Source organism: Trichosurus vulpecula, chromosome 1 (genome assembly GCF_011100635.1).
Source record: "Trichosurus vulpecula isolate mTriVul1 chromosome 1, mTriVul1.pri, whole genome shotgun sequence".
NCBI classification, from domain to species: domain Eukaryota; kingdom Metazoa; phylum Chordata; class Mammalia; order Diprotodontia; family Phalangeridae; genus Trichosurus; species Trichosurus vulpecula.
The window spans coordinates 360,601,444-360,673,532 of NC_050573.1; the positions used below are offsets into that span (position 1 = coordinate 360,601,444).

General features: G+C 39.2%; 1 long non-coding RNA gene across 1 annotated transcript; it reads right to left on the reverse strand.

Annotated features, from left to right (window-relative positions):
* Positions 1-25,485: 25,485 nt before the first annotated feature.
* LOC118846056 lies at positions 25,486-26,654 on the reverse strand. The gene is made up of 3 exons (XR_005010158.1): positions 26,577-26,654; positions 26,124-26,290; positions 25,486-25,672 (listed from the first exon to the last, which is right to left on the reverse strand). It is a non-coding gene; the product is annotated as an uncharacterized LOC118846056 (long non-coding RNA).
* Positions 26,655-72,089: the final 45,435 nt, after the last annotated feature.

Genomic DNA, 72,089 nt, shown 5'->3' on the forward strand with positions numbered 1-72,089 from the left:
CATTGAATGACCATTTTCCCTTGATGTATTATGCTTAATTTTTCTGGGCAAGCAATTCTTGGCTGTAGTCTTAGCTCCTTTGCCTTCCAGAATATCATGTTCCATGACCTTGGATCCTTTAATGCTGCAGCTTCCAAGTCCCGTGTAATCCTGATTGTGACTCCCTGATATTTGAATTGTTTCTTTCTGCGAATTCTTGCAGAGTTTTTTCCTTGACCTGATCGTTCTGAAATCTGGCTATAATGTTCCTTGGGGTTTTTATTTTGGGATCTTTCTGCTGAAATGATGGATGGATTCTTTCAATGCCTATTTTGCCTTCTGCTTTCAGGACATGTGGGCAACATTCCTTGATAATTTCTTGAAAGATGCTGTCCAGGTTCTCCTTTTGATTATGGTTTTCAGGTAGTCCAATGATTCTGACATTGTTTCTTCTGCATCTATTTTCCAGGTCAGCTGTTTGCCCCATGAGGCTGTTTTACATTTTCTTCCATTTTTTCATTCTTTTCAATTTGTTTGATTTATTCTTGATGTCTCATAGAGTCATTAACTTCTATTTGCTCAATTCTAACTTTTAAGGAATTGTTTTCCTCTGTTAGCTTTTGTACTTCCTTTTCCATTTGACCAATTGTATTCTTTAAGGACTTGTTTTCTTCATTGGATTTTTCTATTTCCTTTCCCATTTGGCCAATTCTACTTTTTAAGCAGTTTTCCAACCTGTTGACTCTTTTTTCATAATTCTCTTGCATTACTCTCATTACTTTTCTTAATTTTTGTTCTACTTCTCTTATGTGATTTTTAAGATCCTTTTTGAGCTCTTCCACAAATTCTTTCTGGGCTTGAGACTACTTCCCATTTTGCTTTGTCGTTTTGCTCATAGTTATTTTGACATTGTTGTCCTCTTCTGAGTTTGTGCCTTGGTCTTCCCTGTCACCACAAAAACTTTCTATGGTTAGATTCTTTTTTTGTTCTTGTTTTTGCTCATCTTTTTTGACCTTTTTCCTTTCTTTTAAATTTGAGCTCTGCTCCTGGGATAGAAGGGATACTGTCTCTATCTTCTTGTGCCAGTGGCTTTAAGCCCTGGATGTTTACCTGGTCCTGTGCTGATATTGCCCTGAGGTCCATGGGGAACTCTTGTGTCTGGTGCTATGCTGAGGGGGTGGAGGTGGAGAGTAATGCAAGTTGGCTGGTGCTTCTGGAGGCCATAAGGATCTGACAGCTTGCCTGGTGCTGAACTGGGGTCCTAATGCTGGTGTCTGGCATGTGTTGAGGCCAGTGGGGTATTTCTTCATTTCCCTGGGGCTATACTGAAGCATATGGAGTTCTGGCCACTGGAGGATACCTGTTTGCCTGAGGTCACATTGAAGCATGTGGTGGCTCTGATTTGGAGTCTGCTGGTTCCCATAGCCATGCTAACACACGTCAGGGGAGCAATAAGAGAAAGACTGAAATTACCAAAGAGCATATAAAACAGAAAACCCAAAGACCTTGAACGTTAGCAGATAAATCAGTAGGGAAAACATTGGTTGATTGGTTGGTTGGTTGTTGTCCTTCATTCTCAAAGAGGACCAAAAAGACACCATTATGTCAAAATCAAGGTATTGTGTGTCTATCTGTGGCTGATCAGACCAATATGAGCTCAGAAGGCTCTTCCACAGGTCAGGCACAAACAGTCCATATGAACATTTAGAGTGGAGATGTATCTAAATTTGCGCATCTCATATTTCTTTTGAGCTACTGCAATTCTGCTTTGCTCATAGAATATAACATCTTCTTTGATGTGGGCACACCATGCTAAACGGTCCTGTGCCAGTGTCTCTTATGTCTCACAATCGTCTCCAAAGTTCTTCAGAGACACCTTGAGAATGTCCTTGTATCATTTTTTCTGACCTCCATGTAAGTGCTTGCCTTGCATGAGTTCTCAATGAACCAGTTTTTTGGGCAAACATACTTTTGGCAATCGAACAATGTGATGAGCTCATCAGAGTTGTGTTTCTGCAGTAGAGTTTTAATGCATAGCAGTTCTGCTCGAGAAAGGACTTAAATATTTGGTACCTTATTGTGCCAGGTGATCAACAAGAATTTTCCCAAGACAATTCAAATGGAAGTGATCAGTTTCCTGACATGGCACTGGTAGACTGTCCAGGTTTCATAGGCATGCAGCAATGAGGTCAACGCAATGGCTCTGTAGACCTTCAGTTTGGTAGGCAGTCTAATACCTCTTCTCCCCACACTTTTTTTCCGAACCTCCCAGACACTGAACTAGCTCTGACAGTGTGTGCATCAACCTCATCATCTATGTGTACATCCCTGGAAAGTATGCTGGCAAGGTAAGTATTTAAAACTTGCTGTAACCAATGGTTCCATATATGGATGGTATGGTACTTGCTGGTGGAGAACCTCTGTTTTCTTGGTCTTTGTTTAGGACAAAATTAGTATAAGCATCAGAGAATCAATCTATACTTTGTTGTGTCTCAGCCTCAGAGACTGCATTGATTGCAAAATCATCTGCAAACAAAAAGTCACACACCTATTCTCCCTCCACTTTAGTCTTGGCTCCTAGCCTTTTCAAGTTAAATAATTTACTGTCAGTATGGTAGCTGACCTTGATGCTGTTTTTGTCCTATTAAAGGTATCCAACAAAATCATAGAAAACATCATGCTAAAGAGCATGGAAGCAAGTACACAGCCCTGCTTTACTCCATTTGGTGACGGGGGAAGCACGAGAACAGTGTCCACTATCCAGAACCTGAGCAAGCATGCTGTCATGGAACTGATGTACAATACTGATGAACTTCTCCAGGCAACCAAGTTTTGCCATAATTTTAAACTAGCCTTAACAACTGACATTATCAAAGGCCTTTGTTAGATCAACGGATGTTGTGCACAGACCCTTGTTCTACTTCTGCCATTTCTCCTGGAATTGTCAAGCAGTAAACACCATATCAACCATTCCTTGGCCCTTTCCAAAACCACACTGGCTCTCAGGTAGATGAAAACATGAAATATGGCCTCTGGATCTAGTAACTGAGTTCAGACATTAATGAATATATGCTATAGAACAAGGAAAATGATCCAACACTTGATGAGACAGAGGGCACTTGGGAATTTGAGTAGAACATGGAAACACAACAAACTATTCCTGAGTGTTTTAAAACAGAAATGAGAATTATGAGAACTGAATTTATGGGTTGCACAGCAAAAATAATTGTCAGAATAAAAAATTGTAATATGCAATGATAAATTTCACCAAATAAGCAAAAGAGAAAACAATTGATTGGGAATACAAATAAACAGAAGTGAAGGATAATCTAGAAAACAAGCAAAAAGCAACAATACTAAAATAAAATATGTTCAACTATTCAAGCAAAACATACTGATCTTTTTTTGTAAATAGTATTTTATTTTTCCCAATTAAATGTAAAGATAGTTTTCATCATTCTTTTTTATAAAATTTTGAGTTCCAAATTTTTCTCTCTCCTTCTCTCCCTTCCCTCTTCCCCAATACAGCAAGCAATATGATATAGGTTATACGTGTTTCTGAGTAGCCACATTGATCTCAGGGTAAGGAAATGCTAGTGCAGATTTTCCCCATGTTAAACCTACTAAAAATCCCACTTAATCCCTGAATGTACACCCATATCAATAGAGTGATAAAACTTGGAAGCCAGAACCAGCCCTTAGTGCTAACTCTTTTCCACTCACAAATTTGTTGTAGTCAGCAGCTTCCAGTCTTCTGTCTCTGTCTCTTTCTGTTTCCTGCCTTGCTGTTCATCAGTATAGCTGACCATCATTCCCCCAGTTTATCACTTGTGGAGTTGTGGGATGTAGGAAAGGGCAGGCCACACACAAGGAGAACTCTCTTTACCACATCCCCAGCTTGTCCTTTCTGTATTCTTGAATTCCCCCTTCCTCCATCTATCCAAGAAATGTTTTTGTTTTTCCCTGTTGGCTCTCTTCCAATCAGCACTTTAGCTTGTATACTCTCCACCAAGGGGGAAGAGCAAAAGAGCAGAAAAGACATCACCTTATATTTATATTTTGAGTCCTCTTATAGTATTTAATACAGGGTTCTGAGTATATAGTATAGGTGCTTAATAAATGTTGAATAATTTTTGTTTGTCTGGTTTCAGATCGTGGGGGGATACAGATGCCATACTTACCATAAGACCATAATTTAGAGCTGGGAGAGGTATTAGCAGTCGTTTAGTCCAACCTGCTTATTTTATAGGTGAGGGGACTGACACTACACAAAGGTTAAACGGCTCACCCAGAGTCATACAAGTGATAGCCAAGATTCAAACTCGGGTTATATGGCTCCAATGCCACATTTTTTCCCCTCACCACACTTTAAATATTGCCACAATGGTTACATGATTCATACTGATTTAAATATGAAGATATTTTAATAGAAACATAATAATTACCTTAGCTTGTGTGATTTGATCTCATTTCTCATACCTAACAACAGAGAAACTGCAGGATCCTTTGCTATACTTATTGGTATTGGTATTGCAGACAAAATGCTGGAGAAGAAGTAACCTGTTACTTAAGGCAATAAACCCTAAAGCATCCAGTAGCCAGACTCCCTTTTCCCAAGAGAAGTAATTTGTACAGGTCTTCCTGGGCCATTTCTTGGGTTTCAGAGGTGAGTCTTGCCCTTCTCTGGTACAGCAGGCCTCCTGTGTAGGAGAGGAGAAAACTTAGGTGGGACATAATACTAGCTGTCTTCAAATATTTGAAGGGCTATCATGCCAGTTCTTTCGGACCCTAGAGGAGCAGAACTAGGAGTAATTAGTGGAATCCAACAATTCATTTCAATAATCTTTATTAATGGAGTACCATGTTCCAGGCATTGAAAGGGATGAAATGAAAGGTGTAATAGGAGATAAAGAGCTGGCCTCTTTTTGATTAAAGACATGCCTCTGATATATGGACTAGGGAAGTCACTTAGCCACTGAATGTCATCAGGTAATGTGCCAAGAATGATGTCTCATTATGCAACTTGAGTACATTGCCTCTCTGTCAGGAAGAAGGTAGCATGCATCGTCATGGGTACCCTGCAACTATGATTGATCACTGCACTGATTAGACTTTGTCTCAGCTACCACTGAACCTAGGTCCTAAAGGTTATTCCTCAGTCCTCAGGACCTCAAAACTGAAACCAGCTGGTTTCAAACCTATAGCACACATTCCATTCTTCGATATACTAGTGGTGCTTTCTCCTGGCCTTTTGAAATTCAAAAGGTCACAGCTTCTAATTTCTTTCACCTAAAACAAAAGGAAAAACTTCAAAGGAAAGAACCAAAGTCTTTATTCTTAGACTACTTATCCCCTGCAGATGAGGGGGCACCAAAGTCTCTCCTTTTACAGCATTATCCCTCCTTTCTCATTGGAATGTCTAAGGAACAAGGCAGCCAGGTAGTAGGACTTAGTTCTATTAAACTGATACCTTTTGTATATACCTTTTTCTGTCAGCATGGCTTTCCAATTTCTTCAATATAGGAAATTTCCTCAACCAACAATGCTGATGATTAGTCAGCCTCTTTATAATAATCAGCCAATCCCCCATTGCATAGGTAATGTTTTATTTGCTATCCTTAGAAGAGTTTGATAGAAGAAGAAGAAGAAGAAGAAGAAGAAGAAGAAGAAGAAGAAGAAGAAGAAGAAGAAGAAGAAGAAGAAGAAGAGGAAGAGGAAGAGGAAGAAGGAAAAGAAGAAGAAAGAAAAAAAAGAAAGGAAGGAAGGAAGGAAGGAAGAGTATTGATAATTAAGGTGGGATTTTTTTTTACTGTTTTCTCTTTTAGAATGCTAAAGTAATCAAATGTCTTTGATTAAGTCTTACTAGGTGCAAAGCCCCAGGCCAACATCCTTTTGCTGATTAGGTGTGAAGCCTTCAGGCCCTAAGAAGGGTATATAAACTCAGAGGTTAGCATTTTGTTTGGGGCTCTCACTCACTGGAGGTGTCATGTGATTTGACCAGACCAGACTCTGGGTAGCTGCTGGAGCCCCCCGACTTTGAAAACCCAGATGTTGGTGCCTCTCTCTATGGCAACTATGTAGTTCTTTGGTCAGACAGCTAGCAGCCTGTCTGTTGATAACTGTGTGTGTTTGCTCTGTTTATATTGTCTCTGTTTGTAATTTCTGTTTGTATTTGCTGTAAAGTTCAGGGTTCTGGCTTTCCCCCCCTGAACTAAGTGAATGATATATGTATGTTTGATTAAAGTGAGATTGTTAACCCCTTAAAGTTGCTTTCCTTAGAAAAGCAGATCAAAGAACCAGTGCTGGCAGTCCTCCTGTGTGCTGGTGTTATTGGCCTTGCATAGCCACTGTAGCAGCAAGCCACATTGTTGTGAAAGAAAGAGAGGGGGGGTGGGAGGGAGGGAGGCAGGGAGGAAGGGAGAAAGAAAGAGAGAAAAGAAGGAAGGAAGGAATATTCATACACACAAATACATATTCAAAAGAGTTTAAGGGATTCTGTGCCCACACTCTTTAATCTACTGCTCATGACCTCCAATAATATGCTTCTCTTTAATAATCAGCAGTTAACACTCTCCTTACCCCTCTTCCCAAGGTTTCTTAGCTGGGCTCCCTGAGTTGTTTTCCTCCATAGCTCAACTACAGATTTGCCATGGCTAATTCTCTCTTGAATCCATAGATAACTCTCTTCTCTGCTTCAAGAGATCATACTCTTCAGAGCTGTCCAGATTCTTCTTAGGGAGAGTGTCTCTGTTTTTTAAAGGGCTACCAAAAGCATGGGAGATCCATGTCAATGGCTCCTATACTCCAGTTCAATCAAGCTTAAATGATTAATTTCTTAATTAATTTCTTAATTTCTTTACCCTTTCTTTAAGATCTTAACACCTTGTTATCTCTGTTACCTGCCCCTTCCTGTGATTTCAGCAACTGAGCTGGGGAGAAATCAAATCATCAGGAGCACACAGATCTACTCACCCCTTCCCCACAAATTAACTGCTTATAAATATTCATTTAACTGTTGCTTTGAATTGTCTGAATTACACAATTTCATTTGTATCTGCAGTAAGAGTCTGACTAAATTTTCATAAATATGTCCAGTAAAAAGCAATTAGCCATTTTGGAAGACAGTTGAGAATGTATATGTAATGAAACCTTTGAGGCTCTTCTAGCATATTGACTCAAATTGGTTTCTGTCTCTTCTTTATGATAGTATAACTGAAGGAAACAGGAGGTAAGGATCTGCCCTTTGTTAAATATCCACCCAAAGGAATAGATTTCTACTTATCTAATATGTACAAGATATCTAAAAGTCAATATTTTGCTTTGAACTAGGTACACATAAAACAATATACAGCATGCAAATGGCTGCCTTGGGTTTTTGTTTCTAGGTAATTTCATTAGACCTAATTGCATTCAATGTTTTTTTCCATTAAAAGGCAGCATCCACTTGTTAAGGTAGAAACTACCCTGATGCTGAATCAATTAAAACTGTTTCTTTATCTGTTTTTATTTTACATGATATATTGAATCTAATCTTCCATCAGGTGCTATCATCTTCACAGAGCCATATAACTGGGAAAATCACTTATCAAGCAGTTAGCCAATCTGGGTTCCAATTCCAGTTCTGTCATTAGCTAGCTGTGTAATTTTGAGCAAATCACTAAACATTTTTTTTAGTTGGAAAATATATCATATATATGCACATCTATGTCATAGTGAGACATTTACTATGACACAGGATTCATTCCACATTTAAGTATTCCTGCTTGAAAGACAATTCATACTATTATAACCCATGTTCTCTCCCCAAAACAATGGCTTTTTGTCTCTTCTGAGTCCCATGGCTTCTTTTTTTTTAATTTAATATATTTAGTTTTCAGCATTTATTTTCACAAGAGTTTGAATTGCAAATTTTCTCCCCATTTCTACCCTCCCCCCCAATCTAAGATGGCATATATTCTGGTTGCCCTGTTCCCCAATCAGCCCTCCATTCTGTCACCCCACTCCCCTCCCATCCCCTTTTCCCTTCCTTTCTTGTAGGGCAAGATAAATTTCTATGCCCCATTGCCTGTGTATCTTATTTTCTAGTTGCATGCAAAAACTTTTTTTTTTGTTTTTGAACATCTGTTTTTAAAACTTTGAGTTCCAAATTCTCTCCCCTCTTCCCTTCCCACCCACCATGCCTAAGAAGTCAAGCAATTCAATATAGGCCACATGTGTATCATTATGTATAACCATTCCACAATACTCATGTTGTGAAAGACTAACTATATTTTGTTCCTTCCTAACCTATCCCCCTTTATCCGATTTTCTCCCTTGACCCTGTCCGCTTTCGAAAGTGTTTGTTTTTGATTACCTCCACCCCCATCTGCCCCTCCCTTCTATCATCCCCCCCTTTTTTATCTTTTTCCTTCTTCTGTCCTGTGGGGTAAGATACCCAATTGAGTATGTATGGTATTCCCTCCTCAGGTCAAATCTGATGAGAGCAAGATTCACTCATTCCCCCCTCACCTGCCTTCTCTTCTCTTCCTACAGAACTGCTTTTTCTTGCCACTTTTATGCAAGATAATTTACCCCATTCTATCTCTCCTTATCTCCCTCTCTCAACATATTCCTTTCTCATCCCTTAATTTTATTTTATTTCTTTTAGATATCTTACCTTCATCTTCAACTCACCCTGTGCCCGCTCTCTCCTCTCTCTCTCTCTCTCTCTCTCTCTATATATATATATATATATATATATGTATATATATATGCACATATATATGTATATATATACATGTATGTATACACATACATATATACATACATATACACATATATACATAAACATATATATATGCATATTCCTTTCAGCTACTATGATATTGAGGTCTCATGAATCATACACATCATCTTTCCATGTAGGAATGTAAACAAAACAGTTCAACTTTAGTAAGTCCCTTGCAATTTCTTTTTCTTGTTCTTTTTCTTGATTACCTTTTCATGCTTCTCTTGATTCTTGTGTTTGAAAGTCAAATTTTCTATTCAGCTCTGGTCTTTTCACTGAGAAAGCTTGAAAGTCCTTTATTTTATTAAAAATCCATATTTTGCCTTGGAGCATGATACTCAGTTTTGCTGGGTAGGTGATTCATGGTTTTAATCCTAGCTCCATTGACCTTCGGAATATCGTATTCCAAGCCCTTTGATCTCTTAATGTAGAAACTGCTAGATCTTGGATTATTCTGATTATGTTTCCCCAATACTCAAATTGTTTCTTTCTGGTTGCTTGCAGTATTTTCTCCTTGATCTGGGAGCTCTGGAATTTGGCGACAATATTCCTAGGAGATTTCTTTTTGGGATCTGTTTGAGGAGGCGATCAGTGGATTCTTTCAATTTCTATTTTGCCCTGTGGCTCTAGAATCTCAGGGCAGTTCTCCTTGATAATTTCTTGAAAGATGATATCTAGGCTCTTTTTTTGATCATGGCTTTCAGGTAGTCCAATAATTTTTAAATTATCTCTCCTGGATCTATTTTCCAGGTCAGTGGTTTTTCCAATGAGATATTTCACATTGTCTTCCATTTTTTCATTCCTTTGGTTCTATTTTATAACGTCTTGATCTCTCATAAAGTCACTAGCTTCCACTTGCTCCAATCTAATTTTTAAGGTAGTATTTTCTTCAGTGGTCTTTTGGACCTCCGTTTCCATTTGGCTAATTCTGCCTTTCAAGGCATTCTTCTCCTCATTGGCTTTTTTGAGTTCTTTTGCCATTTGTGTGGGTCTATTTTTTAAGGTGTTGTTTTCTTCAGTATATTTTTCAGTATTTTTTTGGGTCTCCTTTAGCAAGTCATTGTTTTTCATGGTTTTCTCGCATCCTTCTCATTTCTCTTCCCAATTTTTCCTCTACTTCTCTAACTTGATTTTCCAAATCCTTTTTGAGCTCTTCCATGGCCTGAGACCAGTTCATGTTTTTCTTGGAGGCTTTTGTTGTAGGCTCTTTGACTTTGTTGACTTCTTCTGGGTGTATGTTTTGGTCTTCTTTGTCACCAAAGAAAGATTCCAAAGTCTGAGACTGAATCTGGGTGCATTTTCGCTGCCTGGCCATATTCCCAGCCAACTAACTTGACCCTTGAGTTTTTCAGTGGGGTATGACTGCTTGTAGAGTTAAGAGAACTATGTTCCAAGTTTGGGGGGATGTGCCAGCTCTGCCACACCAGCACTCCTCCTTCCCCAAGAACCCCCAATCCGGACTGGACTTAGATCTTCAGCAGGATCTTCACTCCTGCTCTGATCTACCACTTAATTCCTCCCACCAGGTGGGCCTGGGGCCAGAAGAAACTGCAGCTGTAGTTCTGTAGCTGCCCCACCTCCGCTGCCCCCAGGGCGGTGGCCAAAACCTGAACTCCTTTTTTCACTCTGTCCTCAGCAGCTTTTCTCACTAACCTTCTCTGTTGTCTTTGGTGTTTGTGGGTTGAAAAGTCTGGTAAATGCTGCAGCTCACTGATTCAGGGCGCTAGGGCATGCTCCACCCGGCTCCTGGTCTTATTGGTCTGCACCACCCACGCTGGGCTCTGCTCCGCTCTGTTCCGCTCCCATCTCCCTGTGGGATAGACCTTACCCAGAGACCATCCAGGCTGTCCTGGGCTGGAGCCCTGCTTCCCTCTGCTATTTTGTGGGTTCTGCAGTTCTAGAATTGGTTCAGAGCCATTTTTTATAGGTTTTTGGAGGGACTTGGTGGGGAGCTTACGCTAGTCCATGCTTTCCAGTTGCCATCTTGGCTCCGCCCATCACTAAACATTTATGAGCTTCAATTTTTCCATATTTAAAAGAGGTAGTTAGAGTAGACATTTCTTAAGGTTCCTTCTAGTTCAAAATATCTATAATAATGATAATAATAATAATTTACCTTTATGTAGAATTTTGCATGTTATGTGATTTGAATATCATAACAACATCCCTGTAAAGTAAGTAGTAGAATTATGATTTGTTCCTATCTAGGATTTGTGTATATGTGTGTTGCCCATGTATATTATGTTTATATCCACATCTGTCTTAAGGCAGCTCCCAGGAAAGCATGAATAGATGTCTGTAGTATCTCATCCATCTCTCTAAGAGAGACTTTGATTCTTGCTGGAGGTATTGGGCTCATATGGCTGCCCCACTCTGCTTTACTCACAGAGAGAATTCAGGATTAAAATTATCTCTATCTGCCTACTACCCAAATGTTGTTAGTCTGTAGGAAATAATTTATAAGTTTAAATTGTACTCCAGTTTGCTATCCCTTCTTAGAGAATGAGTGCCCCAAATGACATCTGAGGGCTTGACACTTTGCCCATCAAATACTAGTTATTCAAGACCATCACCTATAATGAAGAGAAATACATAATGAATAATACATAATGAATAACAAATACATCCATTCATCCAAGCTAATAACAAGCAGAAATCAAAGTTATGTAGATTAGAACAGAGGAATCAAACTCACTGCCAGTGGGGGAACCAGATTAAAATATAACTAGGAAATATTTAACAAAATAAATAAAACACAAAACAACATATGATAATATGAATTTGTGGTTTTCTAAGTCAGTATGTGACCAGCAGAGATCTATTTCTTTTTGAGTTTGACACTAATGGGTTAGACTATACCAGACAACACACAGAGTAAAGGAATTCCATTTGAAATGAAATCTCTCAACCAAGAAAGTCCTGGATCTCACTCAGGAGGAAATTCCCTGAAGACTCTAATGTGGCAGGCTGGGAATAGGGACATGCTTAGAGTAGACAACATGAAAATAACTGAAAAAAATACAAGATATATGTAGTATAAATGGAAGTTAGGGCCCTAGGTATGTGGTAGAGGTAGAAGGGAGGAGAAAAACTTTCCAGGCATGGAGGACAGGCAGTAAAAAAGCATGGAGTTGGGAGATGGACCTTTTGCAAAAAGCCTTTCCTAAAACTAAACTGCTAGTCTCATCCCTCCCAAACTAACTTATATTTAACTGCTTTATCTTTACTTACATTTGCTCTGTACTTGTTGTCTCCTCCATCAGAATGTAAGCTTCTTGTTAGTATTATTTCATTCTTTTTATCTCCAGTGCCTCACACATAGTAAGTGATTAATAAATGTTTGTTCTTAAATTTATTGCTACCTTATGAAGTAGAAATGTCACTAAAGAAGCTAAAAATGGGGGCAGTTAGGTGTTGCAGTGAATAGAGCAACATCCCTGAAGTCAGGGCCTGAGTTCAAATCTGGCCTCAGACACTTGACATTTACTAGCTGTGTGACCTTGGGCAAGTCACTTAACCCCAATTGCCTTGTCTTCCCACTCCAAAAACAACAACAACAAAAAAGAAGCTGAAAATGGAGAAAAGTACCTGGAGAAGATCAGACATATATAACTTAGATCCATGTTGGAGGTCACACCATTTTGAAGGCATTGAAGAACTGATTTTCAAAATGATTCAAATAGGAGAGGATGCTTGGCAAAATTACAGATATTATTAATATTGAAAAAATGCAATAAAAATATTCCAGAAGCCTACTTTTCCAGGTCTACAAAACCTTTACGAGAATAACATATGCACATATCAGGGGGTATGCTAGATAACAGAATGAGCAGGAAATAGGTAAGCTTTTGCAAACAATATTCCACGGCAGAATACTTCCTCATTGTCACCCAACTAGGAGAAAGTTCCAGAGAATATAAGATCTCATTGTACATACATAGTGTGAATTTTCCCAAGGTATTTGCCTTGGCCTAGCAAAATGCTTCCTTAATAATCCCTGTCAGCATAATGTCCCCCAAACATGTAAAAATCACACAAGATTCTTTCAAGTATTGGACAGAACTAATGTTATTGAATGCTGCTCTAATTATTGTCATGTGAGGCATAAAACAGGGAATCATATGCTCATAAATGGTGGTTGTCTTGGCCGTAGCAGATGTCCAGTGCAGAGTCCAAATGAAAGAAGGATTCCCTACTGATGGTGAAATCTCTTAGGTACTGCTATTTGTAGATGGCATTGTGCTCATTACATCAAGACCCAGCTCATTTCAGAGCCTCCTAACTGAGGTCCATTATCAATCCAAAAATTTCAGTCTATATGGACAGGAAAAATCAAATTGATAAAGAATGCATATCTTCAACACTGTGATGCAATTGGATGGGCAGTCCATACATGTACCTTGAACTGGCCCTACAGATGGACAATGAACTGGCACAGACTTGAATTGGAGAAAGAGATCATTTTGGGTAGTATTTGAGAAATTGCCCAGGGCATTTATTGAATCCAGTCTCCTTGAAACAAAGTCCTGTATGTTTCAAACCAATATTATCTCAGTGATGCCAAATAGCCCTGAATCAAAGTTTTAGAAATTGTTAAGAGAGTAGAGTTTACAGGGCCTATGGAAAGAATTGTACCCAGTCACGAAGGATATTTAAGGCTATATGGCCACTCACTCTGATGCTTTTTAAAATATATCTTGGGATAGTCCTCTGGAAAAAAACAAATTTAATTTTGTATTTCATTAAATCTCAAATTAAAGCACGTTGCAAATTCTATGAGATTCTGGATTTCTTTTGCAAGGAGTCCAATAGCGAGAAGAATGTTGGATGCTTCTATATCCAAAAACTTGAAGCTCCGTGTTATCCAAAGGTGTGAGCTGCCAACCAAAAAAACAATAGCTCACTAAATGCATCATAAAAGATATCATCAAGGACATATATGCATGGAAGAAGAAGGCTGTCCATTACATAACAATAGTGATAATGACAGGGCAGCACAGGCAAGCTGGGTAATCGATATGAAGGATTACAGAGGCACTTTAATGAGAGTAACCCAGGATGAGAAGACAAGAATATGTTGTGATCTGCACCACTAGATGAGGTACCTACATTGAGGAAATCATAGGTCTGTTGAAATATTGAACTAGTGGCATGATGGAAGAACATTGGATTTGGGTCTAAGAATCTAGATCTAAATCCCTTCTCTCCCACTTATAGCCGTATCACATGAGGCAAGTCACTTCCCTTTTCCCTTTTCCTTCTCTGTAAATTCCCAGGGATTGGATGTCATTTCTGAGTTCTATTCCAGCTCTACATCCTGTGAGCTTATCTGCAAACCTAACTTGGCACTATGGTATACAGCCCCAAACAGACCTCTCCCTCTGAGAGGCTGACTTGCAGACATCACATAACATTAGCCACTGGGAATCAGATTGGGCAAAAGAGCTGTCTAGACTCAAATGTCCTGGTGACAGCAAACCCCTACATTTACAAAGACGGCCTTGAGAGCTAAAGAACTAAGACATCAAAAAGATCAGAAGGAGAGAAAGGGAGGTAGCAGGAGAGCAAAGGGTCAAGTTTAACCAATTATACTCAGTTTGGGTAAGATGCCTGGCTCTATAGAAAGACACAATTTCGGTTTCTAGAACCATGCTGGGAATATAGTTAGAGGCTGAATGCTTATAATCACATGCCAAATAGATCTTGGAGAAAGGAATTTTTAAAAACAAACAGACACATCCCCAACTCTGCAGAATGCGGGGAAGCTTGACTGATACATGCTCCTTTGTACTGTTCACATGGTTAATAGGCAGCATTAGTCCAGAGGGACTCATCAGGAGCAGTTTGGGACAAGAACTGCCTGATTCTACCTGGAACAGCAGCAGCAGCAGCAGCCACAACAGCAGCAGCCTAAGGCTACAGGTGCTGACCTTCCAGTGGCTCTCAGTTCATGTTCCTTTTCTCATTACCTTCTGGATCCTGGTGGCCATCACATCACTCATTGGTAAGCAAATGGAATGAGAGGTTTCTGTTTTTGTGGTTGCTAAATTGCAAAAGTTCTTATCCCTCCAGGACCAGTCTTTAGATTTGCTGTTATCAAGGGCTTTCTTGCTTCATTTTGTAAATTCCCCATGCATTAATGCTACAGAAAAGTAAATAGAGCTGTTTTTGGAATGCATGTGATTACCAAAGAAATGACTCGATATATTCCTCACCTTCAACTTCCACTTCTTCAGTGTACTATATTAAGTACTCTGTATTTAATTTTAGGCTCAATAAGTATATTAGGAGGAGGAACTGCAAAATGTTAAACTGTCATGGCAGAACATTGATTGGAATTAAAGAGTGGGAAGTTAGTGCCAAGTCTAAGTCAGAGGATATTGTAAGTAAAATTCAGCCTTATTCATTCCATACAGAAACTAAATTGGTCTCTGTATTGCTTCCTATAGGTCCTTTGGAGACCTTCCTAAATAAATAAAAGATAATTGACGATAATTAGTATATTAGTTATTGGATTATAAATAGATATTGCTAAAGTGGCTATAAACAGTTCATTTTGTTAATTAGGCCAAATGTTTCTCCTACAAATTTTAGGTCCCCATGTGCTTAGAGTTTTTCATAGACACAAATTTCTGTCCTATGCCTGTCTGAATTATCACAGACTCCAAGTTGGTAGAATTAGAATTCATCAGATTTCACTTTATTGTAAAAAGAGTACTTCTAGTTTAGTCCCAGGCCCATCAGAAAGACTAGTTTTCTCTAGACCAGTGATTTTCAATGTTTCAACCATAGATACCTGGGGAATTGGCAGAGTTTTTGCAAGAGAGTCCGTAAGTCCTCATGCAAATCCTGAATAGACTAAGTTACTTCCTATGCACTCAATCAATACGGTGTATTACATACATATTATATATATATATATATATATGATGTATAATAATTTTCAAAATATATATATATATAATGCTAATGATTAACTACAAAATCATTTAAAAGCACTACTAATTACATAGTCCTTATTCATTATGTATTTCTCAGTCAATCTAAACTAATAGTACAATTGCAAAACATGTTGGGCAGCTTTGAGGTTTTTGTTTTTTTTAACATTTAAATGGTGTCCTTGTGACTGATAAGGTTGAGAGCCACAGGTTTATACAATGCAACTGATTCAAAGAGTTTAAAGTTTGTATAAAATCTTAGGGTCAAGTCAGTTCTTTGGATTCTACTGTAATCAAGACTATAGTAATGAATTAATTACCCAACGACAGGCTGAAATGAAGCAAAATGATTATGTGTCTCTGAGGTACTAGCAAAACCTAGTGGGTTAACAAGGCTACCTTTTATGTGTTTGTTGAACTAGAGATTCTCAGTGCTTGATATTACACCTAGCAATGCTGTTTTGCTTTTGAAAAAAAATCCATAACAATTACTTCATATAACCACATGCTCACATAAATATATACTTCATATGGAGCTAAGGGATGAATATGTCTTTACCCACTCCACAAAACTCCTATTAGTCAGTTAGGAATTAGCTGACTTGTTTGGGGCAAAGGAGACCAACCCATTAAAATATTTTCAGCAGAAAATGGGAAAGATCCATCAGGGACACTGGTGCCACATGAAGTGTCTGAGAGAGATTTTTCTCATTCCTGTGGCATGCAGCCTTTATCATCTGGACATCAAGTAATCCTTCCCTTTGTCATTAGGAGATCTAGAATACAAAGAGAAACCCTCTGTGAGTTGAAGGTGAAAAGGGCTCAATCTTCTCTGGAACCTTATGTATGGACACATAACTCCTAAAACTTTCCATGGGAATTGATTCTGTTGTTTATTAGGGCTACATTTTCCAACAGCTCTTAAGGTTGCATCATTACCTGTACTATAGTTGACAGCTTATGCAAATTAGCTAAAATCTAAGGCCTAAAAAAACCAAGTCTGAAAGCAATTTGGCTGGGGTCCTAAAGTAAATTGAATTTATTATACTGTGTTGAGTTCAGTTCCTCCTCTCTACATTAGGGATGCACATTTTTTATCTCCCACAATTGAAGGAAGTCCTATTTTCTAAAGTGCTGGGATTCAGCTCCCAGGGAATCAGAGAGTCTGATCAAGAGAAATAGTGTCCAACATGTGGAAAGTCACTGGGGATGAATAGAAATTGTATCAGCTGGTGGGTGAAGCAGTTTACAGATCTAATGACTTTTTTTTTTTGAAGTTTAGCTGTATAGCTGCAGTAGAGTTTGCAAAACTAGCCTATTGTTAGTTCCTATCAGAGAGCAAAAAGGTTCCAGCATTTTCTTTCAGTGTCTACCTCTTCTACTTGGATGTCCACAGAGCCTAATTTGGGGCCTTTCTCTCCATCTCTGAGGCTATTCTCAAGCTAAAAAAGTTTATTCTAGGGCTCTGGCTTCTCCAGGAGTATGCTAGTAAATGTTTAACAACCAGCTGGGGGTAGGGAGATTTTATCCATAACACACTTTTAAGTTTAGTCTGCATTATTAACATTTTCTTAATCAATTTTTTAAGTCAGGGCAATCAACAAAACAATATAACAAACCCTGATTTCCAAAGTATTAATTTCCAAGGTTTTAATGCTCACACTGAATTTGTAACAGTGCTTTCTGGGCTGGCTTCAACACACATCTACTCCTACAGTACTAGTCACTCAGGAAGCTGTTGTGGTGGTGGTAGTGGTTGTTGCTGTTTCCTTCATTCTCAAAGAGGACCATGACATCAGGGAGGTGACACCATGACATGCAGGTGAATTGGATTTAAGTGAGGGAGGGTTGTGCAAAGCCAACCAGGGAGCAGCAGGGCTGGGGAAAGCTTCCCTTCCTGAAATTGGGCAGAGGTCTTAAAATTTAGAGTTAAAGGACCCTAGCCTAGACCACAAATATGGTACAAATGCCCTTAATAAAAGGATTTGTTCTCTGATGTTTGGATTCAGTCAAAGGGCAGGCATCTAAGGACCTAACCACATGTGGTCTCCAGGCTGCAGGTTCCCCACCCCTGCTAAGAGACTCTTGATTGACTACATTAAATCAGCTTTTAGGGCTTTTTCGTTTGATTCTGGAACTCTCATTTACTCTCAGGTGTACCTTACCATACCCACTCCTTTCCTTCATTCCTCCCATGTTCACAAACTGGCTCCTAGTTTTAGTCTGATTAACCCTAAAAATTTTATTTGAATAGAATTTGAGTAAGCTGCATAAGTGGGCTCATTTTGTTTGTTTTTACATAGCAAAATACATCCCTCAAGAAAGGGTCTTGAATGTAATTTATGCTGAGCATATATAGATCTGGGTGTTCCCACATTTGGGGACTATATAATTTTATGGACATGGGGATTCCAGGTATAGAAACTCCCACCCCATGCAGACAACTTTTCAGTAACTGGAGAGTTGCCTGGTTAAGAGGTTAAGTCCCAGAGCTGGTATGTCTCAAAGGCAGTCCTTGATCATAGGTTTTCCTGACTCAATCCACTTACTTAACCTGAGGTCCATGAACTTGTTTGTTTGGTTTTTAAAAATATTTTGATAACCATATAAAATATATAGAATTAGGTTGGAAAATAATTTTCCTACCTAATTCTATATATTTTATGCACTTCAAGACATTATTCTGAGAAGGGGCTCATAGGCTTCACCAAACTGCCAGAGGGGCCTAGGATACAACAAAGGTTAAGAATCCCTAATCTAAATGTACACAACCCATTCTGTAACTTCCTGATCCCAGGTTAACTTTTAAAAACCTGATACTTGACTACCACCTGCTCAAGACAAAAGGAAATCCTAATAGTGAAAGTTTTGGCACCACCTTTTTCAAAGGACCTTCCAGCAGGTTCTAAAAAAGGGCAGGAGCCAGATTTTCTTTATCTTTGAATCACCTTCCTTCTCCTTCTTCCAACTTAGGGCTTATCAAAGGGCTCTCTGAAGATAGCAGGAACATTGGTGGTACATTGATGAATCCAATTGGGTGAACAAATAACTAAGTAAGAAGCTTGGCAGGGTAAGACACTATGTCTGATCTTGAAATGCCTCTTGGACTTTGGTAATGTTTATTTCTTGATCAAATCTATTGTAGAGATGTGCCCAGGTCATTGCTACAATACCCTTAAAGTCCTTTAAAAGAAGGACTAGAATTTCAGACCTCAAAGAACAAAGCTTTATCAGTTGATAAATCAGTGTATTTCCTTTTTATCCATAGGGCAAAGAAAGCAGACATAGGATGAACATTTTTATTTCAAACTAACATTCTAATAACATTTTCATACCAAATGATGCAACTCTTCCTTCTAGTGTTAACCTTGTGTTTTTGAGTCTATGCATATATTTAAAGGGATCCATGACCTTGGATGGGAAAAAAAATTATATTTTTATTTCAATAGAGTTCATTTCTTTTGTAATCCTATGTATCTTATTTTATGTATTTAAAAACATTCTTCAGAGAAGGAAACTATAGGCCTCACCAGGCTGCCAGAAGAGTCCAAGACACAATCAAATGTTAAGCCTCCCTGCTGTAAGGTAGTTACAACATCTTGAACAGTTAGGTAAGCCGAGAAAATTTTTACAAAGCTGTACTTTCAAGAATCTAAAGGGTCATCAAGACTTCAGGAAATTAATCTCTGTAAAATATTGAATTATATCATCTTTATAATTAATTCTGTTCCAATATACACAAAATCAAATGTCAATAAATAAGAACCCCAAAGAATCGACTGTCCTAGGATATCCCCAGAAGACATACACTGCTTGTGTAATGTGGCTAGTCAGGCTGTTGATGTGGTGCAGGAGAAAGAGCTGTGATCATGGAGTGATAAGATTTGGCATCTAATCCCAGCTCTGCCACTAACTTACTGACTTTAGGTCAGTCATTGTCCTTTCTGGGCCTCACTTTTCTCATCTGTAAATATGGGATTTTCGTTGTGATCCTTAACATGCTTTCCATCTTTAAGACAGGTTTTTAACCTTGTCTTGTGTCAAGGACCCCTTTGGCTGACTGGCGAAGCCTATGAACCCCTTCTCAAAATAATATTTATTTATTTTTAGATTTATAATTGAAAGAAACACCAAATTTCAATGAGAGGTTAGTGAAAATGAAGATGTAGTTTTTCCTCAGCCAAGTTTACAGACCCCTCGAAATCTATCCATGGACCCATTGGGGAAATCTATGACCTCCACATTAAGAACCCCTATTCTAAGACATTTAGGAACATAAAGATCCCAGAGTCCATCCAGTCCAGCCCCCTCATTTTACAGATAAGGAATTTGAGACCCAAGGAGAGTAAGTGACCTCCCCAAGGTCACAAAGGTAGTATTAGGGGCCAAATTTGAACCTAGGTCTTCCGACTCCCAAGGCAGCACTCTATCTATTGCATCATATTTAGAGTTGTATTGATTTAAAACAGAATGATAAGAAAGGAAGCAGGTCTACTCTGCCACTCCCCTATTTTCTCAATCGTTAGCCATTAGATGATAAAGTAACAATTAACCTACTAGAGAAACGCAAGCCATGGGGATGGCAGGTCATTTCCTGCTGATTATTAATTACATTAAAATATACTTTCTATTTTTTGAATTTACATGTTGAATTTATGGTTCTTATTACACTTGCAAAGAAAAGCAAGCTATGCATAGTAAAGATCTGCAGTTTCATGTACAATGTTCTTTTTATGTTCTACTATGAATATGGAAATATCCATTTTATTTGGTGTTTAAGTTTGGAATTTTTTTTAAAGTCCATTAGTGACATTTTCTTTACACAAAAGAGATGATTCCTCAAGATGAGTATTTGATGGCTTTCTTTTTCAAAGTCCTATTGGACATTTTATTTTTCTTTGCCAAGGTCTGTTACCAGCTCCACAACCTCTGCCTAAAGTGATTTCCAGTCAACTTCGCTCCCTCTCTCAATAATCAGCTCAAATCCCATCCATTCCCCCTAGGTAATGCACACAGACAAAACCAAAAATCAACAATCGCATTAAAGAAAAGTAAAAACAATTTAAAGGATTATTTATATATTCTTCTGTCCATCCAACTGCAATTCTTAGCCTGGTCAATAGGCATTTTTCATCCATTTGGTTTTTTTTTCCGTGGATTATTAGAACAGCTTCTTTTGAGTGACTGCAGATCTCATTGAGAATATCCTGAGGGCCTAATGGAGTATAATACATGTATCCTGACAAGGCATTATCAACAACTAACTGGGCGCAAAATTGAACAAGAGGAAAAGCATGGGATATTTTTATGCTTGGAAAATTGTGCAATGACTTCAAGGATCTCAGGTTTCACACACACACACACATACACACACACACACACACACACACACACACAAAACCACTTTTAAAAAGGTTATGATACTGTATGGTTGCAAATTATGAAACACCATCACAGTCTCTTAACTGTAGGTGAAGAAGGGAGTAATGATGAACTCTAAATGGTATAAATAAGTAAGCTACAGCAAATTATCAGCATTGACAAGGCATAGGGGATATCTTTCAGGAGATGTGTGATCAAAAACTAGGATAGGCAGGTCATATAACAAGAAAAAGAAATGAAGGAAGAAAAGGAAGGAAGGAAGGAGAAAAGAAAGAATAAACATCTGGTGATTTCATGTATAGATGAAACCTAATGATTGACACACCCTTTCTAGAAGTAGTGGTATTGTTGATTTGATTATTGTGTCCAGAGCGAAACATAGAACTGGGGAATGTGTGAGGTGGAGATGTTGTAGTTTGAGGTGCAAGGTGTACAGGGGACCTGCCTCGAAAGAATTTGACCCTTCAAGCCTTCTTTCAGTTTCGAGGTTTTATTATAATACCAGTGAGGCCTGCAAGATTCCTAGTAAATCTGCAGTATTGTGACACCAATAGGAGCAGGCAAGGGTCTTAGGAGTCAGATTGGTACTTATATACAAGAAGAGACAGTGAGAAGATCTAGATGGGATTAAGGAGTGGTAAATAGCCTGGGGTGGTCCAGGTGCCGGACAATGAAAGGAGTCAAGTGGTCTGGGCTGGGTTGGAGAGCCACAGTGAAAGGACAGTTAGAAGAATTATTGAGTATCTAGGTAGGCTGGGATGGGCCAGATGCCTCAGGCAAAATGCCAGTGTGGCAAAGTTCAGGACAAAGACAGGTTCTTTTCATTTTAGGGGTCCAGGTCCCATCATCCCATAAGAGAAGGATACACAAATGGTGTCAGATGGCAAAATGACCTGAGTGGACAGCTGGATGCCCTGTGAAGGCATGGTCTCATGTCTGGAAACATCTAGTAGATATAGTGGGCTTAGTGGTTTATTTTACACTCACTCAGTCATGATTTGATAGAGCTAAGGTCCTAGGACTGGCAAAGAGGAGTCAATTAACTTCTGGGGGAGGGCAGGACAGAGAGGGATAAATGGATTCTGGAGGTCCAGCATGTGAAGTTTCAGGTCCAGATGTCCAGATCCAAGGTGGAGGGCATTGTTAGATAAGGAAAAGTAGATGGCAACAAAGCCTGGGTGGACCACTGGGTAGCTACACTGAAAACCATGAAATGGCAAAATACTCACAGGAAGACTTTCAGCATGTTGGGTAGATGGGGGGGCGGGGAGGAGAATTATGGAAAGATATGTACAAGAACCACACAGGATAAGAAGGCATGATGGGCTATAATCTGTACTATTGGAACAACAACCTACATCTGGGAGGTCATACTTTGAAGCATGCATTGTTCTCTGTCTGGTAGCTTTCTATTAAAGAAGCCAGGAATGTTTTTTGTCAGAGCTGTCCATTGTCCCTACTTTTTTTTTAATTGGACCTGTGATTTTACTGGTCTGGGGAACTCCTTGTGTGGAAATTCCTTCTACCAAGGTAGATGAGCTCTTGCTCTGCAATTTGTAGTTTTAGAGAGTTGTCTGAGGGGTGAGAAGTTAAGTGATTTTCTCAGTCACAGTCAGTATGTGTCTGAGGTGGAAATTAAAGCCAGGTTTTCCTAAATCCAAGGCCAGTCTTTTCTCTGCTATGCCATTCTCCATTCAGCCTTTATAAATGAAAGTAGAATAAATGACCTTTGTCCTATGAATTCAGGAATGCTAGTGAGGACTACCACCCCAAAACATGTTCTGCTCAGGTGAGTGCCTCAAATGCCACAGCTTTGGAGTTTCATTATTAAGGCTTGGTTCCTATTAAAATGGAAAATACCCCAGGGAGATACAATACCTGGAGCTGGTATATCTTGGTGTGAGTGAATTTCTGTTGAGAGCAGGTTTTTGTAGGAGTGAAGGGAGAGTGCCTGAGGGCCCTGGGCCCCTGAGTACAATGGGAATTGGACTTTTTTTCTAAACAGGGGAAAGGTTGCTGAATAGAGAAGCTATTTGTCCTAAAGACAAGCCTGGTCAGCTTCCCAGTGTTTTTGAAAAGTGGCCTTAAGTGTCTTGGTACAATTTTAGATTATTTCTGATAGAAATGGAATTGAAGCCTAGGCAGTAGATTTGCATTTGGCTTGGCTAAGGAAGAAGACCCCATGTTTGATTGATATGATCTTTGATGTTACTTTTAATGACCTGTTACTGTTCAATGCAGATGGCAAAGCCATCTCCTAAACACCATGCTATACGGCTGTGAATCACAGACTGCCACAATCTCATAAGGATTGATACAGCAAATACACCAAAGGACACTGGAAAGATATATGGTTGCATAATGTTAGCAGTGACTTGCACTTGACAAATGGTACAAAAGATATTAATTGAGAACACTTACAAAGGGAAAGGAGGGGGGCCAGCTGATGAGACAGAACAGGTAGACAGCTGACAATGGCAGCCCTGACACAGTCTAAAACAAAAGTATGTTGAAAAGTTCCTTATGGAAGATCATAAAGTATAAAGTAATGATGATCTTTATGAGTGAAAGGAAACAACTCAGTGACAATCATCAGTGTTCTGCTACATGTTTAATAATCAGCTCTCCAAAAAAGAAAAAAGCATGTGTGACATACTTTTAAATGTATTCTGCATTATCAAAATTTCCTCCATCACTTAAGTTGATACAATCAACAAAACAGTAAATCAAGCCCTGATTTGTAGGATTTGCAGATTTCAGAGGTATAAATGCTCACAACCCCAAAAATTTAATGATCAGCAATATTGCTCCAGCACACCTCTGCTGACAACATCATGGATCCTAAGTACCAGAGGATTATTCACCTAAGGAAATATTCCTAATCCAGTATGCTTCTGGTCATTAAGTCCAATAGGTGTCAACTGTGCAAAAACAGCAAAATCACTGTTAGTTCTCTTCCTAAGTAGTCAAAAGAGAAGTCAGAAAAGCTGACTTTCTACATTTACTAACTATGTGGACAAGTCATGTAAAGTTCTCAGCTTTAGCTTTCTCAAATGTAAAATAAGGGAAAGGGGGATAGGGTGAGGGGCACTGAAGCCAGACTTGCAATTATACTAGTATATGCCTGGGAAACTTCTACAAATGCAGATCAGCATTTGCTTTGCAATTTACAGTCTTAGGGAGTTGCCAGTGGTACTAAAAAAATTAAGTGACTTGCCTAGGGACACAGAGTTAGCCTTTGTCAGAGGTGAGACAGGAACCCCTGGTCTTCCTTACTCAGAGGCTAGCTCACTGACCATTACACCACACAGCCATGGGAATAATAATCAAATACCTACCATACTGGGTTGTAGTTAGAAAGGTGCTTGTAAGTATTCAAGTCCTAGGTAAAGGTGAATTATTATCAAATCCAAATACAAGCTATTGTCAGTGTTAGCCAGGAAAAGAAGAAAACAAATAGAAATTTATAACATTATTCTATACCACCACCATTAACACACAGTAATTATTAATAAATCTTTTGTAATTACTAACTGTATTTCAAGGACAATGTCTGGCACGCAATAGGAGCTTAATGTTGATTGATTGGTTGAGGAGGAGGAGGAGTATACAAATAAGAAAGAGTCAGGGGCTTGTTCTGAAAAAACGAGCCCCAAATATCTGGCCATGTCAAAGGGTGAAGGGAGATACTCCTTTCCTACATACCTTTTAGGATACTAAAGAGAGAGCTAGATTTGGAGTCAGAGGCCTGAGGCTCTAATCTGGCTCTGCTGCTAAAACCTATGTCACTTCGTGCAAATCAGTTAGCCTCTCTAGGCTTCACTTTCCCTGTCTATAAAATGAGGAAGTTGGACTATGTAACAGGGACTGACACATATTGAGGATGTATCAGTTTGCTTAGCTGGTACAAATTTCCCATGTGGAAGAGGCGGGAGAGGCTGGAGAAGCTGCTTCTGGGATAGTTTTGAAGGCATGTAATGGAAATACATTGAAGAAACTTTGGAACATGCATAGACATTCAGTAACTGGTTCCAGTTGCTAACTATGAAATGGAGCAGCCTCTTTGATTGGCTGTAGTTGTAGAACTGGGCTGCTAGGTGGCTCATTAGATAGAGTGCCAGGCCTGGAGTTGGGAAGACTCAACTTCCTGAGTTCAAATCTGGCCTTAGATACTGAGTAGCTGTGTGACCCTGGGCAAGTCACTTAAACCTGATTGCCTCAGTTTTCTCAGGCATGAAATGAGCTGGAGAAGGAAATGGCAGACTTTCGCAAGTTGATACAATCAACAAAACAATAAATCAAGCCCTAATTTGTAGATCTTTGCCAAGAAAACCCCAAATGGGGTCACAAAGAGTCAGACATGACTTAAATGACTGAACAACAGAGTTGTAGGACCAGAACTGAAGACCACTTCAAAAAGGCCTTAGTCATCCTTTGACTCATTCTCTTCTTTCTCTTTGGTTTGATTCCTTCACCAATGTCATCCAGTGAAAGGCAATGCTGTAAGAGGAGAAGATTGGGGCCTTCCCCATGGCCCTTGAGGTCAGATGAACTTCTAGGTGTCCCAGAGTCATCTGAATTTTATGGCCAACTCAACATTGAAGCCCTGAGGAGAAAGGAGTAGAAGTAACCTTTGGAACTTATCCCCAAAGAGCTGAGACAAGTACTTTTATGGCAATCCTGCTACTTCTTGATGAGAACTTGATGGGACCAATGTTTCATAGAAATTGTGCTGAGAAGGAGCCCACTATCCCAGAGGCATGGTAGTATAGGAAGACTATGCCCCCTGGGTGTATTTAGGGAGGGGCGATATTTATACTTTTGTAATTGGTATAATTTCGAAATAAAAGCTAATTAATATTACATGGATAGAAGGAATGGGAATGCTAGTCTAGTCATTTGTATCTAACAGTGGCAGAGTACAACTAGCCAGGGTTCAAGCCAATTGTGTCAGAGAATCTCTTCTCTTCCCCAAACCTCTCAGGCTACTCCCAGAACCCCGATGGGGGCAATTTTGCAAACCTAGCTCTTGGAGAATGACACCAGAGCATACTTACCACAAGTAGATGACTTCTGAGGTCTCTTCCAGCTCTAATTTCTGTGATCTCACTCTTCCATATATTGCATTGATGATGCACTGAATGCTATTCAGAATATAGTAACCATCCCTTGAGAAACTCAAACCATTTTAGACAGGTTGTGGGCCATTTTCTGCAACCTCTGCCTGGACAAACACACACACACACACACACACACACATTCTTTAGAGGCGTCAGTTGGTTAGCATATGTAACCAAGAATGTTTTTTCCTAGGCTACAAAACCAAGAAATTCTAATCCCAAAGTAAAAGGTTGAGAGGTCAAGCTTTAGTCAAGCTGACCCTAAGAACCTAATGCCAAGGACATCACAAAGCCCTGGCTCCTGGACCAGTGCACTTTGAGTAGGCTGAGAGCCCTCCCTCCACTGGTAAAAACAAACCCCTTTGCCAAAAAAGGACTATTAATCACTACCTTCTACACAACTTGGTTATTCTCCTCTTCACCTGTCTTTATAATTTTCTCCTAATTTGCGACTGATCTCAGCACCAGGGGTGCCATGGTGGGGCTGATGCAAAGAAAAAATCATTGCACGTCCAGCCCATGGAGGAGTCATGGGAGGGGAGTGCCTCCAAGTTTCCAAAACATGCCACTGTAACCTTTTAGGCTTGCAGCTGTACAGGACAGAACACTCCCAACCTCATTATCTAGAGAGAACAAGCCTAGTATAGCCCAAGGACTAAAATTCACAGACTGATCTTAACACGCACCACTGCCCATGTTGTGATTGGACACCAAGTGATCTCATGAGCATGAGGGACTGGAAGAACTTCTGAGAAGGAAAATTCCTGGAGCTGGCATGATGGTGCCAGGCTTTTACATATTCATCATATCACCTCTTTTGTTATGTTATGATAAGAGGCAAAGAGTCATCTGTTTCTGCTCTCTGCCTCACAAAGATGTTAATGCTTGGGATATTTATTTAGTACTGGTCTACAGAAAAGATCAAAGGAAGGCATTCATCGTCATCATCATCTCCTTATTCCACCTCCTTTCCAGAATAAATAACCAGTTTTCATTGCTTTTTGTATTATGAGAGTCTCATGTACTTCTACCTGCCTCTATTAGAGGGTTTCTTTGGGCATGTCTGCTTCAAGTAAATGTTTCTACAGATTAGGCAATCAAAAACAAGATAGTGACTGTGGACAGTGTTGGTGCAGGAGGAAAGCAGAGCCCAGGATAGGTGTGACAGCATTTATATTTTATTACAAACCTGAAATGTGTCTCAGGTTTACTCAAGGGCCAGAGCTATCTTTCTTACCTCCATGTCCTTATCTATAAATTGAATGCTTAATTAGTATTAGTTATAGTGACCGTCTACAAGACAGGCAGTTTCTGCCCAAAAGAGCTTACACTCTGAAGAAGACAAAATGTCCAAAATGAGAACACTTTATTTCCAAATATATTCCAATGTACTTTACAGGGCTGACCAAATGAAGGAAGCAACAAAATAAAATAATATTCGGTAACTTTGTCTCTGACTGGGGTGGGGTGGCAATAGGGTGTAGAAAGCTATTTAGTACTCCTTCTATGCCCACTCAGGTGCTTGTCATCCCCTTTCCTCCTTAGTTTTAGCTGTCTCCCACCTACCTTTCTTTGGGATAAAAAACATGAAATGGTAGGAGTGAGCTGTTTCTGTAACTAATTCCTGGACTTTCATCCTCTGAGCCAAATACACTTAATCTTAGCTTTTTGCTTTTCCTAAACTCCCATTCTCTTTCCATACTCCACACACCTAACTATCCACAAAACATTCTCCCTCTTATCCACCCAAAATATTGTTTTCCACTAAAGTCATTTGAAAAAGTTCTCATTTGCTGAGTCACTCTCAGCAGATGATCTATTACTGAAAGGTACAAAATAAGAGTAAAAAAGACTAATCTGTGCACTTCCTTTTCATAAAAATGCACATTTATTAAGCACCTTATGTGTGCCAGGCACTGTGCTAAGTACGGAGGATCCAAGGAAAGACAAAAAATAAAAAATCCTCTAATTTCAAGGAGCTCACAATCTCATGGGGGAGACAACATGCAAACAGCTATGTAGAAGCAAGATAAATACAAGATATGGTAGAATTAACCTCAGAAGGAAGGCACTTAAGATTAAGGAGGACTTAAGATTTTTGCAGAAGGTGAAGACTATAGCTGAGACTTGAAGAAACCGGGGCTCAAGTCCTGACTTCTCCAGTTACACTGTAACCTTGGGCCTCCATTTCCTCATCTGTAAAATGAGGAGATTAGGCTGGATCATCTTTAAGGACTCTTCCTCCTGACTTAGAAAGATTCTACGAACCTAGAATAGTTCTTTAGACTTAGCCACTAGAGAAATGTAGGGACCTAGCTTGTCCAATAGATGGCAGACCCGTCATTTCTCATTGACGGTCCAAAATTCTATGAGTGTTCCCTGCTTAATATTTTAAGTCTAATGGTCTCTCTCTCTTTTTTCCTCCTTTCTTGCTTCTTTAACTTCCTTTTCCTTTTCTCTAATTTTCTTAAATGCATTTTCCTTTCCTAACTACAAAAAAAGAAATACTCTCCTTCACTTTGTGGGACAGTAAGCTTTGTAATGTTCTGTTTTTTCTCCCTTTTCTTTCCTCTCCTTTCTCTCTCTCTTTCCTTCTCTCTCTCTTTCCTTCCTTTTTTCTTTCTTTCTTTCTTCCTTCCTTCCTTCCCTTCTTTCTTTTCTCTCTTTCTCCTTCTCCTCCTTCTCCTTCTCCTCCTTCTCCTTCTTCTCCTTCTGCTTTTCCTTCTCCTTCTCCTTCTCCGTCGTCGTCGTCGTCTTCTTCTTCTTCTTCTTCTTCTTCTTCTTCTTCTTCTTCTTCTTCTTCTTCTTCTTCTTCTTCTTCTTCTTCTCTTTCTTCGTCTTCTTTTCTCTCTCTCTCTCTCTCTCTCTCTCTCTCTCTCTCTCTCTCTTTCTCTCTGTTTTTCTCCATCAAAAATCTATATGACCTTTGGCTTTCTCTGGGCCTCAGTTTCCACATTTGTAAAAGTAAAGAGTTAAACTGGATGATCTCTAAAGTCTCTTTCAGCTTCATTTTTTTCTGTAAGCAAGAAATATCAAACCCAGATGAGTCTAATGGAGAGATTTTTTGGAGGTGCTAATTGAAGAATATATGGAGTCTCTCAGAGTAGCCTTGGGGCCAAGAAATAATGGAGAGATCTCTTCTTTCTCTTCCCAGCCTGCAAAAGAAAGAACTGAACTAAGTGCATTGTAAAAACCCACACAAGCAGTTTTTCCTCTGTATAGAAAATATGTATTACTTATATATTTTGTGTTGTTATTCAGTGGTTTTTCTAGTGTCCAAGTCTTCTTGACTCTATTTGGGGTTTCCTTGGCAAAGATGTGAGAGTGATTTGCCGTTTTCTTCTCTAGCTCATTTTATAGATGAGGAAACTTAAGAATCAGAGTTAAGTGACTTGCCCAGGATCATATAGCTATTATGTGTCTAAGGCCAGAGCTGAACTCAGAAAGATGTGTCTTTAGTCCAGACACACTATCCACTGTGCCACAATAGACCTTGGAATAATATATCCTCATTTGACCCTGTACATATTTATTAGGATTTACTGATTGCAGAAAGACTTGCTTTTTTTTCACCCAAAGGAATATTTATTAAATCCTTTTACTCTCTTAAAAAAGTGGAGCTCCACTCCAAGGCTTTTTTATATTCCGAACCACCCTCATTTTATTTCTCACTTCTCATCCTACATCCACTACATACTTAACAAGAAAGCAGGCACATGGAGTAAAAAAGTAAAAATATGAGCATATATTCAGAAACAGCTTCTAAGAACCCAAAAATTATTCCAAGAGTTTTGGCCTCTACTACTTTACTTACAGAGAGAGGGAAGATAATTATGTTGATTTAAATTCAAGGTAAATAGTATAATTTATTTCATCACCAAATGCTTACCAATTTTGGGGGGAGGGGGTCTAGAACTAGGATTTTATTGATGTAAAGGACTACCAGGATAGTTATAAAGAGTAAGGAGAGACAGCTTCTGGCTTCTGTTAAGAGATAGAGTCGATGCTAGCTCATAGAATTTTCTAGTAAGGGGGAAAAAGAGATTTCTCTCCTTTCCTCCTCCCTACCCCAGAAAGGGTGACTGTATGCAGCATGGCAGCAGGAGCTGGACTCCTGTTTCCCCTTGTGAGCCTGAGGCTGTGCCTCAGGTGCCCCTGCTGCCTCTTCCATTTTGTGTTTTATGTAGCATCCTCCTGGACGTGTTATCTTCTCCAAGAACTTGTTGTGGAAATCATCTGAAGGACAATTAGCTCCTGACTTCTCAAACTCACAAGGTGATTAACAGGCCTGAAAATATCAGTTTCAAAGAATTGCTGTTAAAAGTATAAGACAGACCATAGCTGCTTAATAGTATAAGTCTAAAGGTCTCTCTTTATGAAGAGGAAACCACAAAGATTCGAGTCTGAGTCTTAGGGTCACATGGGCAAGCACTTGTGGATGCAGTAAAGTGGGGCTGCAGAAGAGAGAAATCCCATTCCCTTTTCACCGGAAGTTCAGGGAATAGCTGGTACTGTCTGTATCCCTTAAAAGAGACCAAAAGCCACCTGTTCTGGTAGGGTATAATCCGTAGCATGGACGGCTCTTTCTCAATTATTTTTGACATATCACTCCATCCCTGGGACACAGAGGCCCTGAATATCCTTAAGCAAAGTGCTGGAGCTAGCTTGTGGTCCGCCAGAAGGGCAGCATCCACGCATTGTCTCCTCTATCAGAATGTCAGCTCCTTCAGAGCAGACTGTCTTACTTCTCTTTGTATCCCAGTGCTGAGTACACAGCCTCGCACATAGTGCTTAATAAATGCTTTATTCACTCAGGGAGACAGGATGCGTGCTCAGTCTCATTGTCCCTGCCACGAACAAAATACATCCATACTTTTAAAAATTGAATCTGTTCTCCTGGGTGGAGAGAAAAAGAGAACCTCCCTCAATCCCATCCTGAGGCTTCAAGGCTGTTAACCGATCAGATGACAATTTTCAGAGCTATTTCCAGTGCAGTTTTCTTTTGCACAATATGAGCCCTAGGCAGAAGTGGAAAGGGACAAAGGCTAATCAGATCTAGAATTTCAAATAAATAAGGCATGCCCTACGCTTCCTCCCTGCTCATATCCTGGCCATTTTCTGATGTTCTGTGTTAGGCTCAGACCCACAGCAGGAGACAATAAAGGCAGTGGCTCCTCCCAACCATGCAAAGTGAGCCCCGACCTCTGTGTTCCCTTCTGCCTGCTTTCACCAATGCACGGGATGGACAGTTTCCTATAGTCACTGTTAATCACGTCTGCCTTTCTCCAGAATAAAGGCAGCTAGGCGGTGCAGTGGATAGAGCACTGGGCAGGGACTCAGGAAGACTGATCTTTTTGAGTTCAAATCCAGCCTCAGACACTTAGTAGCTATATGACCCTGGGCAAGTCACCTAACCTTGTTTGACACAGTTTCCTCATCTGTAAAATGAGCTGGAAAGGGAAATAGCAAACCAATATAGTATCTTTGCCAAGAAAACCCCAAAAGGGGTCATGAAGAGTTGGAGGTGACTGAAAGTGACTGAACATAAACAAAATTTTAGAGATAATAGAAAACTTAGAAAATACCCAAAGAAAGTCCTTTAAGCTAACTTCTTTCGCCTAATCCTTAAAAAAAATACCTAATACATCCTTGAGTAGTGTGTGTCTATAATATTATTCAACAACTGAGGATACTGAGGCTAGAGTATCTCTTGAGCTTGGGAGTTCTGAGCTGCAGTGGGCTAAGCCAATCAATGTCCACACTGTCTGGCATGAACATGGTGAGCCCCCCAGAGTAGGAGCCACAAGGTAGCCTAAGGAAGAATGAACTGGCCAAGGTCAGAAACCAGCAAAGCAGGTCAAGCCTTTGACCACTCCAGCAATGGTGCCCACCCACCAGTGACTGGGGGGTTGAGCAGCCCCTGTCCTTCCAGATTGGGCAAGACAGACACAGAGTCTCAAAAAAAAAAAGGCTGATAAGAGACGTGACCTTGGATTTCACTTGGGACTAGTTGAATCTATAAGTGTTTAGTGCTTGAGCTACATATACTACTCTGTTGAAATTAATTTATTTTCTAATTAAAGAGCGGTATGAAGTCATGCTAGTAACTCCTTGGTGATCACTAAGTAAAATTCTTCTGAAATAAACTCATCTGATAAGAAAGCTCCTAATTAGTTTCCAAATGATTCACACACAACCTGTTCTGTTGCTTGCTTTCAGGACCTTAAACCTAAAGGACAGCATAATAAATAATATGTTATTTACTCATTTAAGCCTGACACAGAACATTAGAAAAAGGTACATATGGCCAGGATGTTATTCATCATATTTAATTAATTTCTGTTGCTTCCTTGTTCATGCATGTGACCAGTGTCTCCAGTTCAAAAATAATACACTAAAAGTTTCCTAGGTAACTCCCATCCAAAATGAAAGCCATTAGGAATTACAACACATTACATAACAACTTCCATTTTAAAGTTAGATCAGTCAATCTAGCTGAAATTAGAAAAGCTATTTCGGACCCTCAAACACATTGTCATCACAGAAGGCCACTGCAGCCGTGGCTGTGTTCTGCAATGTTCAAGCCTACCTTGAGCTTTTCCCCTTTTATGTCCTGGCCAAGTGGCTCTTTATTGCCTCTTACCTAGGAAGAGACAGCAAGGAGGTATTCAAGTTTTATATTCCATGGGATGAAAAAAATTGAAGATATTTGAACCTGGTTCTAGATCAAGAATGGGAACTTTAAAAAATAAAACAAAAACAAAATAATTATTTAAGAAATTTAAAAATCTTCAGTTCCATACTATGGTCAGTTAAGCAAGGTAGCCTATTGCAGAGGGGAAAGGTGGCCTCAAAGTCAGGAGGACCTAGGATCAAGTCTCACCTTTGCCCACAAGAGCTGTGTGCTCCTGGGTAAGTCACTTTCTCTCTCATTGTTCCCAGCAGCTGTGCAAGTCTGAAAGATGCAGAGCAAGGCCTGGATTGCATAAGTAGAGGGAGATTCCTAATCAGGAGGCCCCTTACCAATGAGATCACAGGTCTGGGGAGAGAGACAGTGACAGTTGCTGAGAGACAGAAAGAGATAAAAACAGAGATAGCTGGAAGCTAGGTGGTTCGGTGGATAGAGTGCCTGGAGTCAGGAAGACTCATCTTCCTGCGGTCAAATCGAGCCTCAGATGCTTAACAACTGTGTGACCCTGGGCAAGTCACCTAACCCTGTTTGCCTCAGTTTCTTCATCTGTGAAATGAGGTGAAGAAGGAAACAGCAAACCATTCTAGTATCTCTGCCAACAAAAATCCAAATGAAGCCATGAAGAGTCAGACGTGATTGAAACAACTGAACAATTGCCTTACAAGTGTGTGACCCCTGGCAAATCACTTCCCCTCTCCAGAAGCTGTGCAACTGAAAGATGCAGAGGAAATCCTGAATTGCTTTGGTAGAGGGAGGTTCCTAATCAGGAGACCCTTTACTAATGAGATCACAAGTCTGGGGAGAGAGAGAGACAGAGACCTAGAGACAGTAACAGAGAAGAAGGAGAGACAGCAACAGTGATAGAGATAAAGACGAAAAGAGATTTTAAAGAAAAAGAGAAGAAGAAGAAGAAGACATTAGGGGAAAATAGTCAAGAGAAATTAGAAAGAGGAAAGATGATGAGAAAGATGATTGAGAAGATGAAAGCCATTTACCCAGCTCCCAGCTTTTCAAAAAATCCCTGTGCCCAAACCACTGCCCTAAGACACTATCCCTTAGTGCAACAGCGTTCCCCTCCTTCTCCAAACCAAATTAATTTTGATTGATTCTTATTTCACCAGCAGTCACCATTACTGACCTACCAATGCCCTGAAATCATAATCCCTCTTCTCCAACTCCTATATGTCACCTAGTGTGAGGCCTTAACCCAAAAGATTTTCATGTAGTGCAGAGCCACCCTTTCCTACCCGGTAGGCCTTATTGAGCCATTTCTAGGCACACTAAACTCCAATGCTGTAGCTTCATATTCTTACTTCTGCTTTCTGGGAATTTACCTATAAAAAACCACTTTAGTTCTGCTCCTTCATCTTTAATCTTTGGGCAAAGAACTCAGCAAGGTCATCCCTGAAAAATACTGGACTTTCACCTCATATTTATTGAACCTAATCAAGAGATTCAGAATTGAGAAAACAAGCAAGGCTGAATTAGGCCCATAGTTCTTTGTATATGTTCTAGAGATAAATTTTACTCTAAATCAACTTGGTTGGTTGTTGTCCTTCATTCTCCAAGAGGACCAAAATGATATCACTGTGCTAGAGTCAAGTTTCAACGTGTCCAACTGTGGCTGATCAGAAAAATACAAGCTCAGAATGCTCTACCACAGGTTAGGCACAAAGAGTCCATGTGAACATTTGGGGTGGATACTCTAAATTTGTGCATCCTGTGTGTCCTTTGAGCTGTTTCAATTCTGCTTTGCTGACAGAGCACAGCATCTTCTCTGATGTGGGCACACCATGCTGAGCAGTCCTGTGCCAGTGTCTCCCCTGTCACACAATCAATTCCAAAGTTCTTAAGAGAGGTCTTGAGAGTATCCTTGTATCGCTTCTTCTGACCACCATGTGAATGCTTGCCCCATGTGAGTTCTCCATAAAACAGTCTTTTTGGCAAGCATACATTTTGCAGTCAAACAACATGGCCAGCCCGTCGGATCTGGGCTCTCTAAAGCAGAGTTTGAATGCTTGGCAGTTTAGTTTGAGTAAGGACCTCAGTGTCTGGTACGTTATCCCTCCAAGTGATCTTCAGAATCTTCCTAAGACACTTCAAATGGTAGCTATTCAGTTTCCTGGCATGGCACTGGTAGACTGTCCAGGTTTCACAGGCATACAACAATGAGGTCAGCACAATGGCTCTGTAGACCTTCAGTTCACTAGTCAGTCTAATACCTCTTCTCTCCCATACTTTACGTCAAAGCCTCCCAAACACTGAGCTAGCTTTTGCAATGCATGTGTCAACCTCATTATCAATGTGTACATCCCTGGAAAGTACACTACCAAAGTAAGTGAACTTATCCACAGCATTCAAAACTTCTCCATTTGCTGTAACTGATGGTTAATGCTGATATAGCAGAGAAATCTTGTAAGTTAAACCTTCTGGACCCAAAGTGGAGAATCAAGCCATGAGTCTTCAAAATAAGTAAGGAGCTCTACAATCATTAAAGAGATTTATATAAACTCAAACAGTGATTCAGTAGTAGAGGCAGGGCAGTTATTTGCTTCAAATGTTTCACTAATTATCAAAGCAAAATCTTCCACTAAGTTGGACACTAGATAATAAACTCTGTGGCCAGAATAACCATAAAAATACAGGTCACTTCCACTTTTCATGGACGATAGCAGAATGTCCAAAAGGGGCAGAAGGTGCCAAAGAGTCACTGTTTTTAGACTACTGACAAAAATAAGTTTCACTGTTGATACCCTGAATGTGACATTATTATTGACACATAGTAGGTGCTTAATAAATATTTGTTAAATTGAGTTGATGAAGTTATGAATCAGTCAAGACTCTTTTTTTCCCAATTTTGCTCCATACAGTTACGAGATTTATTGGTAGTAGCATGTCACACTAGGGAAAACCCGTTGGCTATACCTAACAGAACGGAGAAAACTTAAGAATCGGCTTGAGGAGGTACAACCACAGATAGCAATCAACTAGTTGCCTGGTTAGTGGTAAAGGCAGAATATACTCTTTACATTCTTTGTACTTTTCAGGAGCCAAGAAGGATAAGAAGATAGCAATCTACCAAACTTAGAGCCAATGCTTGGTGAAACGATGTCATGGGGATTCATAGCATTGAATGTGATCAGCAATGATCAACCTATGGCAAAGTGGGGCTTACTAAGTAGCCTCCAAGGCAATTGTTGGTGACATGCCACCACTCTTTACCATGTCAGATTTTCTCTTTATGCTCTTTCTTAATCATTCATAGAATTTTTTTAAATTTTTATTTTATTCTGACTTTAACAAATATCCTTTTCGAAGACATTTACAAAACAGAGCAGATAAAGAGGATTAGATGTGAAACCATTGACCTCTATTGCATATAAATAGCTTGCTTTTAAAAAAGTATATAAAAATTGAATGTTACTTTTTTTCTCTGAATTTCCTTCTGTTCTCTCCTTTGCATGAAAAAAAAATGCTTCAATGACTCTCATTTCTTTTCTTTTGACAATGCTATCTACAAATTCCCTCTCCCTCCCAAACCCAGTCCCTGCCCTCAAGGGGAAAAAATAAAAACAATTTTTTGTCACAAGCATAGTCAAACCAAAAAAATCTATAATTTAATATGTCTATATATATATATATATATATATATATATATATATATATATATATATATATATATATATATATATATATATATATATATATAATTCTGCATGGTTGGTTCACCATCCCTCTGGTAGTAGTATATTTCACTACTGGTCCCCCAGAGTTGTGTTTGGTCATTAAACTTAACAGAGTTCTTATGTTTTTCAAGGTTTTTTTTTCTTTTTACAATGTTGTTTTTTCACTACATAAATTGTTTTCTTGATTCTGCTCATTTCATCTGCATAAGCTCATATAAGTCTTCCTAAGTTTTTCTGAACCCATCCCTTTGATCATTTCTCAAATTCCATTATGTTCATACACCATAATTTGTTCATCCCTTTCCCCATCGATGGGGTATCTACTTTATTTCCTTTTCTTTGTTACCATAAAAAGAGCTGCTATAAATATTTTTTGCACATATGGATCTTTTGCCTCTGTCCTCTTTAAGGTATATGCTTAATAGTGGTTTCAGTGATTCAAAGAATAGTTTAGTGACTTTGGGAGCACAATTCCAGAATAACTGGACCAATTCACAACTACAGTAACAGTGCATTAATGTGGCTGTCTGCCTCGAGCCCCTCAAACAATTATAATTTTTCTTTTGTGTCACCTTTGCCAAATTTATAGGTAGAATCTCAAAGTTGTTTTAATTTGAATTTCTCCAATTATTTGTGATTTGGAGTATTTTTTTCATACTACTATTGACTGCTTAGATTTCTTCTTTCAGGAATGTCTCTTTATAGCCTTTGGCCATCTATCTATTGGATAGTAGGTGTAATTGTTAAATAATTTAATTGCTTCATTATATATCAGATAGCAAATATTTACCAGAGAAACTTGTTGCAAAGATTTCCCCCATTTAACTGTTTCCTTTCTAACTTTCTCTTTATGAATTTTGTTTCTATAAAAACCTTTTAAATTTTATGTAACTAAAAATGTCCATTTTACTTTCTTTGCTCCTCTCTATCACTTATCACGAACTCTTCCCCTAACCACAATTGCAAAAAAGTATCTTATTACTTACTCCTTTAATTTGCTTACAATGTGACCTTTTATATCTAGATTATATCTTCACTTGGACCTTACTGTAGTATGTGGTGGGAGATCTTGATCTGAAACTATTTTCTGCCAAATTGCTTTTCAGTTTTCCCAAAAGCAGGATTTGGGCTTAATGAGCATTATAACATTTTTTTGTTTATATCTGTTGGGTACTAATCTGTTCCACTGATTGGCTTTTCTGTTCTCTAGCCAGTATCAAATAGTTTAGATGGTTAATGTTTTAAAGTATAGTTTGAGATCTTGGCCTTCTTTCCTCCCACTTTTTTTCATTGTTTTCTTTGAGAATCTTAACCTTTTGTTCCTCCAAATAAATTTTATTATTTTTTTCTAGTCTTCTAAAGTAATCCGTTGGTAGTGTGATTGGCATGGCACTGCATAAATAGATTCATTTGGGTATTATAGACATTTTTATTATTTTAGCATGGCCTGACCATGAGCAATTACTTTGTCTCCATTTAGATCTGTTTTTGTTTCTGTAAGAAGTGTTTTCTAGTTCTGTTGATGTAGTTCCAATGTGTCTTGGTGGATACAAAGGATAAATATTTACACAGAAGGTAAATATTTCATTTATTTCCTAGTTATTGTTAATATAATTTCTCCATCTCTTCCTCCTAGGTCTTGTTGGTAATATATAGAAAGGCTAATGATTTACATGAGTTAATTTTATGTTCTGCAACTTTGATGAAGTTATTATTTCAATTAATTTTTAGTTGACTCTCTAGGCCTCTCTATGTAAGCTTTCACATCATTATATCAAACCTCCCAATTCTGGTTATTCTTTGCCTATGCTTACTCTCTTAATTTCTTTTATTGCTATAGCTAGAATTTCTGGCACTGAATCATAGAATATTAAATTTGGAATGGCCCTAAGAAGTTATTCAGTTAACCCAGAAGCATGAACAACCTCTTTAACATCCTAGACTGTGATAATCCTTCCTCAGCTTAATCACAGTTCAGAGGGAACTTACTATCTTTCAAAGAAGCCCATTCAACTTCTGGCAGCTCTAAGTATTTAAGAAGTTCCATGTATACTAATGCACAGGTGGTAGAGCTGATATCTGGTCCAACCATTCTGGAAAGAAATTTGGAACTATACCCAAAAATTTACTAACCTGTGCATACCCTTTGACTCAATGTTAACCCTACTGCACCTATTCTGTAAGGGGTCAAAGACAAAGGGAAGGGACCCATATGTACAAAAATATTTATGGCAGTATTTTTTTCTTATAGCAATGAACTGGAAACAAAGTAGGTGATCATCAGTTGAGAAATGGCTGAACAATTTATGGTATTTGATTGTAATAGAATATTATTGCCTCATAAAAATTATAAAATGAATAGTTTCAGAGAATCTTGGGAAGATTTCTCTGAACTGATGCAGAATGAAATGAGCAGAACCAGAACATTTATGTAAAAGAAAACAACTTTGGAAGACATACAGGCTTTCATCAATGCAATAAATAATTATGATTAGATCAATTAGGAAGATCAATGATGAAGCATACCTCACATGTCTTTGTAGTCAGAAGATATACTGGGGGTATGGAAGGAATCATGCATTTTCAGACATGGCCAATATATGATTTTGTTTTGTTTGATTGTGTTATAAATGTGAGCTTTATTTTTTGGTTGGAGTGAATGGGGGAGGAAAAAAGGGAAAAGCAAAAAAAAAAAAGAAAAGAAAGAGCATCAATGAAACATTGCAAATATACACAGAAAATAACAGAAAGAAATTCAGAAGGAGGCATAGAGTACTATTGGTACTATGGTGTTAAATTTGATATAGACTTTTATAAATGCAACATGTATTTTTTTAAAAAGAAGTTCCTTGTATCAGATCATAGCTTTAGAGCACGAAGGGACCTTAGAGGTCCAATTCCTTCATTTGACAGCCCAGAGAGGTAGCATGACTTGTCATAGTCACAACAGCAGTACATGGCAGAACTGAGATTCAAACCCAGGTTCTCTGATTTCAAATCCCGGTGCCCTTTCCACTATACCAACCTGCATCTTAAAATCAAAATCTGCTTCCTTGAAACATCCTCCTATTTCTTCTTCTGTATTTTGAGGCAAGTAAAACAGCATTAATACCTCTTATGCATGAGAGCTCTTGAACATAGCAATTGTGCATGATTCTCCACCCCAACAGGTCTTCTCTTTGCCAGGACAAATATCCACAGTTCCTTAAACAGCTCCTGATATGACATGGTCTTGTGTGGTCACCATTATCTGGGTCTTCTCTAGCCTGTCAAGAGTCTTCCTAAAATGTAGTTCAGAGAACAGAACATAATACTCCAGAGGTTGTCTGGCTGAAGCAGAGCTACCATTTCTCACATCCTGGACATTGTACTTCTATTAATCCAACCTAAGATCACAATTGTGTTGGCTTCCATATCACACCTTTGCCACATATTAACAGACTTTGCATTTTTGTCCCTATTACATTTCACAGTCTTAGATTCAGCCTTTCATTACATCCTGTCTACAATTTTCTTTAAATGTCTGGCTCCATCATCCATTGTATTTAGGTCTACTTCACAGATTCAATATATCTGCCAAACTCATAAGCATTCCATCCATGACATAATTTTAGTCATTTTTTTTAAATGTTGAATAATAAGAGAGAGGCAAAGGATAATCCCTATGGTATTCTACTAGAGAGCTTCCTATGGTACAAAAGTTCTTAATCTCTTTTGTGTCATGACCCCTCTGGCAGTCTTGTGAAACCTATGGATCCCTACTCAACGTCTTTATATGCATAAAATAAAATACATAGGATTACAAAGGATTGAAATACAATATTACAATGTTGAAATACAGTTATCTCTCTATATATGTTTCCATATATATATAAAACATACACACACACACACATGTTTTAAGTTCACAGACCTCAGATTAAGAACCCCTATTCTAGCACTGTTTCCGGTTCCACATTACATAATTGATGACCTAAAGTTATGATGACTTGGACACTAGCGCCGTCATCCTCATGTCATCCTTGATTCCTTATATTCTCTCATTCTCCATAACCATTCTGCTTAAAGGGTCTGTTAATTTCATCTTTGCAATATCTTTCAAACACACGCCATTCTTTCCTCTGATACTGCTACCACTTTGGTGTAGACCCCTCATCCCCTAATGCCTGGATATTGCAATAGTCTGCTGTTTGGTCTGTCTGCCATAAGTGTCTTCCCACTCCAGTATATCCTCTGTTCAGCCACCAAAGTGATTTTCCTAAAGCTCAGGTCCAACCATGTGTAATGTTAATGGACTTGAAGATCTTTTCCACCCATTAATGGACCTCTTTTGGGGGGGGGGGGAAGCTTGCGTTAGGAAGGCTCACACCTTTTGCTAATTTCTGATTAGGCACTGAGTCAAGAGGTTTGTGATGCCTTTGGCTCTGAAAAGGGCATATATACTCTGAGGTGAGGTTTTGCTTTGGGGGGCTCACTCATTAGAAGAATGTTCCTGTGATTTGGCCTGACAAGACTCTGGGTAGCTGTTAAGGAGCCCCCCCCCTTTTCCCCACCTTTGAAAACCCAGGTGTTGGTGCTTCTCTCTCTGGTAACTATGTATGTCTTGCCTTGGTCAGACAGTTGGATCTGTCTGTCAATTTGTGCTAATTTCTCAGACAGTTAGAAGCCCTGTCTGTTGATCTGTGCTGTTTTCTCTGTATTTTCTCTGCTTGTCTCTACGTTTGGGGTGCTGACCTTTCCCCTGAACTAAATGAATGGTATATATGTTTGGTTAAAGTAAGATTGTTGACCCCTTTTAAAGCTATTTTCCTTTAAAAGCAGATCAAAGAACCCATGCTAGCAGCCATCCTGGGTATGCCAGTGTGGTTGCCTTTACACCATGTCACCCCACTACTCAATAAATTCTAAGGGTTCCCTATCACTTCTGGGATCAAATACAAATCCTCTGACATTCAAAGGTCTTCAGAACCTATTTTCCCCCTACCTTTCCAGTCTTCTTACTCCTTATACCACTACCCCAAAATACTCCCTGATCTTCCTCAAACAAGACACTATATCTCTAGGTTCTGGACATTTTCTCCGCCTATTCTCCATGCCTGGAATGCTTTCCCTCCTCATTTCTGTCTCCTAACTTCTCTGACTTTCTTTAAATACCTGTTAAAATCCTATCTTCTACAGGAGGACTTCCCAATCTCTCTTAATTCTGATACCTTCTTACTGTTGATTATTTTCTTTGTCCTCTGTAAAGCTTATTTGTTCATATCTGTTTGCATATTGTCTCCCTCATTAAACCATAAGGTCCTTAAGGGCCAGGGTTTTCATTTGGGGGGGGGGGTTGCCTATCCTCAGTGTTTAGCACAGTGCCTGGTACATAGTAAGTGCTTAATAAATGCTTATTGACCTACTGATAGAGATGCAAATACATTTATAAGTATGTAAGAAGGTGCTGAGACAAAGTAAATACCACAGGCAGATGTCAAAGAATAATTCTAAAAATATTTTGAGCAACAAATTGTAGCATCATCAAAACAAATACAATCTGCACTAGTGACTCCATTGAAGGACAAAACTCACTGAGTGCCTAAGTTCTAGTATTTTATGTTCAAAGATCAGTCTCCTTACCTTACTGTTTTATCTCCTGGATGGTCTACATGTTAACCTTTACTTCTATGCTTCCCTTTTTTTATAAAAGTAACTATGTGATTCCTTATTGAAATGTTCAAAGTATAGCCAGCACACTTTTGTATGTTGTATCTTCCATTAAGTGAGGAGTTCCTTAGAGACAGAGTCTGTTTTCGCTATTCTTTGTATCTCAAGTACTTAACACAATGCCTGGAATATAGTAGGCATTTGATAAATTCTTACTGCCTTTTATTTGGGTTATAATTCTGAACAGTATTAATAATTGTTTAATACAAGGATCAATGATAGATATTCAAATTTGGTATTTTTTCCCCTTAATTTCTTCAACAATGGAATATTGAGAAGAAAAGTGCACACTGAAATTTTCTAGGTCAATTTTCTAGGTGTTCTAGTTTCATTTCAAGCAATTATGTCAATTTGGATATCATCCAGTTCTTATAGTAGCATAATAACTTGTTGGCTTATTGATCAAAGGATCATAGATTTAGAGCTAGAAGGGACCTTACAGCTCATGGAATCCAACTTCCTCATCATACAGATGATGAAACTAAGGCTACACTTCAGTTACTTACCCAGGGCCACATGGATAGTAAATATCTGAGCAGGGTTTCAAACCCAGGTCTTTATGATGCTGAGTCCAGCATTCTCTACACTAAACCACATTGCCTCTGTGGCTATTGGGAAAAGATCCTGTGTGAAAAATACCAACAGTATTAAGCTTTGTCGATGGACCAGGAACTTTGTGATCCTCAGCGGCCTCTGGCTCCTTTTCTGCTGCTCCTGAAACAGAAAAGATGCTTCAGAGAATTGATGACCAGTTTGTATTTTTAATCTGTTTAATGAATTGGTATGCTGAAGAAATTTATCACCTATTAGTTATCATACCTTATTTACACTTAGATAATTAATCTTATTAAAAGAAATTAAGATTTTTGCAGGAGTATGCTTATTCAACATTTATAATGTGCCTATTATATACATGGTGCCATGCTAGGTGCTGAAAATATACATATCAAATATGGCATAGTCCCTGCCCTCAAGAAGCTTACAGGTCAATGGAGAAGAGGAAAAGAAATAATGAAATAAATATTATGTAGACATGGCAGAAACTAATAGGAGAGAAGAAGTGATCTAAACACAGCGGTCCAAAAAGGTAGGGAGATCACTTACAAATGGAAAAATAATGATAACATAACAACATTTATATAGAGCTTCATGGTTTATAAAACATTTTACATATATTCCCGTTTTATCTTTTTGTAACAGGTATTTTCTTCATCCCTCACTAGTGTGTTTCTGTTTATAATACAGACATTCACAATGAAGACACTTTCAGATCTCAAACATAACCATTTACTTAACATAAAAAGCAAAAGAATGTCACATGTATTCACATTAAATGTTATTGTTACTGAGTTGTTTTAGTCGAGTCCAACTCTTTGTGACCCCATTTGGGGTTTTCTTGGCAAAGATACTGGAGTGGTTTGTCATTTCCTTCTCCAGCCCATTTTCCAGGTGAGGAACTGAGGCAAACAAGGGTAAGTGACTTGCTCAGGGTCACACAGCTAGTAAGTTTCTGAAACCAGATTTGAACACAGGAAGATGAGTCTTCCTGATTTCCAAGTCCAGTGCTCTATCCACTGTGCCACCTAGTAGTTGTGTAATAAATAAATACATCACAATCCACACATATGCCAAATCATACTCTCCAACCAATGTACTTCGTATTTATAGGCAAGATTGGACACACAGACACCTATCAAGGGAGCACATGAGTGAGGACACAAATGGGTCACATGTAATTTATAATTCTAAAGCTACAAACTTAGATGGTCTTTTTGTCTCAAGAACTATACATGAAAGTTATTCGATTGATGTAGCTTCTACTGCTAAGCTGAATTGATCTATGTTGTGCTTGACCCATTCCTTGCTAGACACATCTCAAATTAATTGATCTCCTGAGTAGCTTCTATGATTCTCTTACTCCAACTTCTGTCCCTTAGTTCAGCTAGACTTCCTCCACAACAGCACTTGTACTATCCATAATTTCAAATTTAGCTGCTGAAGCTCTCATATCCTTTCATCTCTCTGTCTCTCTCTCTCTCCCTCTCTGTCTCTCTATCTGTCTCTCTGTCTCTGTCTCTCTCTCCCCTACCATCCTTTTCCTCCTTCCCTCCTTTCCGCTCACCTTTTTAGATTTAGTCTCTTAGTCTCCAGATCTTCTCTGCAAATACCTTCACCTTAACTTATGATTAATAATCAAATTCTCGTATTCTGTAAATAATCAGACGTCACATACCCCATATCACCCCAATTTATTTCAACTTGTTGTTCTAAACTTAGCAAGTGTTTGTCTCAACACTCTCAGAGATTAATTGCTTCAATAAGAGTTTTACTTAGGATTCCGAGAACCTTAAAGGGATGGTACATTAAATTTGAACAACAATTAAATTTTGAATGACAACCTTTTGTGAGAAGTACTATAGGCGTGATTTTTGAATTTACATCTTTGTGTGAGAAGTACTATAGGTGTGATTATACGCGTTTTACATGTAAGAGAGAGGGATTTGATTATTTTTTCCCCAGTTTATACAGTGATAAGTCCAAAAAACAGCTGATAAAATGTCAGTGTGTTAGAAGAGTGTTAATTCCCCAATACCCCTTTATGACTACCTTTCTCTTATGAATCTCAAAAGGGCAGCACCATTGCCTGAAAATGACCATGCCACAAGATGGCTTTACGTAGCTAAACCTGCCAACAATAGAAGGACACGATTGTGTTTCTCAGAAGAATGTGTCTCTGTTCCTTTAATTGTGCCTTAAACTCTCTCAAACAAATTCTCCAATTATAAGTAGCTTCACTGCTAGACACCATGATTGATGGTGGAAAGAGAGTGAGGCCCCTTCCACTTGGGGCATTCACCACAAAGTGATCTTGGCCTGGGTTGACTCCAATTTCCTGTTCCTTGGCTGCTGGCAGGCTTCCATGTTTTAAAAGGTGGCCAATGTCCTTTTCAATTCACTAAGATAGAATTGCGCACTTCATAAGGGGTTAAGAGGAGGTTAAATATCTTGTTAATACATTAACACATCATCTGTGTGTTTATATACTATGACCAAATCAATTGAGAGGAGTGAAAGGCACAAAACCGAATCCAATTCTCCCTACTCCCCTTAAATAATGATGAAGAAACTGATACTCAGAGGTTAAATGATTTGCTTAGGTTCCTGCAACTATTAAGTGTCAGAGGTAAACTCGAACCTGGGTAACTCCTGGTTCCTGACTCCAAATTCCACCATCCTAGCATGTCTTAACAAGACTTGAAGAAAGTAGTAACAGAGGAGGCTTTTGAAGAAAGAGAAGGCTTTCAAAAGGGTAAAATGAGAAAGAAATATGTTCCTAAAATGTATGAATGAGCCAATCAGTAATTATTTATTAAACACCTATTATGTGCCAAGCACTAGTGTTGGGGATACAGAGAAAGACAATAGACAATCCTGCCCTCTGGGAACTCACATTCTAAGGGGGAGACAACATTTAAACCACTATGTACAAATAAGTTATACACAGGATAAATAGGAAATAATCAACGGAAGGCACTAGAATTAAGAGGGGGTGGGGAAAGGCTTTCTCTAGGTGAGATTTTAGCTGGGATTTGAAGGAAGTTAGGGAAGCCAGGAGGTGGAGATGAGAAGAGAGGGAGAGCATTCCCAGGGAGAATGTTGGGAATGGAGAGATGGAGTGTCTTGTTTAAAAACAGAAAGGAAGCCAGTGTCACTGGATGGAAGAGTACATGGGAGGGGGCTGGAGTGTAAGGTTTAAGAAGACTGGAAAGGTGGGAGATGGGGATATAGTTGCTGAAGAATGTAGAATGAAATGGGGGAAAAACTAGTACCCCAGTTTGGGTAGAATGTGGATTATATGAAATAAGATAGGAATGTATATTTTATCCCATAGGCAATAGGGAACAGATGAATATTTTTGAACAGGTTAGTGACATAATCAGACAGCAATATTTTTTTAAAGTAACCTTTGAGGTTTTAATCATGGAAGACAAACACACTATATTCTTTGGTGTTCCTATCAGAACAGAATACTGGACTGACTAGTCTAGTGGTGTGTCCTAGCATAACTGTTCTTGTGTCATTCAGAAAGTTATGTTATTTTGTGGCAAATGATATGCCCAGTGACGTAGAATGGGTCAAAGTTGATTTTGGAAAAATGGAGTCACACTTTAATAGCCTGGTATTTATCAATGGCTGGTTTCACTGCCAATTTGACTGCTAATCCCCAGGACATTGGAATTGTTTTCAATCCTGCTCCACAGGCTAGTTTTTTAGGCTGACTGCCCGTGGTGTCAACTCCTAAGGATTCATTACTGGCAAAACAAAACAAATAAAAGCTACGACAACAACAAAAATGCACTTGTAAATCATCATCATCACCACTTATAAGCACTGTGTAAGGACCAAATGGCGTGGCGGGATGAAGTTATAGAAAATAAGGCCAAATATGGATACAAGGTCTAAGTTCTTTTTTTGCATATTTTGACCATTAATGCAAATGAGCTAGAAAGTGAAGGTTCCTGGACTTGTTTTTGGCTTTGCTGTGGGACCTTGGGTAACCAGCAACCTCTCTAGATGCCACTAAAAAGTGACTGTTGTTTTTAAAATAGGCATTTGCCAAAAATGCAACATTTCCCTCTATGAACCCAATTTAATCACGGAATTTTTAGGCTGGGAAGGACCTTGATTGAACTCTTTTGTTATTCAGTCATTTCACTCGTGTCTGACTCTTCATGACTCTTCTTTGGGGTTTTCTTTGCAGAGATATTGGAGTGATTTGCCATTTTTTCCTTCTCCAGCTCATTTTTATAGATGAGGAAACTGAGGCATACAGGGTTAAGTGACTTGCCCAGGGTCACACAGCTAGTAAAAATATCTGATTGAACTCAGGAAGACTCATCTTTTTGATTCCAGGCCTGACATTCTAACCACTGCACCACCGGGATGACCAGATCAAACCCATGCTCCCAGGATATAAGCTGAGAGAGACTGAAATTTACCTCATTTTTAAGAAGGGGCAAAACAATATCCCTTATCTAATGAAGGGACTGTAATCACCCTCTTTCAGGAACTGCACTATCCCCAACTCAATGCCTGCTGAAAATTTGGGGTACAAATTTCAAAAATAGTGAAGATGCATTCCATTTAGTTATTGTTTTACAGGTTGATATAGTGAGAACAACATTAGATTTGGAGTCAGATGAACTAGATTGGAGTCCCAGCTCTAGGACTTATTAGCTATAAAACTGTGTGGCAAGTCATTTAGCATATCTTAGCCTTGTTTTCTCATCTGTAAAATGGGGATTATATTATATAATAAATAGAGCAGTATCTCTATACTATTATAGAGATAACATAATAAAATATAATGAGGGTATTCCAGAAGTCTTAATGTATTTTAAGCTATTAAAGCTTATAATATATCTAGTATATCTCTATTAAAGCTTAAACTATATTCAGACTTTGGGGACATCCTATATAATAAAAATACATAATACAACTATTAGTATTCCTTATTTTGAGAATTCAAGTTACCGATTATGAAAGTAGCTAAGGGTTTTTTAGGGCAGAATATAACAAACTGGGAAAAATATGGTGAGGCAACATGGCATAATGGATAAAATACTGGACTGGGAATTAAGAAGTCCTAGGTTTGAATCCCACCTCTAACACTTAGAAATTTTGTGGCTGTGGGTTTCCTGATTGCTGCTGCTGCTGCTTCTTCTTCCTCTTCTTCTTCTTCTTCTTCTTCTTCTTCTTCTTCTTCTTCTTCTTCTTCTTCTTCTTCTTCTTCTTCGCCTTCTCCTCTTCCTCCTCCTCCTCCTCCTCCTCCTCCCCTCCCTCTTCCCTTTCCTCCTTCTCCTCCTTCTTCTTCTTCAACATCAAATGAGCTTCCTTCCCACCAAAAAACAAATGCCTTGAGGAAAACTTTATGCTATACAATTTGGAGGATTGGTATTGACTCTGTACTTTCAAGAATGCTATATTCTAAATGACTTTAATTAGACATGATTAAAATCCTGCATTTACTTACCTTTTCTGAGTCTCAGACAATTCCTTAAGGTAACTACTAAGCTAGGTTGTGATCTGCCCCAGTGGAAAGAGTTCTTATACTAACAAAATCGTAGATCATTGACACATTAACACAATAAAAGTAAGTAATTAGCCTATGAATCAGTTGAGGGAGATCCTTTAAATGTTTTACTTCACATAGTGTGATTGAGATGCCCCTGAACCAAGAACTCAGTCTTTAGATATTTTCACTGCCTTAGGGACTCCCTCAGAGATTCCATCAGGGTAGCCCAGTACACAACTTTGTTACTGGAAAGATTCTTTAAGAGAAGGAGCTCAACATGCCCTGTCATAGCCCTGTGTGGAAAGTTCATCTTTAGATATCTCACCCACCCCTTAATATTTCCTGAGTGATCATTATCAATTCTTCCAAAACAAAGAAAGATGTCAGAACCCATTTCATTCTACGTTCTTCAGTGACTATATCACCATGTCCCACCTTAAAGGATACTGCCTTTGTTCTGGCCTTGAAGATGACATGGCAGAAATAGCTACACTGATAATCTAATTTAAGACTTTAATCTTATCTCCTTAATGGGGAGAGGGCCCTTACCCTGGGTGCTTGTCACCCCATGAACTAATCAATAGGCAAGTGAGACTCAGAGACAAAAGTGGTGCTTACCCTCAAGGAGCTAAGATCCCAATTTTAATATTTTTTTAAGTAGCACATCTCTGTTTCGGGTTACTTCTCCAACTCAGCACTGGAAGGATTGCAGGTTCGACCCCCAGAAAGGTAATTGCTCTCACAGGTTCTAGGGCATTCTGTGAATCGACAGTCCTAAAACTATAGTTCACTAGTTCCTACTAGTGAGCTTATTTTTCATAGTCACCAAGTAGACCCATTTAACTCAAAGCAAAGACATCTACTAAGATGACACAGTAAGAGCAGTAACTATACAGCACTCCACCAATAAATTTGGAACTCACTCTTTCACAGGCAAACACAGCCTTAGTGAGAAGAGTTGGAACTAAGATTCTCTGTGTGATAAAGAAGCATACCTATAGAGAATAAAAGGAAACAATACCAAATTCCTCTTCCAATTCAATCAGAGAAACTTTTTCATACTTCATAAAGGAATAACAAGCATAGATACACCTTAGCGCTTTGCTGACACATTAATCTGATTGTTTCCTGTTTCCTGTCTTTTACTTTCTGCAATCACTTTGACTACTAAATTTATATTCTTACATTAAGGACAATTGATTGAGTTATGGATTTCTTGGAGTAACTGAATTCTGGCTATTGGCTAATGAAATGGCTTAGTTGGGGACCTAGATTTCAACTGAGATTCATGGATTTAGAAATGGAAGGAATTTTAAAGGCGATGTAGAACAGCTACATCCTTTTGTAAATGAAGAAACTGAAACTCAGGGAAGCCAAATGACCCCCACTGACCACCAGTCTATAAAAAGTATTAACTTATTCCAATTATCCTTCACTGCAGATTTGTTTTTCTCCATTTGCAGAAATTTTAGCTCCCACAGTTCATATAGGAAGCTCAGGGCATTCCCAGTTAGATTTGTGAGTGCACTTTGGGTCACAACCAAAGACTTGTACCTTGGCAAGCAAGCAAACGGGAGGGGGGTAGGAAATGGGTGGAAAGCTCAGCCAGGCATTTGGTACGCTTCCTCAGTGAGGTAAAACAAACAAATATTCCTGAACCTCTTGTACAAGTTAAAGTTGACCCTGGGTTGATGTTCCTCACATAATCCTCACTCAAAATCATGTATGGTGAAAGAATGACCTTGAGCCTTCTCAAAGAGAAAGAAGAGATTTAAGAGTTAGCCAGACAATTACAACCACACTTGCAAAGCTGCTGGGAATTAACTCCTTTGTTTTATTTGCTTTAAAGATGAGGGGATGGGGAGGAAAGGTCTGAGGGACTTGAAGATAGACCAAATAATCACAGAATTCTAGAGCTAGAAAGACCTCAAAGCACATCTAGGCCAATCCTCTCCTTTTACTGGCAAGAAGAGACCCCAAGGGGATCAGCAACTTGCTCAAAGTCAAGGGGCAAAACTGGATCTCCTGAATTTCAGCCTAGTCTACTTTTCACCTTCCCCATGAATACTGCCAGTTCAGATAAGAAGCTAGTAGCATCCCTGAGATGTCAGTCAAATGAGGTATGTCCTTTCCCCTTTGCTAATCCACATTCTCAATTAGGCCTTTTGTGTTCATCTCAACAGAGGCCACAGATTAAAGTAGCCATGAAGAAAAAACTTCCCCATTAGCCTAAGGAAGCCTTCTTCCAGGTTGGAAGCATCAGTCTACTGCAATAAAAGCTTGGCTTCACTTGAGTATTGAATAAACAGAGGCCTCACATTACCTGACAATTTTCAAACCTTGTACTCTAGGGTTATAGACCCAAAGATTAGATGAACATATAGTCATCTGGCCAAATTCCCATTTAATCAAATGGGCCAGAGAGGCTGTCTGAGCACTGAGGGAGTGTGATTTAAAAAGGTCAGAGCACTACAACTGGCATTCAACACTGTGCTCAACGCTCATTGATTGTGTCCACTGTGTCATACAACAGCCTCAAATTCCCATGTAGACATAAGCAGTGAGCTGCCCTAGTTATGTAATACCTGCCCTCTGCTCTGGGGACCACCCTTCTCTAGGCAGTGGAAGCCAGAAACCAGATCAGCCAGTGTTTCCATTCAGGTAAACATGGGTAACCCACCTTCCCAGGCTTCTTACACCTTACTCCTTTACCCTGTCCTTCACGTCCTCTTCAGTTCAATGGCAGTGGCCTCCTTGCTGTTCCTCTCATGGGATGCTCCATTTTCCTGGCTCTATTACTTTTAATTTGCTTTCCCTTAGGTCTGGAACTCTCTCCCTTCTCATTCCTATCTTTTGGCTTCCACAGCTTCCTACAAGTATCAGCTAAAATCCAACCTTCGACCAGATGCTTTTCCTGATCCCCCTTAATGCTAGTGCCTTCTTTTTGATGATTTTCTCTAATTTACCTTGTGCTCATTTTTTCTGTATGGAATTACTGTCATGCTGTTTCTCTCATTAGACTGTGAGCTCCCTGAGAACAGGGACTGGTTGGGGCTGTTTGTTGGTTGGTTGGATTTTTTGCCTTTCTTTGTATCCCCAGCACTGAGCACAGTCCCGGACACCTAGGAAATGCTTAATAAATACTTACTGACTTGAGTTGACTAGGCTGAAATGCATCATAGTTCTCATTATCATTTGGAACTCTGGTGCACACTGGCTTTGTGTAGGCTTTGGAGTGGTAAGAGTCACAAATCTGTACCGAAACAAATACCTGTGAGTGCTCACAGACAATGACAAAACAAGAGATAGAGACCCAGTTTCAGAAATCATGGGTGTCACCATTTCTTAGAGGCTCTCACTTTCAACTGGTCTCATCCCTGCATTTTCTCCACTGACTCTCACTACTTGCTGCTGTCTTACCACCAAGTACAAAACAGGTCACATGAACCACTAAGTGACTTTCCAACCATTATCCTGTTTATTCTCCTGCAACCTTCTCAAATTCCCCTGTAGAAATGCCAGAGCAGTGAACTCCTCCTCATCACCTTAGTTGTTCCTCAAAGCATCAGGAGTATCCAAGGGAAAGCCCAAATGAACCATGCATAAGAAACGCTATTCTCCCTTTGGCCTTCCTGAAGTGCCAGTCTCCTAAAAGTATTTCTTTTCTAAGGTCCACTCTCCCTCTTTAATATCCCAGAGAAGGATAAGGCTAGAAGTTGGATAGGAGGAGAACCAACCAGTGTTTTCAAACATTACCTTCTTGCCTAGAGAGCTGAGTGGCTGAGGCTGCCAATTTTCTTTTCTTTTTTTTTTTTGGAGGGGGGAGGCGGGGCAATTGGGGTTAAATTGCCCAAGATCACACAGCTAGTGTCAAATGTCTGAGGCAGGGTGTAAACTCAGGTCCTCCTGACTCCAGGGCCAGTGCTCTATTCACTTCGCCACCTTCCTGCCCCGGCTGCCAATTTTCTAACGAGCTATTGAGTATGTAAAAAAAATAATAATGTTTCAATGGCTTTTCCCACTATTTTCCAATCCAACTTTCTTTGGACTTCTTTTCTTCAGATCTTCCTCTGCTTTCTTCTCTCAGATGGTTGAAGAGTGCTGAGGACTCTCCAGGTAGTTCCCAGCTAACTTTCTTCCTTAAGTGTCTCTACATAGGAGGAGACATGAATCTAAATAACTGAATCAACAGATAGACCTAGGATACTTGCCACATCCCATTAAGGAGATGTCCCCTGTCAGTGCCAACATGGTGCAGTGGACAGAGTGTTGGCATTGGAGTAGGGAAAACTTGTGTTCCAGTCCTGCTTAATGACATTTAACCTCTGTGTGACCCACCACAAGCAAGTCCTTGAATTTTTGTGAGCCTGTTTCCTCACTTGTAAATGATGGGTTGACCCGGGTGACTTTTAAGGTGCCTTTCAGCTCTAAAAATATAGGTTACCATAATTTCAAGAAAGTATCAATGAGTATATTCTATAGGAAGATGTTGTCAAAATTATTAGTACTTACTAAACCAGTCCCACAGAATATGAAATAGTTGCTCTATAGAGATATTCTAACCGATGTAGGAAGCATATAATTAAAATGCCAAGCAATGGCCTCATCCATTTAACCTCATTAAATTAATCAGGTTTCATGATCAATCTTCTCTATTTACATCAAAATCATTGAATCCCCCTCACCCTAGTAGACCACTCAGACATAGCCCAGAACTCTATCCCAAAATATTAACAATTCCCAAGCAGTCTCTCCTCCCCCATCAAAGGTATCTTCCTCCCAGTTTTCCAGTAGTAAGGCAGTCAGAGGCAGCATGGCCTTAGAGTCAGGAAGACCTGGATTCATGTCCTTCCTTTGACACATTCTAGCTGTGACCCTGGACAAGTCACAACTTGTTAGTGTTCTAGGCTGCTCTTTAAGACTATACCCAGTAACTTATATGTGATTGCTTGCTATGGGGCAGGGCAGGGGAGAAAGGGAGAGGTAGAATTTGGAGCTCGAAAATTTAGATAAAAATGGTTTTTTTTAAAAGACTATACACATATCCACAATAAAAGCAACATTGTACAATGATCAACTGTGAAGAATAACTTAGCTGTTCTCAGCAATACAATGATCCAAGACAATTCCAAAGGACTCATGATGGAAAATGCCAGTCACCTCCAGAGAAAGAACTGATGCAATCTGAATGTGGATGGAACCATACTATGTCATTTTCTTCATTTTTATCTTTTGGTCTGTTTCTTCGTTCACAACATGACTAATATGGAAATATGCTTCACATGATTTTACATATATAACCTGTATCAAATTGCTTACCATCTCAGGGAGGGGTGAGGTGAGGGAGTGAGGGAGAAAATTTGGAACTCAAAAAAATTTTTTAATGTAATTGGAAAAAAATAAGATACTGTTTTTTAAAAAGCCATGTCTCATTGCAAAGAAATGACAACCTACGTTGGTAAGGAGAAGTTACTCACCAAGGAGGTTCCATGCACCAGTGAAATCAATGACTCAGGAAACACTTCTTCCCTCCCACCCCACCCCAAACAAACAAACAAATAAGCAAAAATTTTGCCTACTATTGATCCAAATGATTTCTGAGACATCGTCTCTTTTGACCTCTCTGATGTGTTCCTCTTTCTCCCTGGGTTTTCTTGACGTTGATCTCTCCTGGTTAACCTATCTAGCTGGTTGATTATTCTAAATCTTCTTTCTAGGATCATTATCCACATCTTTTCCCCATGTGTGGGTGTACACCAAGACTATCCTGGTTGCATTACTTTCCCTATATGCTTTCTCTTTCTCATCAGCTCCCATGGGTTCCACTCTTATCTCTATGCAGATGATTCACAAAGTTACGTATTCCAGGCCTGATCTATCTCTCTCCTGAGCTCCAATCCAGCATCTTCAATTTTGTGTTTGACATGTGTACCTGGAAGTTGCCAAGTAGGCACCACAACTACCCTAATTCAGGCCTGTATTTCCTTCTGCTTTTGGACTGTTGCAATAGCTTCCCAATTGTTCTCTCTGCATCCCACCTCTCCCCACACCAACCATCTTGCACACAGTTGTCAAATTAATATTATTAAAGTACAATCTGACAAAGGTCACTCACCTGCTTTCAAAACAAAACAAAACAAAACTTCAGTGCTTGCCCATTTACTCTGGAGTTGATTACAAAATCCTCTGTTTTCAAAGTACTTCACAAACTGGCTCCAACCTATATTTCGAAGCTCATTACACATTACTCTCATTTATACATCTACTTTCCAAATAAACTGGCCTACTTTCTGATCCCTATACATAGCATCCCATCTATGGTATATTTGTGCCTTGGCACAGGTAGTTCCCCATGCCCAGAATGCCTTCCCTCCTCTCCGCCTCTTGGAACCTTTAGCTCCCTAAGAAGTTCAGATGAAGTACCACCTCCTATATGAGGCCTTTTTTGATTCTTCTGGTTGTTAGTGCTTCTCTCCCCACTCCCATCACTTTGATGTGTTTTTTTTTCTTATTTATTTATTTTATTTTCCCCAATAACATGTAAAACAACTTTAAACATTCATTTTTTAAAATTTTGAGTTTCAAATAGTCTCCTCCTCTCCTTTTTCTCCCTACACATGCAGTCATGCAAAATATATTTCTGTATTAGGCATGCTGTAAAAAAGAAAACAAGAAAAAGACATTTTTTTTAAAAGTATGCTTCAATCTTCATTCAGACTCCATTAGTTCTTTCACTGAAGATGGATAGCATTTTTCATTATAAGTTCTTCAGAATTGTTTAGGATCATTGTATTACTGAGAATAGCTAAGTCATTCATAGTTCTTCATTGTACAAAATTGCTGTTACTGTGTACACTGGTCTCCTGGTTCTGCTCACTTCACTTTGTATCAGTTCATGTAAGTCTTTCCAGGTTTTTGTGAGAGCATCCTGCTCATCATTTCTTTTTTTTTTTCGTTTTTTTTGGAGGGCAGGGAAGGCAGGGCAATTGGGGTTAAGTGACTTGCTCAAAGTCACACAACTAGTAAGTGTGTCAAGTGTCTGAGGCCAGATTTGAACTCAGGTCCTCCTGACTCCAGGGCTGGTGCTCTATTCACTGTGCAATCTAGCTGCCCCCTGCTCATCATTTCTTATAGCACATTAGTGTTCCATCACAATCATATACCACAACTTGTTCAGCTATTTCCCAAATGATGGGCATCCCCTCAATTTCCAATTTTTTTGCAACCACGAAAAGATCTGCTATAAATGGTTCTATATATAGGTCCTTTTCTTTTCTGTTTTTTAACTCTTTGGGATATAGACCAAGTGATGGCATGCTAGATCAAAGGGTATGCATGATTTTTATAGCTCTTTGAGCATAGTTCCAAATTGCTCTACAGAATGGTAAAATTAGTTCACAACTCCACCAACAGTTCTTTAGTGTCTCAATTTTCCCACATCCCCTCCAAAATTTGTCATTTTCTTTTTCTGTCATATTAGCCAATCTGATTGGTGGGAGGTAGTACATTGAAGTTGTTTTAATTTGCATTTCTCTAATCGATAGTGATGTAAAGCATTTTTTCATATGATCATAGATAGCTTTGATTACTTTGTTTGAAAACTGCCTGTTCATACCCTTTGACATTTTTGTCAACTGGTGAATAACTCTTATTTTTATGAATTTGACTCAGTTCTCTATACATTTGAGAAATAAGACCTTTATCAGAGAAACATGCTACAACATTTTTTCAGTTATGATTACTAACTGTATTTCCCTCTATCCCATTTTTCTCCAGTTTATCCTTCTCTCTCTCTCTCTCTGTCTCTCTCTCTCTCTGTCTCTGTCTCTCTCTCTCTCTCTCTCTGTGTCTCTCTCTCTCTTTCTCTTTTTTCTTTCTCTCTCCCTCTTTCCTCTCTCCATCCTCAAAAGTGTTTTGCTTTTGACTACCACTTCCCCAATTTGCCCTCCCTTCTATCAATCCCCCCTTATTCTTATTCCCTTCCTCTCCTACTTTCCTGTAGGGTAGGATAGATTTCTATACCCAATTAAGTGTGTGCATCCCACCATTCTATAATGTTTGCATTTATTATATATTTACTTCTTTGTATACATGTTACTTTTTTCCAATAGAATGTAAGATCCATGGGGGTAAGGATTATTTTATTTTTTGTTTTTGAATTCCCAGTGAACTGCACAGGGACCTAGCAGACTATGGGTTTTTGGTTTTGATTTTGGTTTTTTTTGTCAGGACTGGTGATTTCACTGGCTGAAATTTATAGTCTTTGAGTAGTTAGGAGCAATGAGCGTTTAAGTGGCTTGCTAAGTCTGTGACAAAAGCAGGACTTGAACCTAGGTGTGGAAATAGATTAAAAAAATTATAAAAGTAGGAAAAAATCTTTAAAAGTATGGCAATTAGCATGGAGACCCATGGAATTAGCCCTATGTACCAGATTCTCCTGAGGACACCTCTTTTTGAAAACACAAAGCAATAATCATGGCACGGAGGAAATTTTGGGTTCTCCAAGATTATTCCAGTAGAGTGTGAGTTCTAGCAGGTTAGGATCTGGTAGTCTAACCTGGAATGACTTTGAGTAAGGACATCTGTTATTCAAGGCCAAGCCTAGTTAGGTTTCTAGGGGCTCTAGAAAACTGGTCACCCAGTGATGTTTTTTTTTCCTAAAGAGTTGACCATTAAGACTTTCTCTTAAAGAATAGAGGGATGGTAGTACACATCAGTGATGCATGAAGTGATGAAATCACATGGGTTTTGAAGCATTAAAGTAAAATTGTTGTTCTTCAGTCATTTTCAGTTGTGTCCAACTCTTTGTGACCCCCATTTGGGGTTTTCGGGGCAAAGATACTAGAGTGGTTTGCCATCTCCTTCTCCAGAGCTCATTTTACAGATAAGGAAACTGAAGGAAATAGGGTTAAGTGACTTGCCTAGGTTCACACAGCTAACAAGTGTCTGAGGTCAGATTTTAACTCATGAAGATGAGTCTTCCTGACTCCAGGCCCAGCACTTTATCCACTGAACCACCTAGCTGCCTAAAGTAAAATTAATATTCATAATTATTCACATGTTCATTCATTCAACAAGTATTCATCAAGGTATCAGATATGAGTGGGCTAGGTACTGAGCATACAAAGCAAGAAGGAGACAATTCCTGCTGTTGAATTTAAATTCTACTAGATGATACAACATATATGCAAGGATGTATGAATGTAAAATACATACAAAAGAAATACAAAATAAGTTTAGGAGCAGAGCACAAATGATGAGAAATGAGAGAACGGAGGCCTAGTGTGTAGAATTAAGCCTTGAAGGTGAAGAACTATGGGGCTGAGTAGAATAACTTGAAAAAAATTTTCTTTTAGTTATTAAATTATATTCTTTAACTCTAAGTCAGGGGAAGGTATATTTTAGAAAGATTTTCAACAAAAATGACTAAGATTTTAAGAGAAAAATTGGGGACCACTAGAGAGGTAAGTAAGCTTCAGTTATTTGGAAAATTCCCTTTAGCAGAACATTTTGTTTCCCTACATAGCATGAGGTGATACTGTATTTACATTTTCTTGATAAAATACCACCCTGAAGTATCTAACTGTTAGATGTGAGCAGAACAATCAAAGTCACTTTCTTTTGACCTCTTCTTTCCTGTTATCCTTCTGGTTGCTGCCAAAGACAACAAAGAGGCTGAAACTGAATGTAAGCAAGCAGGACCCAGGAAAAGAAACAGTAATAAAACATAATAGTGATTCCTGTAACATAACTTCTACCTCACAATACCTTAACAGCATCATCAACCACACCTTATCTTAAGGGTGAGGTGTTTCATTCATTTAAACATATGGAGATAAACTGGTTCTACAGAATGACCCACAGTGTTCTAGGGGTTTATTGGACACTGCCATGGGATAAGAGCACCTTAAGAGATAATTGCTTCAGGGCCTAGCCTTCTGAAAGATCTACTGAAATCTGAATTCCCAGGGAACAGGAAAAGTCACCACTCCAATTTAGGGGGAGTGATCAATTTCCAGCCAGAAGGCTAAGGCTAAGTCTGACCCATAGGCCCTTTGCCCCTAGCTATGACCTGTCCCCCCATGCTGGCTTCTCAGTCCTTTGGGACTCTTGCGTATATGGCATAGCCCAAGCTCTTCCTTAACTCAGAATCCAGATGAAGGGAAGGGGAAAATACTTGTAATGATCTTCCATTCTCTTTTCTGAATCTTCTCTCTTTCCTCTTTCTGATACTGTTATTTCATAATAATGCCCTCTGCCATACTTTTCTACATTCCATACTCTCCTCACAAGGCCTCCAGAACCTGTTAGAGTAAGAAGACATGGATAAGGGGCTTCCCTATGTAACCACCACCATCACACTAAAGTGTAAGCAGAGCCTGCTACTGGGGAAAGAGCAGCTGGAGTGAGAGGTCTGGATCCATATCCCATTGCTGACATTTACTTCCTATTTGATCTTGGCAAATCACTTTAACCTCCCTGGGCCTCCACTTTTTCAGCTATAAAAAGGTTGGCCTCCGAGGTCCCATACAGCTCTAATTTTGTGATCCTATGATAAACAAGCAACATACGAAAATCCAAATTTATAGAATAGGTAAATTATTCCCACTTAATTCATGAGTAGAGGAGGTTGATTTGCCCAATTTGCCGAAGGGCTCACTGCAGGACTTATTTTAAAAGGGAGCTTCCTTGGTGAATTTTAAGTAGAATCTATTATTTTTATGTGATTGATATGTGACTTTTCAGGAACAAATTTATGACAGAGGTCAAGGTACCCTACCTTGATCAGGGGCCATCCTGAAGACAGCTTGCACGTATCCAGGACCTTGAGCAGCTTTCAAGTAATGAAGATACAGGTGTAGAAGATGGGTCAGAATTTTGATTGTATATACTCAAACTGGACATTGCTGATACATACATCTGCAATGACACCAGAAAAACTCAGGCTTTCTGCATACAGTACCTTATATCTCTGTTCCCTAAAATAAAGTACAAGGCCCAGTGAAGGTAGAGTCAGTCACCCAATAAACATTTATTAAGTACCTACTGTAGTGTGCTAAACAGTGGGGGTACAAAAAGGGACAAAAGACAAACCCTGTCCCTCCTGCTGAGTTTAAATGCTTTAGAATTAATTAGCTGAAGAAACTCATGGCAAATCATTTTACTTCTCTGAGGCTCAGTTTCCTAATCCATAAAGTGGGGGTAAATGTAACTTCAGAGGATTGTTGAGAGAAGCAAATGAGATAACATATGGAAAATACTTTGCACATCTTAAGTACCATAGAAATGTTAACCATTTTTCTTGCTTTTTTACAGTATCAATCACATTATGAATGGGGGAGGTCATCCTACATTCTTGAATTATGGAGTTTATCTTGAACTCCAAAAGAAAGTCACTCCTCCCAAAAAGGTGGCTTTCCCTCCTCTTGTTGGCCTTTTTATTTTTTATTTGACAAGTCAAAATAGTTGGAACTGCAATCACTGAAATGCTTACCTTCCATTCATTCATTCATTTTTTTCATTCATGCTACAGGCAAACTTATTGAGTAATTATCTTGGGCAGAATACAAAGTTGTTGAGGACAATTGTAAACTCTAGGAGTTTACAATTCAGTAAGGGAGATAAGACTGATGGACACAAAGGACTACAATACTGATAACTAGAGTTGGTGACTAATTCTATATGAATAATTCAAGATAATTGCTATCTTTAGTCATTTGCATACAATCTCCTGGTATAAGCTAGTTCTACTGAGAGCCAAGAAACATCAAACCACCCTAAATAATAAAAATGAAACCTGTCAACATATTTGAAAAGTGTCTATCACATATGCAGAAAACTGCCAAATGTGTGCTAACATCACTCAAGTATAATAGTACTTGTTATGATAACATCATTGGCCCTCTAGCTGGGTCTCTTCTACAAAGAACAATGTATGTTAAGAGGAAAGGGTAGCAAGAGTGCTGGGAAAGGAACACATGAATGCCACACAACACTTCAGGAAATACCTGTCCCTTTGAAAGTGGGCCAATAGAGAGTGTCCAGAAAGTTTCCTTGGTTTCACAGTTTTAAAGTGTCATAAATTGAGAGCTAGGAAAGCTCTCAAAGGCCATTTAGTCCAACTCTCTCATTTTATAAGTGAGGAAACTGAGGCCAGAGAGTAATAAGTGACTTCCTTCAAGTTATGCAGTAAAGTGACTAAAAAAGCAAACGCCTAACTATCTGCTTTAATTTATTTAGTCATCTTTTTACTCTTGAAATCTATTGACCCTGGAGCACATTTTTTTTTTATGTAATCTGGTAGCACTTGGAAAAGAAAAAAATGCTTTCCAAATTTTCTGTAAAATTTCATAGCCGAGTCTTGGATCATAGACTCATTGATTTAAGCTGGAAGGGACCTGAGAGTTCATCTGTTCTGACACCTTTATTTTGCTGTTAAGAAAATTGAAACGTGGAAAGTGACTTGCTTAAGCTGCAGCTGGAAGATGTCCTTGTGAGAGTAGCAATGGTTATAGTAACCATAACCGAGAGAATCATCCCAGGGCTCTTCAGTGTGGAAGAAAGGGAAGTCCCACTGTGTACTCTGAGATAAAACACACCTGTTGCCTCCTATGTTTTTTAAGAGTGAAATGAAAAAGGGAACTTCATTTGGTTCCAACTGTTCACCTTCCACCATAAGGGACAAGGACACAAACAATCTAAAAAGAAGCAAGATTGACTACAATCAAAATCATATTATCCTAGGATACAGAGGTAAAAAGAATCTTAGAGATAATCACATTCAAACTATTCATTTTTCCAGATGAGGTAACTGTAACTCAAAGAGGTTCAGTGCCTTGCCCTTTATGGTTGTTGACAGACTCATAGCATCTAGAGCTTGTCAACATGATCAACCCTATTTGCATAATTTTCTCTTTGTGATAATAAAATCAGGTGAAAAGGGGAAAAGAAGAGGTGGCCAATCAAGCTCCAAAGCCCTAAATGGACTGAGAGTTTTGAACTGAGGATGACCTTCATTGGTGTGTGGCTGCTTCCTTAGTTCACTGGGGTTTTTACCCTTGGCCAATTATAACTTCCTTATTTTAAGGGATAGAGATTTACTAAAATGACTTCTCAAAATATGGTATGGAAGTGATCCAGAATGTCAATATTAGATCAGGACCCATAGTCAAAGAACCCTCACCCTGCTTTTTAGGATGATAATGATGACAATGCATTTACTTAGCACTTTATTCTTGCAAATAGTTCAATACTAGTTGTCACCTACTGCGGCTTGTGAGGTAGGATTAGTTTTGCTTTCTCTCTCTATTATGAGGAAAATGAGAAGGAACTAAAATTAAGTTAATTTCTGAAAGTTACACAGTGTCATGATTAACAGCCTCTGAATTTCCAATTAAATTGTTCATCAGAGTTCTTTGGAATGGAGGCAATTATAGAGCTAAGCATTGAGGTTGATCACTTGGGATCCTTTGCCTATGTCTAATTAATACCTCTTTTTTAGGATGTTACTTCCACATTGGAACCTTGTTATCACACTTTTTCCTTTTCTTTTAAAAAATATTTAAAAATTTGTATTAGTTTATTCATATTTTATTTTCCCCCAATTGCATGAAAAACAGTCTTTAACATTCATTTTTAAAAATTTTGAATACTAAATTCTCTTCTTCCCCCCTCATTGAGAAGGCAAGCAATTTGATATCAGTTATACATATACAGTCATATAAAACATATTTCTAAATTAGTCTTGTTGTATCATGTGTTTTCTAATTTAGTAAATATCACTGTCTGTCTTAGACTCTTGCCCTAAGGGGTCAAAGTTATTGACCTACCAAATGAGCCTTCTTATAAAATAGTCTTACAACTTGAGAAACAATGGAGTGCTAAATTGGTAGTCTAAGGCCTTGAGTACAAATCCTGTCTCAGTCACATGCTGTGTGAACTGCATCAAGGCACTTTGCCTGTGACCCAGGCCCTGACGTAGGGATCTGTACTCCTGATTGGTGAGAGTGCCTCAAGCCTTTCATGTCTTGCCACCTGGCAAGTTCTCACTTTCTCACTGAGCAGCCCCCTTTGGTTTAATCTGGAAATTAATCCTCTGGATTCCTTCCTCTGGAAAATAGTTATTAGATCAACACTGCCATTCCTAAAAAGGGTGTGTCAGTCATTGCTCCATGACCCCATTCACCGTTCCTGTGACTTTTCAGACCGAAGTAGCCCTCCCTGGCCACCACTCCTCTCTCTGTGTTGTCATTTCCTATTAAAATATAAGCTCCTTGAGGTCCAGGACTGTTATCTTTTTGGTATTTGTATCCCCATTGCTTAGCACAGAGCTTGGTAGCAAAAAGATGCTTTTTCATTCATTCCCCAACTCCCCCTGCTTCACATGATGCCTTCAGCCTAAGGAGCAGGTCCTTATCACTCCCCATGACCACACAATTCATCTGGTTGTGATCATGACAACATCCCTAATTATTACCCCACCCACCACTCCTCCAACTTATTTTGTGGTGATTTTCTCCGCAGCTCCTCCCTGTCTTTGTTTCTATACTACTTGTTGCAAAAGTTGATTAGTTCAAACCAAGTACTTTGAGCTCTCAGTAGAAAGTATCTTAAGGACATGTAGACATTAAATGAAAATAAAACTATTTTAAAAGTGAATGAAAAGGGGCAGGTAGGTGGCACAGTGAGTAGAGGACCAGCCCTGGAGTCAGGAGGACCTGAGTTCAAATCTAGACTCAGACACTTGACACACTTACTAGCTATGTGACCTTTGGCAAGTCACTTAATCCCAATTGCCCTGTCTTCCCCCCTCCAAAAAAAAAGGGAATGAAAAGCTGAGCAAAAAAAAAAAAATGCATTTTGCATATTGAGTCTGAAGTCATTGAAAACCAGCTCAGTTTCTTTAACAAATGCAGGATCAACTGAGTGTCTTTCCCTGGCTATATGGTCATACATTACATGAGCCTGACTTAGGCACATCCAGGGCTACCTAAGCCAGATTTCCAGAGCTGGTTGTTAAATTTTTGGTGTGAACATTTACATTTTGGAAATCATACAAGTCAGGGCTCAATTTATGTTTTATTGATTGTCTAGACTTAAGAAAATGATGGAGAAAAGTGTTAATAATGCGGATTAAACCTAAAAGTGTAAAATAGTGCACATTTGCTTTTTTGCAGAGCTAGTTGCTGAGTATTTACCAACGCATCACATCCCAACTGAGCACGTTTCTCTATGTCCAGCGTGACCTAAAGAGTCCTTCTGGGAAGTCCTAAAACAAGAGGGAAAGTCTTCATTGTCTCCCTTCTGTCACTAACTCAAGTTCATAGCTAGTTCAAACACTGGCTCAGCCTTTAAAAGGAGACTACCCAGGAATTCAAAAGGAATGGAAAAGAGTAGGGAGGAAAAGCAATTAGGGGGTGAAATGGGTAGACCTGGAGTCAGGAAGACCTGAGTTCAAATTTGACCTTGGATACTTATGAGCTATGTGTCCCTGGGCCAGTCACTGAACCTCTCTCTGTCTCAGTTTCTTCAACTCTGAAAAGGGGATAATAACATGACCTACTCCAGGGTTTGTTATGAGCCTCTGATTTGTAAAGTACTTTGCCTTAAAGCGCTGTGTAAGTGCTGGTGATTGTTATTATTGCTATTGTTATAACAAGTTATAGTACACAACACAATATATAATTAGTAGTAGTAGTAGAGAGTGAAGAGGCCAAGTAGAAAAGAGAGGGGCTGCACAGGACTTGGAGATCACAGTTTTCTTGGAGTGAAGCACACATGCACACAGCTTATCATGTGACCCCAGGGATAATGAGTAGAGGTAGTGGTGAAGCAGTGACAAGGATTTGGAGAAAGGTGAAGGGGCAACAGTGTTGCAGCAGTGTTAGAGCAAAGTAGAAATTCCTAGACCAGAATCAGACCTGGTTCAAGTTGGAAATGTTGGGAGTCTCACTGAGGAGCAACGAGGAAGAGAGCCACAGTGAAAAGGGATAAACCCAGACCTCACTTTCACTGGTCTTGTGGGTCATGTGATCTATACATATCTGGGATTTTGGGATTTAAGTTCTTTCCTGGGCTGCCAGCCGACTCAAGCCCAGAAGGGTATTATAGGTCTGGAAAAACTGTACAGAATCGCTGGGGAAGGAAGGGATCACCATGGATTGCTTGATTCTCTAGCAGCCCTTTGTTGCTTTAAGGAGAGCTCCCCCAAGGTAGTACTATAAGTAAGGAAGACATTTTAAGTTTCTGAGAAAGTATAGACCGACCAGATGTAAGGAGGTAGAAGGAGGGGCATTTCTTGTTGATTCTCTAGCAATCCCAAATTCTTTCTCCTCGTACAGGTTGGCCCAGGCTTAATACTATAAATTTAGTACAAGTACTATAATACTAACGGTAAGTTAATATAATAATTCAGGAAGTCCCACCAGAGAGGGAAGGGAAATTGGCATGACTTAGTTACATTTAAGATCTTGTTAGCCTGAGTGCTTTCAGAGGATCTGAGAACATTTTTTCTTTTTGTTGTGAAAAATAACACATTTAGCATGAGCTAAATTCTGATATTTCCCAGGAGAAGTCATGAGTAGAAACATGAACCATAGGTTTTCAGGTTTTTTTACTATTATTGGTAAGTCCTGAGGTCAAACCCAATTGACATACAGGTTACTTCTGAATCTCATTTGAGAAATGTTTATAGCAAGACACTCTAAGTCAGTGCTCTTTACTTTTTGTGTGTTATAGACCCTTGTGGTTATCTGGTGAAGCCAGAGTAATGTTTTACATACACAAAATAAAATACAAAGGATTACAAAGGAAACCAATTATATTCTAACATAGACAGCAATATGGATATATTTAAGTATCATGAATGGACCCCAGATTAAGAATCCCTGTATTTAAGAGAACTCCATCCAAGAACTAGTGCAGACCTTTCAAGTATCTCACGCAATTGCTGTATGTCATACATTATGGTGAATGTAAAATGCCCCATTTTGATTTTCATCCTATGACTGATTAGTTAAAAAAAAAATAGCAAGGGTAACATGTTATAGACCAAGTCCAGCCTTAGAAAGAATGAATTATGTAGAACAATGTGGTCTTTGATCATTGTTTTCTTTATAACTGTGATTATGTTGTAATAGTAAATATATATTGTTTATGCACTCATTCATTCACTCATATTTATTGGATGTACCCATCACATATCAGCCTCTGGGCATACTTTGATTACAAGAGTAAGAGGCTGCTCCAACAATAAAGTTTACCCTCTAATTTGGCCAAGGATGGATAAACTCTACAAAACAAGGCCAGGCAAATTCCCATAATACCAGACTATTAAACAGAATTTCCAGAGACAGCAGGAGCGCAGAAACTCTGTCCTTCACCCTCCCTCCACACTAAAAAGAGCAGTTCACCCAGCAAATGCCAGGTTGAACTCTGGGCTAATACAACTCTAAGGTTAATATGATCTAAAGGAACCATGAGCAAAATGGAATTTTGCTACTGGGATTACTGATATCCCACCAAAATGACTATCTTTCTGTTAGAGTAAAGAAAACATGGTTTGCTGTTGTTCAGTCGTTTTAGACTCTTCATGACCCCAAATGACCCCATTTGGGGTTTTTGTGGCAAAGATACTAAAGTGGTTTGCCATTTCCTTCTCCAGCTCATTTTACAGATGAGGAAGCTGAAACAAATAGGATTAAATGGCTTGCCCAGGGTGGCACAGCTAGTAACGATCTGAGGCTACACTTGAACTCAGGAAGATGAGTCTTTCTTACTCCAGGCCTGGCACCCTATCCACCTGTGCCACCTAGCTGTCCCAAACATGGTTAGACTTCTTTTTATCTGCCCTCCTGTATATTTCTTTTGTCTGTACTAAAAGATATTCTATATAACAGCACATTGAGCCTTATTCTCTGAGTGGGCATTGCCTCAGTCAGACTGAGACCTGTTAAAGAACTTGAAAAGGCCAAGGTCTCCTATTGCGTCCTAGGCCATCTTCAATTGTCTTGATCCAATCTGGCCACTGGACCCTGAAAGCTCTGGAGGAGAAAGAGAGATAGTAACTTTGCACAGCCCTTCCTCACTTAGATCCAGTTCACTTGCATGTCATGGCATGACCACCCTGATGTCATGATCTTCTATAAGAACAAAGGACAACAACAACAATAAAATCTATGTGCACCTACTATGTGCACGGCATACATCTATAGGTACTAAAAAACCAATTTAAAAAAAAAACAAGGAGAAAAACACTATTGTGATTGGGGTTGTTGTAGCCAGAATGGACTTTGTTTTCTTTGAATGACTCAGCTTGCCTCGTTGAGCTTCCCTGGACGCTGGGCCTTGCTCTTCCGGGGTAGGAGGCCCAGCGACCATGCCAGGGATCGGAGAGCTTCCTGTGTGATGAGTCGTGGCGCTGGCTGAGGGGAGGTGTGTTAACGTGGTCTACGCTGGGGGAGGGGCCAAGTCAAGAACCAATCGGCCCTGGTCATTCAGGTGGCGCTTGATGATGTCAAAAACTCTATAAGAGGGGAGAGGACAGCTTGAAGATCCTCCTTTCCTTTTCCGGTTGGAGCCAGAGACGCCTAAGCCGAAGCTGAGCTGCCGGTAGCAGAGCTGACTAGAGGCTAGTGGGTAATCTTCTTACCGTAGAGGGGAAGCATGTATACGATTTTGCCTTATACCATCTCGCTTCTCTGTGGCCTCCTATTTACTCTTATGAGGCGCACTTATTGGGCCTGGAAGCTTTTGATGAAAATATCAAAATGGGGACGCTGGTTTGTGGGCTTGTTATTGTGGAGTGTAAATACATGCTTTAGTTCTCCTGCCTTCTGCCTAGAGAATTCCTTATATCTTGCGGTTCCGGACCTTTTAGGCACATATGAGATTCTCTTTGAAATCATAAATTCTGCCTTCCTAATATAGTTGTCTTTTACCAAGGGCACCAGGCACAGCCACCCAGTAGAACAGGTTGCTTGTCAGAGGGGGTGGGAGGTGGGAAAAGGGAGGGGTACTTGGACAAGGAGTTATGTCAGGAGAGCTAATTGTCGAAATATGAATGTCAATAGACACTCCCTGAAAGAGTAGAATGTGACCTTCCTGTCTTTTGGCTGGGGAAAAAAAAATCAATGCTGAAGAATAATCCCCTTCTCCTGAAACTCCTATCCCTTTTCCAATAAAAAGAAACAATCACTAACTAAACAAATTAGTGAGGTCCTGGATGTTAGTAGTGCTAGGAAGGTAGAAAGCTGTTATGTCTGTTTCTCAAGGACAGATATAATTATCTCTGGAAATGGAGGAACAAGACTGGGTGGAGGAAGAGGTGAGGCAGGGATTAGAGTCACTTCTCCCAGTCCCAGAGATTAGACACACAAGCAGAGTCGAGAGACTCTGGCCCAGGTCCTGAATCTTAAAAGGCCCCCAATCTTCCCTAATATAGAAAGAGGACACAGTCCAAGACATGTTCTGGGTGGAGTTGCTCTCTCTAGAGGCACAATGGATAAGAGACATTGACTGGACCTTTGATTTCACTGGTATAGGGAACTCCCCAATGAGGAAACTCCTATCTACATAGATATCAGCACCATCTCTGCAAAGTAAGTCCTAAAGAGTTGCTTGGGGCACTGAGAGGCTACATGATTTGCTCAGAGTCACACAGTCAGGCTGGACCCCAGATATTTCTGACTCTGAGGCCAGAACTCTATCTACTAAGCCATACTTCTTTTCAGCCACAGTGAATGCTTATCAATAGTAAAAAGTGCAAAGTTTGTCATCATTGCCATGTGACTTCTCCTTACTGCCTGACCTCAGCTTTACCATATTCCTACCACCAGGCACCTGGAACCCCCTGCTGCTCAGATCCTCTAATTGTATTGCTTGATTACTTATAGTTAATGTCTTGTTAGCCTGAGTGCTTTCATGGGATCCTAGAATAATTTTTCTCCAATTTTATCATCCAGGTCAGGTCTTTCCAGACAGTGCCCTAAACTCTAAGACTACCTTGACCTCTCAGGCCTCCACCAGAATTGTCTTTTAGTCAGGAAATTGCTCATGGAGGAAAGTCAGTGATAGGCTAATTTGTGCTATGGTGTTAGTATCTGATATTTGTCACTTCTAGCAACGTCTATATTTTGAGAGTCCACCTAGAAAAGCAACGCATGAATATTTCTAATGATAAACATTTTAGATGTGGTGTGGGTCTTCTCACAGGAAACTAGGTAACAATGGATAGATACTTGCTATGTGGCCCTGGGCAAGTCACTTAACCCTGTTTGCCTCAGTTTCCTCATGTATAAAATGAGCTGGAGAAGGAAATGGAAAACCAGTCCAGTGTCTTTGCCAAGAAAACTCCCAGTGGGGTCACATAGTCAGACATGACTGAAACAACTGAACAACAGCATCAACTATATGGTACATATTTATTCATTAAATATACATTTTCATTTTCTTTTCCTTTTTTTGCTTTCTTTTTCCCACAAAATCAATTGGTTACTAAATACCAGAGAGTATATACCCTCTGCATTAAAAAAAAAAACATTATTTTCCTTCTATCTGTTCTCATTTAAATGAAATCATATCTACATTTTCACATTTATGATTTTAATTGCAAAGACAAAAATGAAACCGTTCCCATCCCTAAGGAGCTTGCATTCTACTGGGAAAGCCAACATGTGCATAAGTGTATACAAAATAAATTCAAGGTAATTTGGGAGTGAGAGTCACTTGTTTACTTTTTAGATGTTCTGGAGAGGGGGGATGTCCAGTCTGACTTACTTTTTTTTGAGGCTGGTTGGTGTGATGAGAAGATCATTATTAAATCTTCAGCATGAGACTTTGCCTTGAGGTTCCCAAGTTACAAACATACTGACTTAGGTATGGTAACTTAGAATAAAATTTAATTAGATACAGTAAATCAAGCAGGAAGTCTGCAGTTTCTCATTTCACACATTACAAAATGGTTTTGCTCATCATCACAGGTGATTCTGTGAAAACATAATTTCCTCATTATTAATTAGAGTTGGTTCTTTCTTCATGCCAGAGAGGTCTGGCTTCATCTATCTGTAATTCTTTGATTCTTTCTGGGCATCAAATCTGGCCTTTATTATTGCCTTAAGTGGTGAAGTGGGAAGGGGGTGTCATAAAGAAAGCAATTCAATTATATCTGCTTTGTAGAGCTTCTTTAGCAGACTTTTAGGACCCCAATTATCAAGCATGCTCCTGTGCTTTAGATATGTAGACTTATTTATTATTTATTTATAAACTCAACTGTTTTTCATATTAACTATGTTTTTGTTTACTACATAGACTATATTTTATTATGCCATGTAGACTATATATATTGTTTACTATATATACATGAGATAAAACAGGAATGACTATTCTAGTTAAATTTTTATATTGAAACTTTTAGTGTTTTATTACTCCACTCTAAGATAACTGACATACTTTTAGTAAAATACTCTCATTTGACTGTATCTACAAATGAGAAAAGATGCTAATCTCATCACATGGATGTGCTCCTTTCCTTTTTCTTGACAGTTATTCCTTTGTATCTTAAAGGTCCAGGACTGCCTTGGACAGGCAATGAAGATCAGTATTGTAATAGAGCTTATTCTGATTTCAGTGTCCAAAGACAAAGTTGAGTCCTAATCAAAATCTGAGCGTCTTGTAACCGCCAGGGAATCCGTTAGCCACTGAAAAGGAAATTATAGCTATTATTTGTCAGGTTGTTTGTCTAAGATACAAATACATTTATTAATATAAAAACATGAGCTATTATTGTTATGCAAGCTTCTTAGGCGTAGGAATTGTTTTTGGTTTTTGTGTTTGTGTCCCAGCACCTAGTACCATGCTTTGCGCATAGTAGGCACTTAATACAAGCTTGTTAATTGATGGATTGCCAAGCTGTGTCTTCCCCCCACCCCCACCCCACTCATCTGGCTTGTGCTAATGAAATGAAAGTTAGTGTGGATGTTATCTTAGGCACAAAACAATTAGAATCATAGAATTTTCAAGGAAAGTAGTGTTGTACTCTGAATTTCGAGGGCAAACAGAATAGATTTGGAGATTGCCCTTTGTCTTGTATTATCTTTGCCTCTACCTGGCGTTTCACTCGTGGCAATTTATAATCATCTGAACAGCCCTTCCAAGGGTGTGCCTAGCAAGTGCATGCTCAGCTTACATCCTCTCTTCACCTCTATTCAAGCCTCAGCGCGGAGCTATAACTGTTCAACTCTAGGTTCTAGGCCTGGTTCTTCCACTGACTAAAAAGAATAATGATAGCTAGCATTTACATAGCACTTACTCTGTACCAGACACTGTGCTAAGCACTTTTCAATTATTATCTCATTTGATTGTCACAACAACCCTGGGAGGTAAGTGCTATTATTATCCTCATTTTACATTTGAGAAAACTGAGAAAAAGGAAGGTTAAGTGATTTGCCAAGATCACAGAGCTAATAAGTATCTGAGGCCAGACTTGAACTGAGATCTTCCTTACTCCAGGCTTGGCACTCTATATATTGCACCATCCTGCTGAGCTATCTTAAATAAGTCACTCTTCCACCCTCCAAGCCTCACCTGTAAAATGAGAGAATGGTGCTAGAAAAGCTCAGGGATCCCTGTCAGCTCTGAAAATTTGGATTCTTTTGACCTCAACGATAGGGCCCTGCTTTTTTCACAGCCAGGCCATCCTAGCTAGTTGTTTTCCACTCATGCACAGAGACAGTTATATTGCTTCAAACTGAGTAGGCCAGAGGTTGCTTCTTTCTCTTGTCCTGGGATATAACAGTTTCAGCATGTCACCTTATAGAACTATGATTCCACAAAGATTTCTTTGACTTTTGTAGGATTTTCAGTCTTTAAGAGTCCTCTATGAAAAAGCAAACACCTCTACCTTCCAATCTCTCAAGCTCTCAGGCTCATTAACCAAAACCTAAATTATCACTAGGGGTTTAGCTAGAATTAGCAGGAATGGGGCACAGAATTTGCCTTTGTCTTTGAAGCTTCTGGTATGGCTATATTGTCCTTGTCTATAACCTGTGAACACCTTCATAGTCCAAATATATATCAACAGGTTATATATCAACAGGTTGCTGAATGAGCTGTAGTGGTCCCAGGGAACTTGGATAAGGCATTGTAAATGCTAACAGCAGCACATCACTCTCTAAAGAGCACAGGTTCTGGAATCAAAGGACCTTAGTTCAAATCCCACCAATGACACAACTTGTGTAATGTGAGACAAGCAATTTAACCTCTTTGGGCCTCATTTCCTCATCTATAAAATGAAAATGGCCAATGAGGTCCCTCTCATTTCTAAATATATAATCTTATGACCTCTCAAAGTACCTTTTCTCCCCTGAATGAGTCTGTCTAATTGAAAACATGCCTGCTCACTCTTTTCTCCTTGTGTCCTATCAGCTTCTTACAACTGGCATTAGCCCCAGATTGGAGCCTTTGGAACAGACGTTGGTGCTGTCATTCAGATACATTCTCTGTCATTGGCTGCTGGACCAAAGCCAAGCTCAGGAGAGCTCTGTTCCATTCCATGGGTTCTTCAACCAGCTAGAAACCAGATTGCCCACTGAAACCTGGCAACTCTATTTTTCATACCTTGCTCTTCTGGACTATATGATGATTATTTACAGGCCTTGTTGGGTATTATAATTCATAGATGTGATTTTCCCATCCCTAAGGTTAAAAGACCACTTATGATTTGGAGCTTGTTTGTACAGGAAGTC